Below are 72,089 nucleotides of genomic sequence, written 5' to 3'. Positions count from 1 at the left end.
TCCAATGGTCCCAGCAGTGGGAAATAATTATCAGAACTATCAGGCTATTGTTTCTGATCCTGGTAAGTTAAAACTACTTTGTTTTTGTTAATTGTTTTGTAATTTATGCTTTAGTTAACACTGGTAAAGTAACTCTTTCTGAAGGCTTTTCCTCTACATCTTTGTTTCCATAGTCCACTGCCCTTTGTTTTCTTTTGTAGGATACTTTACAAAAAAAATCAAAGAATTGAAAGTCAGGGGTCCTATGAGCCGCCTTGGGGCTGAAGCACCTGGGGCGACCTCAGGGATCCTGAGAACCACCACTGGGGATGTGAATAAGCTTTTAAGTTAGTTGTGCATTCCTCTGCACTCCTGTTAGGTTAGTTCTGCTTATCTGAATGAGAGGTCTAAGGGTTGCAAAATAAAGATTGAGAAAATAGAAATATTGGTGGTAGGTATCCAAGAGAAAGATGACTTAATGTGAGCTAAAGGAATTGAATGATCAGAGAACAACTGGATATCAGATGGCTATGAATACCTTTAAGCTGGAAATAGAAAAGTTTCTGGCTGTCTGCAAGATGAAGCTGTAGGAGGAGGTTTTTTGTCCTTCACTATGAATGCCAGGAGTTTCAATCTAAAACCACTACAGACATGGTTGCTTGTGAAATGAGGGACTGGACTTCATTAAAATAGGTCCCTTCCGGTACTTACTTATGTATGTTTGGGATTTTTTAGTCATTTGTGCTGGGAGATCTTACCCTTAGGAGTTGGGAGTGGAATCATTTAACTTAACAGTGAGGACAGGGGCATGACTGGAGGATCAGGAGCTTGTAGCAAAACAAGGGATCAGGAGCTGCTAACTGGGGTCTGAGAGCCGAGATCGGCTGGGAATGGCTTGTTAGCAGTCCCTCTGTGCATACATGTGTGCGTGGACATCCCTGTCACCCCAGGGGCTGACTGCACCGAACTGACACAGCTTCGGTGACCAGCTGTCTCGGCCAAGATATGGTCAAGTTCTTTCACCAGACTGCTGTGCTGGTGGTGTTGAAACAGCTCAGTTATTGGGTTCAGGCCTCTCCTGGCTCCGCAGCCTGAGCAAGCAGGTGCTGATCTGCAGCGTAGCTCCATCTGGAGCAAGTGCAGCTCAAAGCCATGCCTTTCTGAATTGCAAAAAGGTACCTTAATGGTGCTGCAGTTGCATTCCTTTGTGCCATTAGAAAGCTGGAACTCCTTAAATCAGGAGCGAACCATAGGGAGTAGCACTGGGCCTTAGGGCTGTGAGAGGCAGCATACACCTGCTTGAGCACAGCTGGGCGCTGCTGTGTCTAAACAGCTCTGAAGCAGAGCTGCCTTTGACACTGCTGGTTTTCTGGAGAGACAAATCTGTGACTGCCTGCACCTGACCATGCAGGCATGCTCTTAGTCCTGGATGTGTCTACTGAGCATCATACCTATGACTTGCTTTTTAGATTTGCTAGTCAAAACAGTCTTCAGTGCAAACTGTGAAGGGTGGCCTGTTCTCCTTGTTATAGGCAGAGTTGTCTCTGTCTGCATACCGTAGCACAGCTGTATGTCTTGATAATCAGGTTTCATAAGTATGTGGCATTGGGAACCTGATGACAAGCAAGTATTTTAAGAGAAGATGCAAGAAACCACCGTATGGTTTATCCATAGGCTGTACACAGACCTGTTTAGTAGTAATGTGAAAACGCAGAGATGCTCTGCCGGTTCTGGTGAACTTTGGAGCAGAGCAGCTTGCAAGGGTGAGAAGTGCTGTTCATTTCCACCTCTAATCCAGAGGCTTGCAGCTCCCAGGCACAGCCCGGAGCACCCAGCCTCTTGCATCCTTGCAGGGGAAATGCAAGTGGGAGCCACCAAAGCCAGCCTGGGTCTTGGGTCCTTGACCCGTCTGCAGGACCTGCCTTCAGCAAGGAGCAACTTCTAAGCCGGACAAATCTGCTGTTGGAGCCCTTACCAGATGGCAAGCAAGGACGGCTTGTGGGCCACCATGCTGACTGCGATGAGCCTGGCACTGCAGGTGGGAGGTGGGGGCCACTTAACCTTGAGGCCAGCAGAGCTGGCAGCCTTCCAACTCTTGCTTTTAATTTCCTGGGTGCTGCCAGTCCCCTGCACTTTGCATGTAACCCGCTTGGGCCGGGAGCCAGCGCAGACAGGAGGCAGCTTGGCCTGACTGACCTGTCGGCTCTTAGCCGTGCGTGGGCTGGGCGCTGGCTGCTCATTATTTTTGTGCAGCCCTGCGTGCTGTGACTATCAATCCTTATAATGTTGCGTTGAAACGATCACTTTGAACCTGCAAACTTCTACACAGCCCTGGAAAGTAGCTTGCTTTGAAGGAAAAGCATTTTTGACTTCTGGTGTTTGACAGCTGAGGTGGTCCCTGCCATTTCCAGTTTCTTAAAATAGGCGTTGAATGCCTAAAGGCCATCTATTCCCTTTACTACTGCTTTTTACTGCATTAGCTACAAAACCATTATTAATGACATGCAAAATAATGGTATTCACACCATGTGAAATATTTAAAATGAATGGAAATACCTGTTTCAATTGGGCAAAAAAATTCCTAAACTGTTGTAAACAAGCATTTTCAGGTAAGTGCTCAGTGCTCCAAAGTGCAATGAGTGCTGAAGCAAATCTTAGGGTAAATGAGCTGTCACAACTCCTGCCTGATGAAATGGAGATGGGAATTTCCCCACTGTAATAAATGGTGTGTAGTCACAAACCTGAGTCTTGCTGATCCCTGTTCAAGTTTCTGTAGCTCCCTTTAACGTGTATGTTGTTAATGGGCTCTAGGAAACCTAGGAAGAGCACCTTCTTGCCAAGCACATCTATACTGCGTGAAACCAGCAACTGAAATACAGGGTGCAAAGGATTTTTGCAGTGATCTGAGTAACCCTGAGGGATCCCTTTTGCTTGGTGCGAAGCCTGTAAACCTAATTGTCTCCAGCTGCAGGAGATTAATCAGACTAGTATGATTAGGTAAATTAAAGTGGTTGTGCCCTGCCTGGGGGAGGGCGATATTTGCAGAGCTAACGCGCTGCCTGTGTGCAGCGGGGCTTGAGGCTGCCTCCATACGCGGCGGATTCAGCCAGCATCTGCCTGCAAGGTGAGGTTTGAAAGAGCCAGGGACCTGCCGCCGGGCTGGGCGAAGGGTGATGTCAGAGCGATGGAACTGTATCTGTGGAAACGAGAATAAATAAAAGAGAGCGTGCCGTGGCAGGAGGCGCTCACACTGCCTCCCGTGCACCCGGCCTCGCAGGCTACCTCTTAAGCAGCTTGGCATCGCTGCTGTGGGTCATTAGCCGAAGGCTTTGGCGTCGCGCGGGCGGCAGGTTGGCGGTGGCCGGGCCGCGGCCGCAGCAGCTCCCTCCCGGCGGCGGCGGTGGTACGGTCCGGGGCCGTCGCTCTGCAGTCAGCTGCTCGCTGCTGAGTCTTGCTCCCACCTTGCCAGGCCGGGGGTGTCTTCAGCATCCGTGCTGTGGGCTTGCTTTCAGGCAGGTGTTTTCTTTTAAAGCCCTTCTGCTGTGCGCCCAGACGGTCAGCCGCGCGTGGGGAGGGAGCGCCGTGACAGCGCGGCAGCTGAGCCGGAGGATGGAGAGTGTCAGCAGCAACAGGACGATGTCTTACAGCAGATGGAGTTACAACAGGTACTGTGTATCTTGGGTTCTGGTTTCTTTTTTTTCTTCCTGATATTGTAAAACTAGGAAGGTATTTATATAAACTGTGACTGAGCCCTCTCCAGGGAAGCAGAAACCTTTGCTGATACTGCTTTTGCAGCCTGAAACATACTTTAGGAACATAAGCTTCTCAGTTACTTAAGCAGTGCTGTTTGCTGTTGATTGGAAATCAAGGTGTTTATTTCATCTCTCGGCTCTAACAAAACAGAGGATTATTTCAACCACAGAGCAGTAAGATACAAACATTTCCTGGACTTTCTTCTCAGAATAGTTGAATTTAAATCCAGTGATTAACTGAATGGTTGCTTAGACTTATGGAAAGGTGATATCTATTCAAAGCTGACACTTAGAAATTTTCTACAAATCTAAATTAAGGCTTGGGAAATGAAGGGACCAGGAATTCTGAATCTGGTTAAATAGTGGCATTTTCAAACCAAATCTAAGAAGAATGCTGTATATACTGTCTATGTACCATAGAGCTAAGAGGACTGAATTAGATCTCTCATTGAGACAGCTGAAATATCCATCTTATATTTTATATCAAAATGCAACTATATATGCTTTTTTTTTTTTTAACACTCTCTCATGGAATGTGTAATGGAAATTATCATTCCATTAGTTGTGCTTTAATGTGATTCACAGTTGTGATTGACAGGTTCTTCAAACCTAGTTAAAAGGTACAAACTTCACACTTTTTTTTGTTTGTGTAAATGTTACACCTGAAATGGAGTAACAACATTATTGTCATCTAACTGAATCACTACTGCAAGCCACCAAAATATTCTGAAGAAAAAACCTTTGGAAGTGTTTTTCAGTGCTTAAGCATGCATTCGGTGTCGCCCACGCTCCCTGGGTGTGTAGGATTATATGGTTTATACATGCATCTGGAGAGTTTCACTCGTTTTCTGTATGTTCATATGCCTCAGCAGAAAAGAGGTACAAATGCACACTGTGGTGGTAGTGGGGATTGTGGCTTTTTTAAAAACAGGTATGTGTGCATGTATATGCAAAGATGAGTTATACAACAAGCCATTTTTTTAATGCATATATTCTGCCACACACACAGGATGTTTTTCATCAGTGCTGCCCTGTCCTAAGTAACAGCAGTATTAACAACCTGTTGTGTTCAATTCTATTCCATACAGTCCAAGTTTGCAGCTGTTACAATACAGTATCTTAACCTACAATAAACAGAACAGAAATTTCAAGAAAACTCATCCTGGATGCTTTATCCCAGTGATAGCACCTTTTGATTTAACCTTGTTTACTGCTTGAGAGCTATTTCTCTGGTTTTCAGTCTTCGTTACTGTGACAAAGAAGTCTCTAATTACTATTTCTTAGCATTGCACTCAGTAGGGATGCTGCACTTGCTTGTCTGCCCTTTTGGGTTTTTTACTGTACTTGAGGTGAGAAATGCAGTAATTATTTCAGTGCCCAAACTGTTTTTTCAGTACCCAGTTTCCAGACTATGAAATTCTTCATAACAAATCCAAGCTACATGAACCAATGCCTGTGTAATATATTTTTCTTTCAGTTGCTAGTACTAGAAGGCTAAGGAATGAATCGCTGCTTTTACTAAGTCTTCCCTTTCTGAAATGGTGCAGAGTTGTTCTTGTACACTGAAACTGTCCTCCCACATCCATCTTATGCCCAATCCAATTATACGAGAAAGAAGAAACCCTTTTTATCTAACCCCCTTTTCGCTATTACTTGTATTTGGAACATGTTCACTGCCTCATCCTTGATCTTGCTGAGCAATGACAAAGGTTTGTCAGCAAAAAAGGTTTGGGGGAACTTTCTATTGGCAGAAATACACTTCAGTAATAAGTGAATGCTGTGGTTTGATGTGATTTAATGGCAATAGTATGTATGTGGAGAATATCCTTTCTTACAGATGTTTTTGTTTTTCTTGATGTCACAAGCATACTAATTTCAGGCTTGACAGATGACATGTAAAGAAATTCTCAGTGTAGATATTTGCAGTTTCCCTGCTGTTCTGCAAAGTGTGGAATGCACCAGCCAAAGGTACGGTCTGCTCAGTGTTTCATACACACTTCCCCCACTTTCATGAACAGAATTTCTCAAGTAAAACAAGTGAGGGAAGGGGTGAATGCTGCTCACTGTGTGTGTTTAAAACTCATGAGACTGGAAAAAAATGGGACATGCTTGTCTTCCTTTGAGCACTTAAGGTGCACTCAGGAGCTTGAGGACGTGAACTTGTCCCCCCTGAAGACTGAGATTCTCATATTGTGGCTGTTGGGGCTTTGACAAAAACATGAAATCATTGTAAGGCTTCGTGAACGTTGCTCACTAGCATAGCGGGATGTGGGAGCTGTGCTAGTAAAGTTAAATAACATAATTTGCTTCTTCCTCAAGGGAAACTTGTAACGTTGTGCATGAAATGTGATTGCTCATAAAACAGCATTAATGATATTTACCTCATTTATGAAGTACTGTGAAATCAAGTGATGATGCTTGTATTCTTACTTCTCCAAGTAAAGTAGAACTCCCTGACATTTGTGAGGAGTGAGGGGACAGCTACAGTGGCAATGCTGTCACCAGGAATCACAAAATGGTACAAGTGCAGGCAGGGTTGTTTCTCTGTTGTGGCGTGTTTGGGGCCAGGGCTCCTCAAACACAAGCTCATACCAAAGCTAATGCGACGAGTGCCGATGATGTGCTGTTCTGTAAGAGGGGTCTTATTGTAAATGGAGCGTAGAGTGTGTCATAGCATTTCTAGAGATGGAGCGATACCTGTGCCTGCTGAAAGTCCCAAGAGCATTAGCTCATCTTCAAGATGACCTGTAGGTGCCAAATATTACTTTGATGCTTTTCATTTGTACTATTCATACTGACTTTCTTTCTTGCTTTAATGCTATGGTTTTGGGTGGGGAATCTTTTAATTTTGAAGGTGAGTGACTTAAGAGTTGGAGAGGGAAAAGACCTTTGAAGGCCGAACTGAAGGAATAACGTACACTTAAAGTTGCAGGTTTTTGCTAACATCTATTTTAATTATAAAAATGTTCCTCCTATACCTGTCAGCTCTGCAACTCTATTGAACAGGCCCTGGGTCACCCTACAGGTTTGCAGGTGGAGGAGCCTCTTTAGGAAGGAGGGAAGAGGGTCTCGGAGGTAAAGGGGGAAATTAGATGGGAGAAATTTGCCCCTTGCAGCAGGACTGACAACAGCTAGACTGGAGAGCATAACTTGTTTACTTTGAGTAAATATTTAGAATTCTTAGCTCTGGTACTGGTTACTGGGTGATCTGGATGAGTCACTTGCTTTTTGCCTGTTTCCTCCTCTATTTCCTAGTGGCACAAGAGGCTTAGGCATGTATCTGTCTATATTGAAGTGGTTTGCAGTAGTACTCTGGACAGGCCAAACACTGTGTTAAAGCTGATTACTACTTTTCCTCCAGATACACATTGAATTTTTTTTATCTTGGAGTTAGCCTCCATGAATCAGCATTATAGTTAAATAGGGCTGAAAGAGCAGGTTCTGGCTCCCATAAATACTGTAGCATCTATCATTTTGAAAAATGTTCTTATTTGATTAAATAGTGTGAAGGGATAGGATGGAGGGAAATACAGTTACGGAGTCCAGGCTCTGTAAATTGCATGGTGGTGAAAGGCCACAGGGAAAGGAGGGAGTTACTATGTTCCTTACTTCCAAATGTTCAAGCCTGTGCCTTGTTGACTAAAACACTTGTTACAGAATGGAGACATTTTTCTAGTTGGAGTTTAACATTTGTTGTGTTTCTCAGAATTTGACCCTGTTGTTAAATTCTTTTCTTCGACTTCTTAGCCATTGCTGGGCAAGATTTCTCTATAGGGAAAAGCACTGCTCATTCCTGTAGGCAGCTTATGGAATGAAGAAAAAGTCTAAGCACTGAATATCAAACCCTAGGTGAGGGAAATCCCATGCAATTAGAAGAGACCATTCAACAAAGTTCACCTTAACTGCTCTTTTAGGCAAAGGAAAGCTTTTTTTTCTTTTTTTCTTTGTTTTGCTAAAGTAGGTTTGTGTGTCTATGAAAAAGAAGTGGCTATACTATGAAAATGTTCTTAATGAGCAAGTATGGCATTTCTGTGTCTCATAATTGGCCTTCCTAAAAGGCTAACCTTATTTTAGACTTATTTTTGCCTTCCTCCCATTATTTCAGTGTTGTGATAATTTGCTCATCACTCTAATTGTTGACATTCTAAAGCAGAACATTCTAACATTAGAACATTAGACATTCTAAAGTGATTTAAACAAAAACTGGGGCTACTTCAAATACCTGGGATTTCTCAAGTAACCTGGCTAGTTCCTAGAGTGAAATAATTCTCTTCTTTCATTCTTTGCACTCAGTGAGAGATTGCTTTCTGAGAGGGTTACTATTTCATTTCTATTAAATTAATGTTCCTCCTGAGCTATGTGCTATCGGCTAAACATGCATATGGCCTTCTGGTGCAAAGAAATATTTGTTCTCTGGCACAGAGCTAAGCTTACTCTTTTTTCTTGTTCTCAGTTTTCAATGCTGTGCATGTTCTGGCAGCTGGGCCTTTGCAAGCAGTTCAGTCTGCTTGTCCTTGCTGACCGTCTGGAGGCACCCTGCTGCCAAAGGGTCCCATTTTGTCACTGGCACTGCGCAGTACCTGGCTCTCAAGGAAGCAGCACCGAAGCTAACGGAGCATTTACAGGTCGAGCTCTTGGGGGGAAAAAGTGCTCTGATCAGTGACCTTAGTTCACTGATTTCACATTTCATCTATGTGGGCATAATGGCTGTTGTGAAATACTCTTTGGGTTAGCCTGTGATTAAATATACTTCTGTAGGAGTTCATGATCTTTCTGTAGGGAATTGTACTTTTAAGAGGCTGTGGTTTGACCCATCGCAGATGCTCCTGTTACCTAGCACTGATCGGGCAGGGCTTGAATGCTGAATGAAGTTGACTTCCCCTAGACTACTTGCAATAAGAGTGGATGAATGGAGTATTTAGAAGCCCCCCTTGTGCTGAAACTCTCTGGAAATGGAGATGACAATTGGAGACTTGACATTGTGCTTCCAGTTACACTCTTATAGAAATGGAAGGCAAGCGAGAAGAGTTTTTGAAACAATATAATTGGAAGGCAAAAATGCAGAATAGTTTGTGGCTGATGTAAAACTGAAGAGCCATTCTTGTGAGTTGTGACACCTGATTCTTTCATACTGTGTGAATTCTCCAGCAGTTAGAGACCTGATGGACAAGACAGAGCCATTTCAACAAAGCTGTCCAAATTTGACCACTGAAGTTTGACAAGGTGCTTATGAAAGCTTGAGGGAGCTCTGATGCCATGAGTGTAGTAGAATCTAAGCTCTGAGAAGACACAAGGTAGAAGAGCATGCAAAATTCAATCAGCCCATACATAAAGGAGGCTAGTTTGAAATCAAATATACGGGCAAATAGTGCAAGCTGTGATACTGTGTTATGCATTTGGAGAAACTGTTCAAGACAGTGGTGGATTGCATAATTCTGGAAGATTTTGCAGATGTTAGTGGACTGTGCATGGCTTGTATGAGGAGGATCGCAACTGACGAGCTAGTCCAGAAGAACTCTCTGTAAGACTGCTGGAAAGTTTTGCAGCAGGGGAAGCAATGGGTAACCTACAGGCAAACAGAATACCTATGCATGTTAAGTTGGATCCAGATGCACAAGACAATGTGATACGTGAACAAAGATGCCTGTGCGATAGGTTGTTTGTGATTTGTTTGTTTTTCTTTTTCTAAGAGGCTATGGAGGCAGTAAAAGGATAAACCTAAGGCAATGCAATAATAGGCCTAAAGAGGTAAGGGAGTAACACAGGTATATACAGATGGTATCTTTTCTGTATAATCTGTTAATGCCAGACTACAGAATTGTGCTAATACTCTTAGTTACTCCACAGTTGGCGCCCTTTGACACACACCTATGTTGTAAGAGGAGCTTTTAGCCAAATGTTTTAACTAAAACTATTTCAAGTTAAAACACTCAAGCTCATGTTTCCTCAATGCTGATGAATTAGGACTCTGAACACCAGATGAAGCCCCCCTTTGTCAGTCTCCTGGGGGGGGTCTAAGTGTCTGAAACAATGTCTGTGAGGTATCTTAAATGATAACCTGATAGTCTTTGCTTACTGAGACTGCTACAATGAAGCCTTCCCAGAGTGTTTGTTTCTGATGGAAAGCCATGGTCTCCTCAGGTATTTCTGTAATGTCTGCAACATTAGAGATTCTCTGCAGGCTATATAAGAGAAATGCTTACTTTCCTTATGTCTGTCATAATGGTAGCTAAAATAAAACATCATCAGAGCAAATATATCTCTCCCTTTCTAAGCATTGACTTGGAAATATAAAATAACATTTCTTATGTATGTTTTGTTTAAGGCCTTGCAATCACTTTGACTGGGTTTAAGGAATCTCCAGGGAGGAAGCTTGGAGGAGTTGCACAGAGCCATATTTCAGGGATGTGTCCCTTCTGCCCCCCACCCCCCGCTCTCGTGTCCTGATTTAAGTCACAGTGGTTTCCCTCTTTCCTCACCTTCCTTCCTGACATCACCATGTTCATAGTCTCTCTTCCCTATCTTCTCTGCTTCATTTTCATATTTATTTTCCATCGTTTTTTTCTGGAGGACTTTACAACAACCATGTTGGGCTCATGAGTTACCACATTATGATTAATGTGTTGTCATGTGTCCCCTCGCCACGCCCCTTCCCCTCCCCCCCCTTTAGCCTTTGGAAGACTATTTTGGGAAATTTTGTTCCAGGATGTTTCAACTGATGTAGGCAGCTGAAAACTTTTTCTGTTGATCTGTCTCTTAGGTCTATTCTGGATATCAGTTTTGTTCCTGGCTCACTTTTGAAGATGCTATTTTTGTCTTGCCTTTTTTATTCAGTGTTGAAAAGCTGTTACTGTGTATTTGGGTCATAGTATTGGACGGTTTCAATCTTAGATCTCTTTTTTGAGATCTTTTTAAACTCCTTTATCTTGTTCTTTTCTGGGATGTGCTGTTATCAATGAGTAAATAGGGCTTGTCCTTCAAACTTCCATCCCAAAGGACTTTCTTTGGGAAGTTGTAATTTCTTGTTGCTCCCTTCTCTTCTTTGAAGTAGCAGCTGTGAAGTCCTGAGACATGTACATGTCTTACCTCCCTGGCCTCGCTGCGGCAGGTTCTCTGTGCCTACACCCAGGATGAGTTGTGCCATCTCGAAACCCCGTGCTTTGAACCACTGTCAGAAGAGGAAGGGCACACGATGCTCTGAACTCTTGCTGATAGCGGTTTTTAAGGCCGCTCTTGAGACAAAACAAAACATTTCTTAGAAATTTCGTAGTACCTCCTTTTGTATGCTTCCCAAGGAACTGCTGCTTATTTCTTTTGTGGCTCTGTGGTCTTTGTTTTTGTTTTTTTGTTTGTTTTTGTCCCCCCCCCTCCCCCGCCCGCTCCACAAGTAAGCCATACATGTTATGCCTCTACTCCTTATTCAGTGCTCTGAATAGTTCCTTTCTAGTCAGGCTGCCTCTTGCCGGTGTCTTCAACGGTGGCAATTCTTCTTAGCACTGTGCAGGATCTGGAGGACCTAAATTCAGCAAGAAATTGCTCATCCTCTTTATCCTTTTCCCAGGGAGTAACCCTGGTGTAGCAGGTACCAGCACAGTGACTGCTGCAAACCTACCTGCCTTTCAGATGCTGAGCCCTTTCCCCTCGTGCAAATGGGAGGTGGGCAAAATGGGTCAGGAGGTAAGGAGGGAGATTCACATTTCCTTAGCTTAGCCACTCCTTATCCTATCTCCTCTGCCATCATGTGTCCTTTTTGTTTTTCTTCCAGAGTAAATATCTTTATAGTTGTAGCTTTTGGACAAAGTAGCTGGGGAGACCAAGAAGTGGAAATTGTTCTAACGGATGAAAGAAGGGGGTAAAAACAACCAACTCTGAAGTGAAGCCAGAATAAAATGTTTCTATAAGTGTTAAACTTATGAGAATTTATGTATCAATGTTGTGCATTTAGTTTGCTAGACATCTGTTCTTTGCCTTTTTTTTTTTTTAATCATAATATCAATTACATAAGAGAATCTAGAGTTTGGGAAAGATGTTTTCTTCTTTGAGTCAAAACACTATAAATGATATGTAGAAGCATTCACACATATCCTTTCCTTGTTTAGTATCAGAGTTTCACATTGGTTGGTGGCACATCCTTGTGAGTGTGTGAATTCTCTAGAGACTAAATGGTGATTTGTAACAGCCTGACAGCAAGAGGTGTGAAAGAAGAAACTTCTGTTCACATTTCACTGAAGAAGAAATTTTAAAGCTTCTTATTCAGGATCATCCTAGGAGAATATGTTAACCATACTTTACTCACTTAGAGCATTGCAGTTCTAATGAATGTAAGGAACCCACAGCATGTAACACTAGTTAAGAGTTTTCAGTAAGAGACGAGTGCTTATGAGGGTTAACTCTTCCTTGAAGATGTCGCCTTTGTGCTTTTGGTCATTTCATTCTCTTTTATATAAAGTGCACAAGTTGGGCAATAGCAATTGATGAATCTCACTGGTGTGTAAAACTTGATACCCTGTCTAAAATCTTCAGTGGACCCACTCACAGGGATGATACCAAGATGTCAATAGGGGTTAAAGATTTTGTGCTCTCTCTTAAGAAAAAAAAAAAAAAAAGGACTGTGATCCTCAAAGTCTACACTAACAAACCTAGAAAGGAGAATTTCTTTGCCTAGTGGCTTACTTTCTCATCTACCCATGCCTTAGACTTGTTTTACTTCTCACTGAAATTTAGCTCTAGGCATTTCTGATTTTGTTGCAGTACCAGTGTTATTACTACTTTCAAATATCAATAAAGGGAAGTGGAAAACTTGGGTCGTTAAAGCTATTATTATACAATGTAGATCTGCTTCTGTAAATTTTATCTTCTATGTGGCAGGTAGCTCTTGAAGTGGAGTGTGACATAAATGTTGTTGCCACCTGGAACAGGCAGTAGCTTGGTGATGGCATCGATGTGCTGGACCATGGGGATGGTGCCAGGAGCAGGGCTCTGTTCTGGTGCGCTGAGTTTGCGGGCTGGCAGCCAGCTCATCTCGCCCACTGCCGCCAGCGCAGACAGCCTCTGGCAGAGCCCAGCTGTGCTGTCACCAGTAAATCAAAGGGGTGGATGGCGAACATTAGCTCCCTAAAGGAAAGGTAACCCCCCAAGGGCTAACACCTACCCACGCGAGTAGCCCTGGCCCTGAGTGGTGCTGTTACAGCAACTGGGCTCCTCTTTGCCTTGGAAGTAGCTGCAAGGGGCCACAGTTGAGACTAAACACCAATGCGACAGGGTGCTGTGCAGACCTGTAAGAGAGCCCGAGGCGTAAATAGCTTCCGATTCAGTCCCGGCGGTGGGAGCAGAGGTGGCTGCAGGCAACCAGACGAGGGTGAGTTGGGTGAGTAACCTGTGGCCGGGATCGCAACTGGTGGCTCCAGTGTGCAGCCTCCTGCCCTTTCAGGGGGCATCCCCGCGGGGCTGCTTGCGGGCAGGGTGGGCTGGCCTGGGCTGGTTGGCAAGGCAGGCTATACGGATGGCAACAAGTGGGGTGGTGGGGCCTTTTTTGTTTTGAGATATTTGTGGGGAAGCTTCTCCTCTCAGGGAAGCTATTGCTGAAGAAGCATGACACTTGTTTCAAAACAAGGTAAAAAACAAATGGTGGAAGTTGGCCTTGCTGGCCAAGCAGGTGAAAGTGCCAGCACCCTGGTTACTGTGGGGTAGACCCTGGGGGACATGGAGGAGGATACAGATGTCTTGTGTTTGCAGGGGAGAAGCTGGTGTTACTCCTCCTCCACCTTGGCCTGCAAGATGCTGTTAATAACCGTTTTGGGTAGTTGCCTGGACCATTTGATTGCAGAAGGTTTGCCTGGAAATGAAGTGAAGGGGAGAGCTCAGGTACAAACAGGGAATGGTGTGCCCAGTAAGCAGAACTGAAAAGGAAGGGGGTAGCTCTGGACAGGCCAGTGGGAGGAAAAATAGTTTATATTTAATGCAGAAGGTTAAGTGTATAAGGAAGGAAACTAGCAGAAAATAGGAGGTTTAAGAAAAGGAAGCCTTTTAGGCTTTTCAAGGCTAAATAGGATGGCTAGAGAAAAACCCTTCATCAAAATACTTCACAAAGCAGAAAAATATAATGCATCATCTGGAGAAGATGGAAAACGTGAAGGAGTAGGGAATCAACATGTAGTATGTAAACCAGTCTAATCTTGGGATTTCCGGTAGCAGGAGCCCAGTGCAGGACCTGCAGTGGATGTTGAGTGTGAGCCAATGTTGGTAGTTAACAAATTGGAACAGTGGAAGAATTTGAGTGGAGAGTGAAAACTGGGGGAGTGGATGAAAACGGTTAGTGTTTTGGAAAAAAGCCAATTTGTAAATTGTTACTTTAATGAGAAAAAGCTTATAATGAGATCATGTACAAGTTTGTTTTTCCGAAGGTTTTTATTCAATAAAACATTCAAAATATCTGTATTTTGGATGATTGGAAAAAAGTGCGTTGTGTGTGTATGCGTGTGTGTGTATGCATGTATGTATATATATATATGTATATATATATATATATATAAACTTTCAGATCTGCAATTAAACTCCTGCTTCTTTAGCTGTAATTCTAATATCAAGACAAATATATTTGTCCCTCCTTTTTTGTCAGCCTTACAGAAACTTTAAAGTGTAAACTAGTTTTTAAAAGAAATGCTATTAAAATAGTAAATTTTTTGTTTCTTAAAGATGTCATGTGAGCAGTATAGTCTCTAAACATAAAGAATTAAGGGTGGTATAGCAAACTTATCTCAGCTTTGTGTTGACCATCACTTTCTTCCTGCTCAGAACCTGCTACAGTGTGTTATCAGCAGCTTGTGGCAAAAACGTTAGTTATAAAAGCATGTTAAAGTAAGCATATAACATATCCCCCAAAATTCTTCACTAAAATAAAATAAGAGATTGGGAGCTCCTTAGCAGCAACGCATTTGGAATGGTGTCTTTTAAGGGGGGCAAAAGTAGACAATTAGTTTTCAATTATTAGTGTTTGTGGGATAATGAGTTAACCATGTGTTTATATATTTATAGTCTGAAGATTTAAGCACTATCAATAATAGCCAAAGTTTCTAAGCAGTTCCCTGTGCCAGGGAATCTCAGTGGTATCTGAAACTAGCATCATAACCACTGGGTTTTAGGTAGCCCCTTGAGGTTAATTTTGTAAAGAAGCAAATTACAGGGAGCCATACTTAGTATGGAAGCAGAAGTTCTAACATAGCTACTTTTTTTTTCTCTCTCTCTCTTCTTAAACCTATTAAACATTTGCAAAGCTATTTGAGCTTGAAAAGGATCTTATTACAGAATTTGAAAGCTTTTTGTTATTAAATAAGAAGACTTTTTATTTTTCTGGTCAGTTGAAGGGAAAAGTCATAAGTTTTGACCTCCAGTTTTTGTTATTCCCCCACCCTCCTTCTCCCTCCATCCTCCCCAAGGAAGTAAACCTACTGCTGACTGATGAGCTATACTCCTGTTTTAAGATATATAGAAATGTTTACAGTTATTTTAGCCAGTGCAAGTAACGGCTCTTATTGCTAAATGTTTACAATACTCATTAAAAAATTCTGGGACTAGACTTCTTTTAAAAGAAGGAGAGAAAAATAGAAATGTATATATAAACATATATCTACATTCTGTATTTATTATTTATTTTTGACAGCACGATCCTAGGCTTCTATAAAACCTTTAAGGCCTCTCTAAAACTATATGTTTAAAACCTGCATTCAGTATTTCTTTTGAAGCATAACAATGACTCAAGCCTTCCCTTATGGTAGAAGGGGCAATAGGAAGCCAGTATAAATGGCTCTGAAGTGACTGCTGTGGGATGTGCCAGAACCACTGTTCTGGCATCTCTTAGCAGCACTTTTCTCTTTCCTTCTCATTTGGTCTTATTGCATGCTCTGTGGTGAATGTCTTTTGGTTACCATGACTAAAATATCTGCTAAATGCCTAATTTTTGGTACTGGAGCACAAAACTGGCAGTCTTTTGTGGGGCTAAGTGTGTGTGCCGTACAAGGAAGATCAAACATTATAGCTGCAAGCTATCAAAGACTCTTTGTGTTCTCACTGCAGCTTTCAGGATTAGATCGTATCCTTTTTTTAAAAATCAACCACATTTCTCATGATCTGAATTACCATAAAATTTTATTTTCTCTCAGATATATAATTTGTTTAAATGTCACTAATAATGGTAGTCTGAGCAATGATGTTTGCTGCTGAAAACCAATAATCAGGGTTTTTCCCCACGGAAATTAATTTGAACAAAAGAGCAATCCAGGGATTCAAAATTGAGCAGCACACGGGTGCTGAAAACCAATTTGGGTGGCGTGTGGTAGCCCATACAAGTGCAGTAGGCTGACATGGCCTGGGGAAAATTCTCTCATCTCTGATTTTAGGAGATCTTCTGTGAGAAGAGAAAAAGATAAAATTTAGCTCATGTGTTCTTTGCAAAGGTCAAGGTTTAAGATGACCGCACTGCATTCAGCAAGCAGTCGTCTGTATCTGTAAAAGCGCGGCCTGTTAGTTAACCCTGGACCACATCCGAATTGCTCGACTGCAGGTCAAGAATAGGAGACTTGAACAGTCAAAGATGCTCTCAGAGGACTGCAGTTCTTCTGAAGTGTAAAATGACAGCAAATTAACTTGAAAACAACTTCAGAAGCATTATCTATGTTGCACTTTGTCACCAGGACTCTGCTAGCTGGATGGTCAGGCAGATAAGTTATTGTGTGGGGGCAGGGGAGGGAAATCTGTGTTTTTTATAAGCTTGCTGATACCTATTTGATTTCTTTTATCCTCCTGGCGCTCTGTGCTTCTTATTCTGACAAACTACCACAATGTGTCAAACATCCCATTACATCCTGTTCAGGTAAATGTGTCCGCTTAAATTCTTGAACCAATTTGTAGATCCTTGGAGGTGTAATATGTGCAGCAATAGTCTTCTAGTCATACTTAGATGCAGTTAGTCAAGGGAGGGTCTTCTCCTGTTTTGGAAGGTGCACTTTATTTTGAAATCTCATGGTTTCATACACCAACAGAAACATTTTCCTTTGAGCTGGTGCACTTTTGATTTCTGTGAACGTAAGCAGCTATCTTTTGTAGGATGGAATAGTTCTTTATAGCCCTTACGGGTAGTGATAATATCCATGTTATGTTAAACTATTGATCTGGTTTTGGTGAATTGTGTATGCTTACCTAGATTTGCTCCAGTCTTTGAGTTTACTGGCAATCCTTTCAAACATATTTCTTGAAGTTAAACTTTATTTCAATTTTAAAATTATTTTCAAAAGTCCTATTCAGAATGTCTTTTGCTTAGAGTCCTGAAATACCAAGGCCAATTCCATAATGTGGCTATTATATGCATGACCGTGTAGGTTATTTTACAGACCTGTAACCCCAGATCCTAGCGAAACAGGTGGTTTGCGTGACCGCAGTTTGTCATGCAGCTTCCTGGTGCAGGGGCCTGAGAGGTGCTCCCTTGGTGAGCTCTGCCAAGGGGGCTCCGCTGTGGAGCGAGCCTGGGGCTGTGGGACGAAGCTGTTACGGGGGACTTAACAAGAGATACTGAGCGCCGGAGTCCTTTCAAGAGAGGTTGGCTCCACAAACTGTTTTGCAGGGTGCTTGATTTCCTAATAATAAGACTTCATTTGTACTTTGTCTTTTTTTTAAATATGATTCTTATTTGCAAGGAGTACTGTTGAAGTATAACTGGGCTTTTCCAGGCTGAAGTTGCTGCTTAAAGTTAATTTCTTGCTCCATCATGTTTTGTAACACCTTACTGTGGAATAAATAAATAAAAGGCTCTGTTTTTTTAATACAACTTGGCTAGCTTTAGGGTGGAATAATGAAACCTAGGCTTCATAACAGAATCCAATAGTTTTGAAACCATTTTCAGAATGAAGTTACCTGGATCTTGAAAAAGGGCATTCAGACATGAACAAATTGTTGGTAGGAGGGTGCAAATAAATTTAAAGGGAAAGACAGTGACTAATAGGGACCCTGGCTGCTATTCCTTATTAAAAAATTGCTGCATCTCACTGTACAGGGATGACTTGATTTTTATGTACATGCAAGTCACTGCTAGCTGCCAAAAATGATGTGTGTGGTCAGCGGAATTAGTTGGTTTTAATTAGGTGGCTCCAAGTGAATTGCAGAAGAGCTGGCTTGAATAGTGCAGGTTTCTGAAGCAAAAGCCTTCTAATTAATAAATAGGTTATAGTCTTTTCTTTCTAGTGATGAGTGAGTAATAGGTAAATACTGTGAGGGAATTGGGGAGGAATGGGGCTGAAGTTAGACTCCAAAGTATTGCATGTTAGAACGAAAGCTTTTAAAGTATTCATGGTAACTATCATATCATGACATACTGTGCTTAAACAGGCCTAAAATCCAAATGGTGATAGGTATCTTGTGTTTGAAGCTGTGATTTTTGCACCCTGCTTGGAAGGTGGTGGTTTGCTTCCCGACTATGTTGTCCTGCATGCACAGGCAAACTACCATGTTTTTCCAGGAAGCACATTGCCTGCCCCCCAACTCCCCCTACATAAAACTTCGCTCCTTTCATCCTGATTGCTGTGCCTGTGCGTGGAACCGAAGCTTAAATGTGGTGACGGTCACAAACTCTGTTTTGTTCACTATAATATCTTTACCATATGTTATTTACATTGGATGCATTCACTGAAAATTTTGTATGGACTAACAGGATGTTTTAAAATTTAATTAGGGTAAAATGCCTGCAAAAACAGAAGCATTTGCTTTTTTTTATCCCTTGCAGCAAGACGGTTCTGTTCTGCTGTTGATTGTGCTGTTGCTTTGCTAACATGATGCCAGTGAGATGCTGAATTAAGATTCAAATGTAAGGATGCTGTATGTGTGGGAGATGAGTTGTGTAGGCAGTCGTTTGGGTAAGTTCTCATCTTTGATTAACAAGTATGGGTGCTCTGTTGCGTCTTCTCCACTTGTCCTGCATGAAGCGTTTCTGCTGAGGCCAGGGAGAGTCCTGCTTTGGGAACAGCCCTCGTCTGTGGGCGCGCGGCGATGCTCTGAGTGGTGTTCCCGCTGCGATAACACTGCTCTTCGCTGGAAGCTGTGCATTTATCTTTGACACAGCTTGATTATTTTGCATTGACAATTATCTTTCTGCTAAGAATCTCCTTTTGCTTTCCCAGGTGCCCCGGTCTGTTAAACTGTGTGACTGTCTGCATGACTTTGATGTGCAGAAATAACTGCTGTCGAGCCCACACTTTATGGCAAACCCAGGCAGCACATGCCTAAGTCTCTTTTCTCTGAGTCTTATGAATCTTGCCAAGAACAATGTTTCAAAGAATATTAGTTTGCTTCTTATGATTTACATTCTTGGTTGCTTGATTGGTCCAGGTTCTGTCACAGATAGCATCTGCTAGTATTTTTAAGCATTTATTACTCCTATATACTGAGCAACATAAAAGTGCTTGTGCCTCTGGGGGACGTTCCAACAGTGGTGTGACGCTCTGAATGTGTTTGCAGTTCTCTGACTTCTTTAAGGGATTATTGCGCTTATTTTATAATTGTAATGTATGAATTTACCTTTCTAATGTCGTCTCATTCATGGTGCTGCTGAATACAAATTCTGAATTCTGCATATGGTAAATGAAATAATGTATGTCAGTGTAGAAAGTGTGGTGAATTGATTTTCTTACTAAATTTTTCTATATCACTCTTGTGCAGGCTGTTGGAAAGTTGGGGCAGGTGACTGATAAGAATAGGCAAGGAGAGAGGGAGTGATGTAACAGATTTATTTAGCAGAGGGCAATCTAGAAGCTCTTTAATGATCCTTTTGTGAAGCATCTAAGATTTGGGTTTTTAATATGGTGTAGAAATTACGCAAAATGTTTTCTAATGTTACATGGATCGTGTCCACATGCATTGTCAACCCGTCTTTAAATATTTCTGTGCATAAGTTACAGCAGTCTATAAGTTCTAACTTTCTTTAGTTTGAGCTAATTGAAAAACCCATCCTTATGCAATGAAATATTCAAGTCTAGACTAGAATCCTACTGACCGCAATGTGATGAGAATGTTCTTAAATGCTTGTTTGGCTAAGATAAAATTCACCTTCAACTGAGTGTTATGCAGCAATTAAAGCAGAAGTCAGTTTAGTGTTCTAACGGGGTACGGTGAAGTCCTCACTAGCAAAATTTTGGGTGAAAGCTTGCCAGTGTTGTGTGCTTCCTTAGTTCAGAGCAGGCTGTGGCTGCATGCTGTGCGCATGGGGCCGAGTCCTCCCCTCCTGAGGCAGCTGGCGTGCAGTTCCCCCCTTAGCTTCGCTGTCCTGTTCTGCTAGAAATATTGAGAGAGAAGAACAAAGATGCAAGAGAAACATCTCACTGTAGCTGTACTGAGTTGGTTAAATTTGAGTTGAGTTTTGTTTCACTTGCAGCCTTGTGGGCTGACTTTTACCTTCAGCTTAGTGCTCCCCACCCCAGCCTCAGATGGGCTTATAAATAACGAAGGCCCTGATCTATGAAATCATTTGCAGAAACCTAAGGCCACTGCTAACTGTATTCTTTATGCCTTCTGTGAATTAAAGAGTGACCGAATCTTGGATTTGAATATTGAACTGGGCCAGAAGGAACAATTATTCTGAAATATATGGATAGTAATGAATATTATGAATGCAGAAAGTTGTTGTTTTCTTTAACTTTTGTAGGATATAAATCAGATTATATTGCCTCTACTGGGTTTCCACAAAATAGTTTGGAAAGATCTTCAAAAAACACATAGTTGCTATCAATTCATGTTGGTTTGATCTATACTAAATCCTATAGCTCCTCTCCATACAGGAACCATAGCAGTACAGGTGTATTATCGCCTTTGGCCAAAAGGCAAAGAATAGAAATGACTGAAGTCCAATTACAAATTTCTATTATTAAGTCACTCTTTTAGCTGTTATGCCATGAATTCAAACTCTGACCTATGGATTTAAAAAGAAAGATAATCTCTTACCATAACATACAGAATATTGATAAGAAAGCAAGAAGTGTTATCCCCTATGTTTTGGAGAATTTGATTTGTTGAAGTCTCTCTCCATCTTGGACTGGTGGCATGAATGGGAGAGACTGTGTTGCCTGGGCAGGGGGCACTTTCTCCACTATGGTTATTCTTGGTGTTAGAGGTGTTTTTCTGCATATTTTAACCACTGTGCTGACTAAATCTTTACATATTAGTAATACAAGGGCTGTTGTTTCTTCCCCCTGGCCTTTCGGGAGCCCCTTCCCCACCACAGCTAAAGTTGTGGCTGCAGGACAGTGTCAATGGCCCTCCAGGACCGCCCCAGCCCCTGGGGTGGAGGCAGGTGCCGGGTTGGCACCTAGATCACCCCGGGGCAAGAGGAGACGCTTCTGGTGGTGACAGCACATTAGCCAGCGTGTTACTCCAGAAATTCTCCTCACCTCCCTTTCTGAGGAAGACAAAGATGTATCAGAGAAAAAGCAGGTCAATGATGACTTTACTGCCTGAGAGGGTGATTGAATACGAGATTCATTTCCAGCTGATTGACGTTCTGCATCAAAGGTGGTTCCAGTCTCCAAAAAATCAGCTAACAGTGATGCAGCCTCCTGCTATGAAACAGGGGGAAGAGATGCTACAGCTGCCCAAAGGGAGTAAAAACACCCCTTGTAGGTACCAGATGAATCAAATCCAGAAGCCTGCCAAGCTTGGGGAGATGCTTATCCCAGGAGAGGCTTTATAAGTGTGTGAGAGTAAATAAAAATAATGAAGCCTCATTATTCTGAAATTGGAAGCCAATCTAAAGAATATTAATAGTGTTTGCTAGTAATTGCACGTTGGTGTTTTGGTGTGTGCAGGGAATCCCAAGAGCATCCTGTGTTTTGCAAGAGGAGAGAGGAGCCGGGGAGGAGGCAGTGGCTAAGGGCTGAGCAGGGAAGCTGCCTGGGGGAGGTGTGTTTAAGTGAGTCTGGATTCCCATCTGCTGTTTCTCGGACTGGAGGTTTGAAGGAGGCCTGAGGCCGTTCACTCACCCAGGTGTAAGAGGAACATTTCTCATTGGAAGTCAAAAGACCTTTAGGGATATTAGGTCAGTCTTTTTTTAGCCAAAACTATATTCTTATTCTTTAGTCTGGAAAGGTGTTGGTGCAGGAAATGCCTCTTTAAAAAGACAGGAGGACTTGAAAGATGCTTTGTTTTCCCACATTTCTTTCAAGTCCTCTCCTTTTTACAGTATTCCTTTTGTCTGCTACTTTATTGCCTTGTTTTTTCTTACTGATTTTATTCCTGTTATGTCCCTGGGTGATGGACCATCAGAGAAAAAATTAGACATTATTTTTCTTGGATCTTAGCAGTGGATGAGCCTAGAGAAAGTGAGGGTGGATCTTCACAGCTGTTCACTTGGTTTAGCTCAAGTGAGCTGTTGCATGGAGGATTGAATTGCCTTCTGAATTAAATCTGTGCTGTTTCACTAGCACATTAACTGACAGTTGGCCAAAGCAATATGAGCTGTTATGCTGAGGTATTAGTCATGTTCTGAAACAATATCACCTTATGGCAATTGTGCAGCTGCAGCAGCCTGAAAGCTTTGCATGTCTAACAGGAGGGTTGCAGTGACGCATCTCTGGCAGAGGAGACTTAGGTCGTGACTGACCTTTTTGTTTGTTTGTGTTTTCAACTAGAAATATTTCATGATCAATCAGTAACAAACAATAATCCTAATATTCTTTTAACTAAAGATCTTTTACAGTATCTAGCAGGCTTGTTTTAAAGGGCGAACCGAAGGAATTCCTGTTCAGAAATAAGCTCTAGTTTCTGAAAGCGAATGTAGCACTGTTGCAATTTGTATAGCCCTGCTATGATGCTTGCATTGACTTGGGTCAGAAAACAAGGAGGAGTGCTCCCAATGCTGATGGCCAAATTCTGCAGGCTGCAGGAACTGGAAGCTCTAAGTGAAGCCATAGGGCGTTCGAGGGTGCAAGGAGCTGCCAGGTGAGCGCTGCCAAAGGCCCTACACAGCCGGAGACACTGCCTGGCAAAGGATGCAAGGGCATCCCTTAATGTCTCTCCGAAATACCCAGCGCTGGGTACAGTTGGAAATAGCAGACTGACTAATAGCACCTGATTGCTACTTAGTTGGTGGGGGCCATGGGCAGAGCAAGGTGTATTGTCACTCCCTCCTGATCCCGGCAGAGCATTTCTGGGAGCAGAGCTGGAGCGTCCCTTTGGCCCCGGATTAGGAATTTTCTTGTTTTGCTGCGTGGCATTGCTCCTAACAGCCGCTGCAGTCCTGCATTTGAGCATCCTTTTCTTTAAAAAAAATGCCCTCCTATTGCTGCCTCCCAGTGCACTAAGTGAATCTCGTATTTAAAAGCAGGCAGGAGAATGTGTGGCATTACCTCTTGGATGTGATTCTTCAGCGCGATGCTTTGAGCGCTGTGCTTTTGCTGTGCAGTACGATGCAGGCATTGGCTGTGACTGAGAACTTGACAGTACCTGTGGAGCTGGAAATTTCTATTTGTTTCATATTACTGAGTCTGATAACTCATCTTTATTTGATCTTGACCGCTGTATTTCTTTGCTTAAAACAAAATTTGCTCCTGTGGGAATGTCTGTGTTACAAAAAGCATCTTACTCTCTCCTTTATGTAGACTGGCCCTTAGTGGATTCTGTCTGAAGAGCTGAATGAGGATGTACTTCTGCTCCTAATTTCATATGTCACTTAGAGCCATTGGGTGGGTCGCTTGAAGATTTAGTTTTACTCCTTATGGGGCTCCTAGCAGGATTTCAAATACATATGTAGGGGAATTGCCTCCCTCCCACAGGTTGGAAGAGGGTGGGGGCTTCTTCTTTGTCAAGAGTTGCCAACAGCAGGAAAAACGCAGCATGTTTGTGGTGACAAATGGCGTCACTCTACTGTCCCACCAGTCTGCTGATTCTGTCACAAGTCATATCTTGATCTGCCCTGGAGCTGTGGGCAGAGTCCACACACATGTGTGGTTACCTGCACTGGCAGGATCCACAGTGTGTTTCCTCTATTTGCTGCTGAGCTGCTGCTCTAATTGTGGTGTGCTGGGATTCCAGGTTGTTTCAGTTTCATTTTTACAGTTTACACTGAAATAATTTGATTTCATAGTGGCAACTAATTGAAGGCATAATGCTGATGGCATATGCCATAGATTGCATGAGCTTTCTGAAAAAGGCCTGCTTTTAATGAAAATACTTCCTAGGTCTTGGGACCATGCTGACCCCACTAATTGCTCCTGTGGCCATTGCATGAGCTGTCAGCCCAGGGCAAGCTTGTTTTTAAACTAACTCTTTTGCAGAGATGGTGGGGAGTGTATACTTTGAGCATCTTTCTTTGCAATTCTTTGAAACAGGGCATGCGATCTTTGTCATTGCAGAGGGTTTACTCTCAGACCAAGGAAGTATCAGCTGTAAGGTCTGCAGAAGAGGAGCCTGATTTCTTAACCATACCATCTGAATTAGAGCATGAGCAAGAAAAGGCACCATCAAATAGTGACTCCCACGGGAGGACCTGTGACAGTGCAGACGCTGACAGTAAAGCCGTCTTGCAAGGATCTAACTCTAGTGCCTATAACAGGCTCAGCTGCTTCTGAGATTTTATCTTGCACTTATTTGGAGAGCGTTCCCTGTTCTTGAGCGCAGCCTCTCCTGCACAGCCTGTCTGGACAGGAGTACTTACTGCATTGCAAGTGTTTCTTTCAAAGGAAATACTCGTTAAGGACCAGTTCCTCAGTTAGGAAATTGGGTGGGGAGAGATGCTGAAGGCTTTCTCTCGCCTTTCCTCTCCCCCACCCTCAAAATACCTCTGTGTTACCAAAGGACAGAGGGAATGCAAGGCCCCCCTCCCATACATAGTCAAACCTGACTTACGTATCCCAGTTACCTGAGCATGCTACTGTAAGCTTAGATAGCTCTGTTGCTTCAAACCCTACATGTGTGTTCTTTTCCCCCCACCATCTGCCTATATATATGGTGTTCAGCTACCTTGTTAGGTGTTGCAAGGCGTAATTCATTCACATTTCTGTATTAAAACAACTTCAAAGCTCTGATTAATTGAATAAATGTACCTTATTCCTTCTTGCTGACTTAAGGCAATCATCAGAAAGCATTTCAATCTTCTTGAAATTAGATCGCTTGTACTGGAATATGTAGTGTGAAAAATATGGTCCATGTCTTCAGTGGTCCCATAAACTAGAAATTAGCCTGTTCAGTGCATGTCATGGTGGTTGGTGAAACTGCTCAGCAGTTTTTGTAGCAGAGTTGCCTGGGAAGTTAGGAAATGTGTATATGGAAAATGTACTATCCTTTACTCTCTAGCTATCGTGAAGTTTTGAAGAAGCCAGTCCTGGGCAGTTTTCCTATACATTCCCTCCGTTTCAAGTCAATTTTAGAAGCAAGCCCCAGAGCTGCTGTGCGGTTGCCAAGAATAACTGTTACCAAGAACTGTTACTCTGGAGTGCTCACTCATAGCTGTATAGAGCTCCTGTGACAAAAAATAGCTTTATGTAGATTGCATTAGTTACTGAGAGGAAACTGAATTCCCTAAGGCTTGGGAGGGGGGCTTTTTTTTTTGTCTAAATATGTCATATTCATGCAGTAACGTTCAAGTAGGATGGTGTACTTTTACTGCTTTCCAGAGGCTAGCCTCCAGATTAATGGCTTCACTTCTGAGAACAAGGTATCTGCAGTGATTAATGATGTTAACAGACTTTGACCCCCTCCCTGCAGACCAAGCCTTCAGGAGCAAGACAGGGAAAGCTGGGAGCATAGGGAGCATGGGTTGCAGAGGGCTGGGATTTTTTCCTGTGATCTGTCAGATACAGAAACTTTTTTTTTCTTTTTTTAAGCTCTGTGCATTTTTTCCCTTAATAGAAACTGTCACCTGTAATTGAGACTATTACATTGATATGCAGGGATAGAGCAGAAGCGTATGTGATTTAAGTAATTCTGAGCATGCTCATCCTGCTCGCTAAAATAGACTACACTTATTAGTAGCCCTATCCATTGAATGTTTTGCTGTAAAAAGAATTTAAATCTCCATCATTTGTACGTATCCTTTAGCCCATGCTATAGGGGCGTTTGGAGCACTTTGCCAGGACTAGAGCCTCACTGTGGTAGGTACAGTGCGAGCACCTTGCCCCAGTTGGTCTAATCAGCGAAAATATATAAAAGTAGAGACTGCTTTCTGTGAGTGGTGGGGAAAAGTAAATGTGGCTGGGGAATGCAGTTAAATTGTTTGCACAAGAACAGGCCCAGGAATTGAAACTGTCTTTTGATTTCTGAATTGCCACCAAGTCAGGAGACAGGATGCTGGAGATTCTTCTCGCTTGCAGTCGGGGTAACTTCTGTTTTCCTTTTTAAGCGTGCCAGGCCAGCAACAGTGCAGGTGGCGGCTGCTCCATCTTCACATGGCACAGGGGCCCTAGAGCAAACTTAATGATTTTTAAAATATTCTTGCATAGCGTGGCGTTTTTCCTGTGAATTGGACGTGTGAGATTTGGGTAAAGTACTTTAAAATGCCTGTTGCTGTAGGTGACTGAATTGGAGTTGACTTACTTAGATGCTGGTAAAATGCTAGGCATTTCCTGTACCATGTACAAAAGAACAGGGCAGATAATTTAGGTGGATCAATAATTTTTGGTGGACCTGATACAACTCTGGTATTTATGTCCCAGCTGAGTTCTTATGGAAGGTTTTTCTTTATAATCCCCCCTGAGAGCAAGTATTAAAAAGATCATTCCTTTAATCAAGGTTTTAGTGTATTTCAGATTTCAAAGAACCAGTTTTCGAAGTCCAGTTCTGCACTGGCTGCACAAAGACCATGTGTTCCTAACTCATCAGGAAGAGGCTGGAGATAACTTGCATATATTCATTGTGATATACCTTGTAATTTTGTAAATACAAAAGGCAGAAATCTCAGGGTAAACAGAAGAAATATGGCTTTGTCTTCAACGCTTGATGACATTGCAAAAACCCACTTGTTTTAATTGTCACAAAATAATTGAGATGCTTCTGAAATATTTTTTCAGCTTTTACTCTCTCATATGTTGGATGTAAAATGGCTCCTGTTACTAGCAGCTGTCTTTCGTTGTAACTATGCCTCTGACCTCACCAAGGCCTGTTTGCCAGATATATATGATAATGCCCTGTTTGTTGTTTAAACAGCAAGTTGATAAGATGTTAGCCTGGTTACCTTATTGTCAGGAATAAAGTAATTAGTTCACCTGGGAGACATAGTGCTTATGTTCTCCAGCCTGATTTTTTAGATGAGCTGAATTTAAACCCAGGTTACTTGTATTTACTTTTTATCATGGATGGAGTCAAGTATGTAATTACAGGCCGTTTTTACATAACATAGGCAAATACCCTGTATCATTCTGATTAAGTTGCAATTTAAGCAGAGTATCAGTCTAGTAAAAAAAAAAAAAATATATATATATATATATACACACACAGATGTGTTTTCCAAATGATAATCCTGGTGTACTGAGAGTGAACTTAGTTGGCCCATCATCAAAATCCTTAACACAAAAAGCCCACTTAAAAAAAAGATCAAAGCAAGTAGGAAACCTAGCCCTTTAAAAGCGTAGGGAAGTAATGGCATTTTGTTTGAGTGTTGAAACAGAGTCCCAATGTGTTTAGAGAAGTGCTGAAATTCCTTGGCCTCCTTTAAATCTTGTATGCAGCTTTTCATTCCTGTGTCATTCCAGATCCTCTAATGAGGAAAACTTAACCCAGTATTTCCATACATAGGCTTGGAAGGAGAAATATAAAAATAGCCAGAGGTCCTGGCAGTGAAGTGAAAGTATGGTGGTTCTCTAGCCTGTGACCTGCAAGAAGGATAATGGGGCTGATGCTGTGCTTGGTTGCCTTTGGCTCCTGAGTCTGGCTGATATCAGCCTAGACCTGGTTTGACAAGGGGTTCTTGTACTCTATTGGGCAACATGGCCCAAAAGTGCTCTGTGTATTTAAAAAAATATATATATTTTTGACTAGAAAATGATTGTGTAAAAATGTTTGTATAAACAAATATCAGTTCCTCATAACATATATTTTTTTCTGAGAGACTCAAGTTACGTAATCTGTGGCAGAAATCTCCAAAAGACTTCTCTTCAAAGAGTGGCTCCCAAAATATTCTAGCTGATATTTGAACACTACAGAGGCATCTAGTTTGGGTCCCGAAAGCCATGTGGTTTTCACAGCTAATAGCAATTGTAACTGATAAATGTGTATGTAGCTGAAGGCAGGAAAGAGGCCTTTCAAATTCAGTCTGTAGAAACTGTACAGATATGGTCCTCAAAATACTTTGTTTGCACCTAGTTTGCAATGAAGGTGTCCTGCTTTTCAGAGTAGAAGCCATTCTTGCAGCTACATGCTTGGGCAGTTTCTCAGCCCAGGAAAATGGAGGGGGCAAAGAAGGGTCCAAAACCACAGGCTTGTGAGTTGTTCTCCTGATCCGGCAAAGTTACTGTTTGTACCAGTCTGGTATGCATTGAGCTTTTAAACAGCCACCTCATGATTTTCCAATAGCAGAAGAAATCAGCTTTGCAAGCTGTTGGCAGCACCCTATTCTGTGTCGACTTCAGAAAATGAAATGAGGTCACTTAAAAAGGATTCTGATGTCGTACCTTGAGGAGATGATTTCTGGATGCTTTAACAGATCCAGACTGAATCTAAGAAATAGATATTGGTGGTGGAAGTAGATCTAGGAGGCAGAGAGAAAAGTGCTTTTATAAGTGAGTGAGGCTTCCAGCAATTTAAAGTGAAGGTATCTGGTTTGTGCATTGCATCCATCATGGTGGAGAGGCTTACAAGAGTGTTGCACACCAGAGTTTGCCTCTCTCAGACTTAGCTGAGATCCTAGTGCACACTAAAGCTTTTGAGCAAGAATCATTGCATTTTATATTAATGGCTGGGGATTGGCTTAAGGCTGGCCATCTGAAACAGACACTCCAAAATGTAGCTTGTCCCCAGGTGCCAGGGACAGTCTGAGGTGCACAGAAAGGAGGTGAATCTCCCCACCAGAAGCAAAACTGAGGCTGCATAGTGCTGTCCTGAGGCTCAGAGGTGCAGAGGGCTTTTCTAGGGGTATGTTTTTGTTATAAAACATTTGTGTTATGCAGTCATTTTACAATATTGGTGAAGGCTGGTACAGAAGGGGAAGCTGTGAATGTGTGACATTTTCAGAGTTGGGCTTGCTCGGTGCCTGGGTTTCAAACAGTTTGCTTAAAATACAGTCTGAACAACTGGACATGCAGGGAAGGCTGCCTCATAGTAGTTGCAAAATGGCTTATGTACAGGCAGGGCTCACTGCTTCACTGTCAGGCTCTAAATGTCACATCTGCTCCCTGCCCGTACTCGCAAGAGAGGATTTCTGGAGCTGTATGCTTGTCACAGAGATGGCAAGAGCTAGATATTCCCAGCAATGCTGCTTTTTCATGCTTTGACACCTGTTGAAGAAATTAAGGCTTATGGGGCAGTCAGAAACCACACAGAACATAGTGCAGCATTCTTAATTTTCAGAAGAGCTAACACTCCACGATGAAGGAACTAGTAAGGGCATAAACCCAATTGCCACTGTTAATTTGGAAGAAAGCCCAGTATCAGGATAAACCTTACTACTGCTAAGTAATTTAAATAATAGATGACCACACATTACTGTGTTTTTTTTTTTACCGCACATTCTGTAATACATCTATGTATGTATTTCTGTTCTGAAAATGCAAATATTCTAATAGAAAGTGTAGTGAAGGAAAAGCTTAAAACTGGAAATTAACATCAGCGTCTTGCTGTAGGCTAACAAGAAATGGAGAGCAAAGTCTCCATGAAACAGCACAGTGAGCTTGCGCCCACATGTTACATCAGTAGTATCTCCCAAAAGATGGTGATAGCGTTGACAAAGGACGTGTACAGGCAACCGAAGCGGCTGTACGTAGTTATGTTACATGGATATACACGTTACGCTGAGATAGATGTATTTGCCTTGTCACAAAATTCCAAGTGTTTTTTCTTCCTCATGTGGATAGCTATAGTCAGTCTTGTGATGTGAACACACGCAAAGCATCTGTCTTTGGCTTAGCAAACAAATATCCAAGGGGAAGCTTTCACCTTCCTAACTTGTGTTTTTTTGGGGTGGCCTTGCGCAACCGAGGGCTGTTTCTCCTACCCAGTGGTGCTGTTCGGCATGTCCCAGGTGTGGCTGGAGACGGTTGCCCAGACGATTCACTGCTGAGGAATCAGACTCGTTGTCAAGGCAACTGCCTTTAGCTCTAGCAGGAAAACGAGGAGTTAAGACCATGGTCTTAAAACTGGGAGGCTGCCAAGGGTGTCCTCATCACACCTAAGACTCTTCTAAGCCTTAATCTTTATGGGCATATGCTGTAAAGACACAAGCCCGAGGACATAAGGGGAACACAGCATCGGTGAGACACGACAGATGATTTTGTGCAAAGGTGCCTGATATCTGCTGCCCCCCCCCCCCCCCCCCGACGCAGCGACCAAGGTCTGGCATGATGGCACGATGGCGTGGGCTCCAAGCTGCGGTGGAGGGTGCGAGAGGGGCAGAATGGGAAGGCTGGCGCTGTCACCGGTGCCACCCTGTGCCCTGCAGAGGACTGGTGTTTCATTAAGTGACGCAAAATGTCAGACTGGTCCCCTGGTTCCCTGTTGTTAAAATTCCAGTGCAAGGCAGAGCAACCTCTTTACGAGGTCCGGCACAGGCAGTGCTTGGTTATGGAAGGGAAAGGGGACTGCTGAGGACCGGCTGTGCCCGACAGATGGGGGCTGCTGCCAGTTCCTCTGGAGGACTGTCAGCATGCTTCTCAAAAAGCAAAAATGCTGTTTCTGGCTTGTTGACACAAATGCATGCAGCACCCTAATTATATACACTGCTTTATAGCATTTAAACATCAGGTTCCAGACCTAGTGTAGACGCCATCCTGGTGTGAGGGAACAAGATGAAGTGCACACACAGATTTCTCTGTGCTTCTTGGATACAAGAATACTTAGATCTTCAGAAAGATTGCAAATAGACCAGTTTCCAACACATTGGTGGCTGAACTTGCTCATTCAGAATTACATGAAATCAACTGTGATGCAAGAACCTTATCACACAAACATGGGAGCACACAGCTTTGCAGCTACTRAATAGCACGAGCCAGGAGTATCGAATCTGGAAAATTCACAGTGAGCATGTGCGCATGTACACTTGACCATTGATAATTCTGGATGGGTTTGAGCTATATACCAATATGCTGAGCTGAACTGATAAAGTAACCATTTCAGGAGTTCATGTAAGTAATGGGAAAATACTGCTTTCCTCACCTCAATCTATGGCTTTGGTGAATGTGTCTTTTCTAGGCCTGTATTTTTTCCGTGAGTATGCAACAGTGCTATGTGTTTTCTAAAGCAGGCTCATGTTCTTGTTACTGCTCCAGTGTTATAAATTACGGTGGGAATTCTGGTAGTCATTATAGCCATACTGGGGAAGCTAGGGATGACGGATGTGGAAAACAGAGGTGCTGGGGCAGAGGAATTGGATGAAGCTAGCAGTCTGAGGAATGAAATATAGGAAGACAGATAAGCATCTCTTAAATTACATCCAAATATTGGGTTCTGGCTTGGCCACAGTCACACAGTTACTTCCGATTTTCCATCTCCTCTTTCTTCATGAGCCTGCCCCTCTTCTTCTCAAAAGAAACTGTTAAGCTTAAAGTTGTGGAAATCTGATTATTTCCCCAATGTTTCAGGCCAATAAACACTCTGCCCGTCTGGAGTTCCTCCTCGGTCTTGTCAACACCTCCAGCGTGGTGCAGTTTTAACACAGGCAAGAAGAGTCTGCCCTACACAGAAGAAGGTGGGACACATTGGTGGGCTTACTGTCACAGAATGGAGATACTGCACAACCTGTGGCTTGGGAGAGGGCGAAGACAGGGAGCGTCATGAATGACAGCCAAAAAGTCATATCCAGCATCATCTGGTGATGGTTAAATGCAGCCCCCTCCCTGGGGGACCTCTGTGCGTAGCCCATCCCAGGAATGCGGCTGCTCCCTCTGCCCCATGGTTTGGCCTGGCCCAGATATCAGGGGATGGTAAGGAGCCGAGTTTGGCATATCTGGGAGATGCGGAGCCTCTCTGCATCTCCATGGGAGTGTGTCGTGTTTGATGGGAGCCCCCGGGCCCTTTTTTCATTTTCCCCTGCATCAGTGCAGGAGGAGAACTCCAAGATTAATTTTTAAAAAGACTTTGCAAATTTCATCTGTTGGCAGGGAATGGCCTAGACCATAAAATAGATCTGTAGCATATTCTAGTATTTATATTCTGTGATGGTGAATTCGACTGAAAATCTTGTGCATGTTGTAAAGGCGGATTTAATGCTCAGCTTTGGAAATAGAGGAAGTGCAATTTTTTGCTAAGAAGCTGAGCTGGCTTTTGAGTGGAATTTATAAGCTTTTCTTATGTTTTGTCACAGTTCCTTAAGTATGAAGTATCTGCCTGTACTTAATGAGAGCTGCCAAATATCTATCTTTTATACTTGTGTTGCAAATATGTGTGATCAGATAGACACTGTAGTATGAGCCTGAAAAGAGTAGTAAAAATTTAGAAAAGGACGGCTTTTGGGAATAGGATGTAATTGAAAGGTTTGAGGGTTTGTTTTTTAATATAGCCAAAACCATTGCTTATGCCTAGTTGTCCTTGGAAGCTTGTAATCTGCATGTACGAGTACTGCAGATGTTAACCTAGCTACAAGAATTAATTTATTTGAAGCTTTTTCCCTTGCAATGCTGAATTTTGTAGACTGGAATAAATTATATAAGATCTCTCCACTGCTAACTGCAGTAACAACTTGTGTTGCAATATGGACAGATGAAGTACATTCTGTGTAACACTTGGAAATGGTCACCTGAGACCTCTGGGAAAGAACAGCTTTTTGTTGCAAGGCTTCTTCCAGAGCCATCAACAGTCTTGACAGTTCTGCAGTTTCGGCCGAAACTGAAAGGTTTTATGGGAATAGATTAATTACCACTAATGAACTTGATAGAGAGCAGTCAAAACATGTTGTTTTGATTTGTATGGGATACAGAACATACGTCAAAACAAATCACTGATCCTTGAAACAAAATTTAATATTTTCAATTCTTCATTAAAATCATTCTTTAGCAGAAACTGGAATTTTACATGGAAAATTTTGTTCACAATCAGTTCCAACTTGTAGACGACTTTCCTTTTATCATATGCATTAATCAAGTATATCCAAGGCATAGAATATCAGTGACAGTCGTCTCTGTTAAAATTGTGATTATTGATGTTTATCCTCTCAAAAATTTTGAGTTCAAATTCTGTGCTTTATTTTGAAAATTCTCTATATTAACTTACTATTGGTCATATAGCCCTAGATTTAAAACCTTACATATACTACAAACTTTAATAGAAATTGAAAATCAATTTAACATGTTTATCACATTTTGGAGGAAAAGAAAACTTGGTGTTCATCCTTTTCTTGATCACATCTATTGAAAATCTTGGAGGTCCTACATAGGAATGTGCAATACCTGAGATACTGAGAAACACTTTCATTCCGCTTACAGCAGCTTATCAAAAATGTCAGATTCTAACCCCAGCTTTTTCCTCTAGGAAAAGATGCTTTAAGAAACATTCTTAAATGTGCTGCTGACTATTTCATCAGGTTTGTGCAACCTGCTGTGGCACAAGATTCCAGCACTGCTGTAGCTCCCTGCTGTATTTTAAGAGGATCTCCTGGGATCTGAAAGCAAAATTAATGAGGCCTCCTTTATTGTACAGCATCGTGTTTGGTTTGTAACAAAATAAGTGCAGAGAAGAGTAGTGTGACTAATATTGGAAGAGGAGGGGAAGAATGGGAAAAACAAGTAATAGATGGAAATTTGTGTGTAATATGCTATAAAATAACCCAAGACATACATCTAAGGTCACATTGAGCTCTTCTCAGGCAAATACTGGCAATAAGATATACAAGTGTGCTTGGGCAGCCCAGCTCAGTGCCAAATTTCAGGAAAGATCTGGAAGTGTAATATGGGTGCGTCTTTTTAGCACTGATCATGTCATGTGAAATGAAGATTGTTTTAGGGGAAGGCTGCAAAATGCCTGTATATCAGAATTTCTTATGCTTAATATTAAGAGATATTTCACATTTTGCAACAGTGTGTATGCTATAGAGACATGAACAAATATAGATTTTGAAAAAGAGAAAGTGAAAATGCAAATGCTTTGGCTGCTTGAATTCAGCCAAAGCCCACCAAATAATATTATTTACTCCACTGGGCTAAGATCAGGCTTTTTGTGATGATTTGCTTTAGGCTTCCAAACAAAAGCTACAGAAGCACCTAACTGTTGCTTTTTTTTTTTTTTAAATCATGAGAAATAAGAATTAATTATTGCAGCATTTAACAACTGCAGCTGAGACTTATTCAGCACCTTTACAGCCATTTGCCTTTTTTTAGATTTGCTTTATATGGTATCTTTGCATCTGTAAATATCCTGATCTGTTTTTGTGGACTATGACGCTTGTATAGCACTTCAAGACTGCTTATAAGGGCAGCTAAAGAAGCCAAGCTAGTAGCTGAGCAAATATATTTAAAAATATCACTGTGGCTTATAGAGAGAGGGGATCTGCAAGCACAACAGAGCATGTATTTTATCAACATGTTACTTGGTGTTTAGCAACCAATGGTTAGGTATTGTTACTGAACTTGCTTTCCTGCTGGTGTTAAAAGGATGAGGGAGCTATTTTGGAGCACTTTTACAAATGCTCCGAAACTCTACACTCTGTACTAAGGATTGCTAAGGCTATTTGTGGTAATCACAGAAGCCATTATTATTTACATTCAGTAATTGCTTTTCACTTAATTGCTTTACAGCTTTATTTACTTGCTTTTTTTCTGTGCTACTTTCTATAGATGTAATGAGCACTAAGGGTTTTTCAATTGTTGGTTTAAGTTATTCTAGCAGAAAACTTTGTATGCAAATAAAAATTACGGGGTAGAAACATGATTTGTTGACTGTAGTATCCCATACAGTAAGTGAAGTTACAAGGGGTGGTAAGGAATTTGCTATTTGTAAAGTGGAAAAAGAAAACATTCTAAAATCTAGATTACAGTTGGAGGCAATTATTTGTGTTTTCTGCACATTCATATTGCAAGACTAGTAGTCACTATTTTAGTGACTAATGAAATAGGGAATGTAATCTGCATTCCCTGAAAAATAAAGATGCTGACTCTGTTGATGGGTATGTAGCTCTATTGATGGGGAGAAAATGCAACGCTAGTTTACTGTTGGAGGACTAGAGATGTGATATTGAAACAAATCAAATAATATCCAGGTTCTGAATCTTCCCATAACACCCCAACTTAAAACAGAAAGTCTTTTATTTTCCTAACTGAAATAAACAGTACCTGTCAGTATAGACAAGATGTGCTGCCAGAAGGCTTTTAGCTGGAGTGTTTGCCACCCTTTCCCACAAACTTTGGTTTCATGATGCAGTGAAGAGATGCCACTAAGTAAACAATCATGCAACTCAGTGCATGTACTGGTTGATGACAGCCCTATCTGTAAAGCCCATCCAGCTGAAACCCCCACTTCTGGTAGGGACGGCGGAGGGGGAAAGGAAGGAGAAGTTGCTGCAGGTTGAGGAGGTGGGACGTAGCTTGGCAGCAGCAGGGAGTCCCTGCCCCAGCCCGAGGGAAGGGGCTGTAAGGGGGCCATGTGGGGGTGCTGCAGTTCAGCTGAGACAAGGAGCATTTGGGATTCTGAACAGTTATTTCAGGCATCAAAACACCCTCTGTGTGCCAGGTTGTTTAAAAGCAATATTCTGGCCAAACTTCAGCTCAAGTAATCAAAGGGGATTTCCCCCCCCCACACACTCTTTTCCCTTGGACTTTTAAGAGAGCATAATACTCATATTTAAACAATTTTTTCAAAGGATTTTTGGATGTTGCAAAGGACTCTTTTCCTCTCTTATTGGGTGAAAGTGTGTGTGTGGGGGAGCCCAAATCCAGAGAAGATGAGCCTTAGTGTTTTATCCCCTTTTTAATATGTCCTTAAGCCTCAGATCATTTTCTAGTACAAGAATTGGGATCCATTGAAGGAAGGTAGGAGGAGGTGCATTTAAAACAAGCCAAAGGAAATGATTGTTCACACAACGGGTGAGAGACATGTAACTCCTTCCCAAAGAAAGCTGTGGATGCAAAAGGTTGTTATATGAATTCAAGAGATTTGACTCAGGCAGTGCCCTGAACTGAAAATACTGGTGTTTGCTTTATTGCCACCTGTTGATCAAGTGTACGTAAAGAGTAGCTGGCAAAAGATAAATGACTTATTAAACTTTAATCATAAACTCGGCATCTCCATTCCCTTGTTAAATTAACATACATGCAGAATCTGTTCCTTGTTGCTGTCTCAGTTCTTATCTGATTTAAAACAGATGCAGAATTATGACTATCAATTAATCAATAGTGACCTTTTGTTTCATATCATAGGTAAGAAGAAATGCTGTTTTGTTCTTATTACTTGTTCTGTTCATAGAAGTGAGTAATCTTCCCGAGACTGTATTGAAATAATTATCTGGTAGCTGCATAAGAAGCCTAGAAATGTCCTAAGACAGTTATTTTATTATCTGTCAGAGAAATGCAATCCCCAGGCAGGTTAAAAACAAACTGTGCTGTGAGACCTCATTAGCTCTTCTGGGAGACTATTTTGACAGCTGTCATTTTGCTGCCTCCCCCATCTTCTTTTCTAGGCACATTTGTGTGCATTTGACTATTTGAAGTCTCGATCTGAGTGGAAAGGGTAGGATGAATGGATGGCTACAAYGGGTTGTAAAATGGAGCGAGATAAGCAGTGCTCTTCTCCAGTGTTTTCCTGAAAGAGCTTATGAACGTTATACCACAGCAAAGCTCCTTTACTCCAGAATGTGAGACTTAGAAGATTAGAAGATGCAAGGTGCTAGTTCTTGTGGTTGTAAAGAAAGTCTTACTGCACCTCAGCAGGTATTCTCTTTCCTACTTTTCTCATCTCCTACCCCCCCACTCCCATTGTGAAGTTGGATTCTTTCATACAAGCATGTTTATTCTATGATCTGTTAGTTAACCTAAAAGAGTTTTATAAATTAGCCAGAATAATACAAAAGCAGAGTTCTGGTCATACAGAATACCTGAAGGAAATCAAATAATTGTTTTTGTGTTGCTGTTTCCTCTTGAGCAATTTTATCTGATCTGTAATCTGTTAATGAATTATGACTTCACCAAGGGTCCTGGACTACCAAAGAGTTGGACAAATTCCTTTGATGGGGAATTAGACCGCTTTCTTTTTCTGGTGTGATACCAGATATAAGTATATATTAGTGTCTTGAAATAACAACATAATTCTAAGAAAGTTGTCTACACTATCTATTCCTCATCCCTGTATCAAAAGAAATACACTGTGTTGACTTCAGAAAGCTGTTGTGACTCACTTTCAGCACAGGATTTATACATGCAAGTTTTAATCATGTGGCTATTCCCATTATAAGGTCTTTGTATTATAACACTAAGGTTATAACGCTGCATGTGAAGCAGAACCTTGGTGTGCTGTGTTACATACAAATACAGAGAAAAATGGACTTTTCCAATTCATGGGGCATACCAGAGGCTCAGACTTGCATTTGGACTGAGAGAGACGAGTCTGGAATAGATCATCACCGTCCGTAGGCTGATGGTGGAGCTGGCGGGTGGCCAGGCTGTTGGGAGAGGAGGCAGAGGCAAGATGAGCAGGAATCCATGGGGTTGCTCTCTAGAGTCAGGTGATGGGGAAGGACATGTAGGGTCTTCCAGAGGAGATGAAACAGGAACTGGAGGAAAACAGAGGGATGGGAGGCAAGACTGCAAACGCACCATGAGCAGGAGTGTTGGCAACCATGGGATCAAGGAGCATGAAGACTGAGTACTGTTTTGGAGACTTGACTAGCAAGAAGTTATCAGAGATTTTGTTGGGGATCTACTGCAAAAGATAAAAGTTCTGTTGTAGAGATGGATATGAACTGAACCAGTAGGCTCACGCTTTTAATTACACTTGTGTTGAAGTGAAGTGCCTTTTGGATACATGGAGCAGATGACAAAATTAGCAATATTGACGCTTCCTTCATCCAGGAGCAYGTTTTGTGTTAGGGGATGGGGGGGAGAAGTACTGCTTTAAATTTTTAGGAACACAAAAAGATTAGGATTGTACCTATATTTCCCCCCCCCCAAAAAAAAAAAAAAAAAGATAGTATGGTTATAAATGTATATGTGGAATATAAAATCACACAGAATTTGTATTTGTGCAAAGCAGCATCAAAATCTGACTGTTAGTGATCTTATTCCTACAGATTTGATTTATTTAAGAGGGTTTTTTGGATTTATCTAAAACTGCTTTTGAAATGAAAATGTTGGACAATCATCATTACATTACCAGAGAGAGCTGAGAGTTGTTTTAAAGGATACACCAGAAATTTTTTTTTTTTTTAGTTCTCTGAGACCATACGTACTTATCTACATCACTAAATAATTTTTCCACTGTCTTGGTGTCATCTAATGAATATTGATGTAAAGTTTAGATTGTTTTCAGCCACCTTACAGCAAAGCTCTAGTTCATGCATGTTTTAAATCCTGCCTAGGCCTGGCAGCTGAGAGCACTGTATCCAGAGAGCAGGCAATGGGGACAGGGATGGCTCTTCTGTCTGATCGGGAATTGAAGAAGTGTATGGAATCTGACAATGAAACTTAGTGAAACACTACATTTCCTTAATGACAAGGTGAGGAGGTACCAGGACTAGAGTGTCCCAAGAACATATGTGGGCAGGGACATGGCTGTGAGCAAAGAATGCTGATTCCTGAATTGCCATCCCTGCGTCGCGTCTTATAGTAGCATTCCTTTGTGTTTCTCCATGTTTAGCTCAGATAACTATCCTCATGCTTATAGCATGAAAAGAGGTACGTTTGCATTTTCTTATCAGCTCTGAAAGTTTAAACAAACGTGTTCAGGGTTTGAGCACTCTTCTGCTGTGTTATGTTAGTGACAGAGCTGTGCTTTCATTTACCAGTATATTGGCAGTTATTATCTACCATCAGTGAAACTTACCTTGCTTTTTCTCTATGGAAACCTGAATGTGCTACTTCATCTGCCCTAAGCATTGCAGACAGCTGTGAAAAGGACCTTTTTTGATTGAAAAGGGAACCATTTTCCAGTCAAGTTCAATAAACCTAAGCTGGGGAAACCATCTGCTCTGATTTGATAGTAATGAGAATTTTACTAATTTAATATTAAAGTTGTCATAGTGCTTTTTTTTCTTGGATATAAAACACACATACATTAGGCATTTGATGGTAGATAAAAGCTTGAGGAGTTGAAGCTTATCTGCTTGTGCTCAAACCAGGGCATCAAACTTGAATTTCTGAAATATATCTGGTGTTACTGGGCATGTGATTTAAATAGGCTTTGCTGTCACAGTAAGTAAAAATGTAGGCTTAGCTCACCACAGCAATTAAATTAAACTCTTGACCCAGTGGACCTTTAGCATGTGATTTAGTGTGTTCCTGAATTAGGGCCAAAAGACATAAAACTCCAAAATGTTACTTATCTTGATTAAGCAAATACCAACTAGTCTTCCAGTATGTTGCAGCTCTGATTTAAATGTTTTCTAGGCAAATGGCAATATATAGCAGCTGAACATCTGTCTCTTCACATTTTCCTGCAGAAACAGACATTTATTACAGAGCTATTCTGCAATCAAATGCCCCTAGAGTTGACCATGCTTTATCATGCTCCTTAAATTAGTCGCAGCTGAACTGGCCAAGGCCAGTACCACCCAGGTGTCAAGAAGTAGCTGACTGATTTAGTCTTTCTTTAGCTCAACAGGAGGAAGAAGATACAAATCTGCTCTGCAGGTAAACATTTATTTGAGCTTGAACTTCACTGGGATATTACTCTCCCATCTGGGTTATAGCACAAACAGTCATTTTGTACCACTGATCAGAGAGGCCTGAGTATTAGACAAGTAAAGCTGCTATAGGTGAGAAAGGTTCATGGGAAAGTATGAGGAAACTTTTACAGGAAAATGGAACTAGGTAACCCTCTTACCCCATGTCCTGCAACTGCATCATGAGAGGAGGGCTGGCTACGGAGGTGAATGGCCTGCATGGAAAAGCTCAGACTTTCAGAGTGGCTAGACTGTTTGGCTCTATCCTACTTCAGAACTTGTCTGGGGTCTCTTAGGGAAGACAAGCACAACAAATACTGTCCTATACCATACCAATACTTTTTAGCAGTAAAAATATGTGGAGAGAACAGATGATTTCTTCCAGACAAGGTATTGCTGGACTTAGATGTTCCAGAAGGTTTTCATGCTTAATTCAAAGGACTTGTTGCTTATGCCTTTTAGGATTAATTTACTTTCCTGAAGAAATGTTCCCCCCCCCATCTTGACTTAATGTGAGGCAAACTCAGTGAAGAGAAGCTATCTGTGTTTTACTGTGAGGTAAACTCACTCAGGACAGTTCTGTATTTTTACCAAAGACTGACATTGGTAAACAAATGTGGGCAGCTTCATTGCGTTTTCTATTTCTGGTTACCTAACAGGTATAGTTAACTGAGGTGGAAAAACACTGCCAAAGGGGAAGCACTTCAGGCCATGAAGATATTTCCTTTGAACATGTGTTATGGCACAGATGTAAATGAGTGTTTGGAACTGGAGATTCACTCACTTCCACCATGTGCATTTTAGTACTTTCTATTGTTGAAGCAGCGCAGAGTATAGAATAATGCTCTAGCAGTTGATTATTGTGATGTTGATGTTTACGAATCAGCAGCATTCTGTGCTGTGAACTCATACAGCAAAAAGACTGCCTGTAATGAGTTCTGCAAGAGCTGAATTTGTACTTAATGGCTCTTATAACTTGATCGGAAATGTTGACAAAACTACAAAAGAATGGTAATGCTGCATGGAGATGCTTCAGCATGGAGATCTGATGTTAGAAGCGAGCACAACAAACAGCATTTTCTTGGCCTATGTTGTCTGGAAGTGCAGGAGGGCGGAAGGAGCAGATTGGGGCTGGAATAGATCTTAAGGTAACACAGGTGGTGTTTTGCACCCTTGAGGCAGGAGAGAAGTTCCAGGAAAAGCCGGGACATCTTGATTTTTGTTTTATTTTTATTTTTTAATGTAATCTGTTAAATTCTGTGATTTGGAAAACTCCAGTTGTGAATATATGCAACACATCAATGTTTTTCTAGTTACTCATCAGAGGAGCATTTGTCCTTTAAGCCATCCTCATTTTCTAGTTGAGGACATTGTAAAATTGCACCTTACAGAGACTGCTGGTGACTCTGGAAGTTGCAGTCCGGGCTCTTGCAGACATCAGTTTTGTTACCTGCCCAACAGTGTGAGCGCAGGAAGTTTGAGGAGGACCTGTCTCCACTGCACATGGTGGTGGAGGAAGAAAGACTGGAGATGGTTGCTGCCTTGTGCATGTCGCGATTTGAATAGGCAGGATAGATGTATGACAAGAATATGCAGGAAAATATGTAGCCAACTGAAGAAAAAATGGGAATGATGTCTTTTTTTTTTTTTAAATATCTGTTTGAGCTTTTTTGGCATGAGGAAAAGAGTGAGCTATGAAGAGGGATGGGGTAGGAGTGGGAGTAAAGAGAATAGGAAGAGGAGAATGATAAATGAAGACAGGCAAGAAGGCTGAGATGGATTTGGAGGGACCAGAGTAACCAACCAATCGCACAGGGAAAGGTTGAGTGAAAATTGCTTTGTTACAGGTATTCTGATACCCTCCTGGTTATGGTTTTCTGGGAACAGCTTTGCTCTCTGTCTGGTTGGTGGAGTCTCCCGCTCCCCTGTATCCCCATCCTGGGGTTCAGACCCCATCCTGCCCCTCCACCAGTGTAGCAGCACTCATTAAACTGCCTGTGACCACTGATGCCACTGGTCACAACTCTCTGGCTGTAAAATTGTAACTGGGATTTAAGGTCCCTTTTTGAAAATGATATATGGGAGTTTGCCACTTGAATGCTTTTGAAATGTTATTTAAAATTCTCATGACAGAGTAATCTATGGCAGGAGATGTTCAAAACAGCCTTCTGCTCTGTATATCTTCTGTAGGTTGATTTTATAGTCCATCTGCAGTGACAATCTGTCCAGTCCAGATTCTAGCTGTTCTTCAGCTATCTTCTTAGAAGTAGACCCTTATAAACATGATTTTTTGCTTAAGTTTTCTAATTTATTGTCTTAAAAGTCCAAATTTGCTAATTATTTCCTCTGATATCAGAGCCAGATTTCAGCATTGAAGATTGCCTCTGGAGCTTAACCTAATATTACTAGCTTGAGAAATAAATTTTTTATCTTTGCTGTTTTATTTGGGATGCAAATGTAAACTAGGTTGTCAGTTTTTTCAGAGTATAAAAGCTTTGGCTATGATGAGTCATAAGTATATTTCTGTAATATTGTATCTGTTTCTAAGGATTTGAAATTATACACTCATGTCAGATTTCAGTACTTAGTGACACTTCCATTTTATATTCTGTAAATATCAATAGTGTTTCTTTTTGAACAGAGCTGCAACTTAAATGTATTTACAGTACTTTCCCTTCTAATCCTTTTATGCCGAATAAGATAATTGAAATTCCTCCATCCTTTGTTAGTCTGGAAATATTTTCATTAAAACAAATGTCTGTCCTGTTGGGATTTTTATTATCACAAATGGGTTCAGAGGTACTGATTTGATCAGGATAAGCTATGCTAATTACAATCTTGATGTCCTCAATAAAGATAAATGGGGTTATCTTTGTTGTTTAGGAGACTTTATATTCTCCCTGTAAGGGAGAAAGCCTGAAGGTCTTCAGTCATCTAAAACAGGCATAATACTCAAAACATATTTTCAAATTCAAATCTAGCTGGCCTGAGAATGTGATCATGAAAGTATGTGGAGCACTGCAAGTGGTTTTGATGTAGAGCAATCTTTGTCCCTGATTTATTTCCCACACACCCTTTTTTTTTGGTCTATTTGCCTTGCACTTTGTGTAATCAGAAGTACATGTGTGAAATAATGCTGTTCAGATTCTCTCCTGTTTCTCAGGGTCCTCACAATGGTCTAAGTCATTGCACAAGGTAGGAAACCATAGAATTAACATCTTGATGTTCCCAGTTACTTTTGGCAGAAAGTTTTTGTGAACTACTCAGTCAATAGGAAAGAGACTGGTCTACTAAGCACACAGGGAAGCCACTTTATCCAAACTACTGTCACATGCACAAAGGAAGCTAAGGCATGCATGTGGAGGAAAGCAAACTTTAGCCCTGGTGGAAACAACAGATGGACTGTTTCTGTAGGCAAATGAGATTTAAGCTGGCCATGTCCTTTTTAACTACCTCTGAAGGACCTTGGGAGTTTTAATATCTGGAAAGAAACTGAAAGGTGTGATACAGACATAAAATGTTAATGATAAAAGAGTGAGCAGGTGGCTCTTCTCTCTTTGTAATTCATAATTAATGTTTTCAAGGCTGGAGAAAGTGTATTTATTTATTTATTTATTTTTAACTTGGAGAATTTTAGGAGCATGTTAAACAATGAGTTTCCCAATCCAGTGAGCAAGCTGTTCTGGGCTCTCATGCTGTAGCTTTTAGCCCATTAGATTGAATCCTGCTGGAATGACGGATGCTGCAGTCACCATTTATTGTTGGCAATCTGGTGTGTCTCCATGCTTAATTAGTCAGTGAAATCAGCTTGAAAGGCAGCACTTGCCTTGACAGAAGCACTAGGAGAGGTTAGTTGTCATGTGTTGGGTTTTTTATGGAGTAAATGTTTGGTTCTCAGGGGATGGCAGTCAGCTGGAGCTTGCAGCAACAGGGATGGGAGAAAGAAAGAACATGTAGCCAAGAGGTGGGGGAAATGCCTTGCAGTAAAGAGCAAACAGGATTTGGTTGCTCTGCTGGCACAAGCCTACTGACCATAAGGCAGCATTTCGAGAGCGTAAGGGAGCAGGCCTTGGCCCTGCTTTCTGAGCAGCTGAGTGCCTGTCTTCTCTCAACATGCAAAAAAGCTTTGAGATATCACTGCAAGTACATAAGAAGATGACTATTTTAAATACTCCCAGTTCAGCTCCTGTGCCACACACCAACCAATGTTAGTGGTCGGGCTACATTGGGGATGGATTTGAATTGTGCTTAATTTAGAGTAGTGTCCCGTATCCAATGCCTACCTCCTCCTTGGTTGTTTTTCAGAAAAGACTTACCTCCCGCAGCCCTGGAAAGCTGAGCATCAGCGCTGGTGAGAAGAAGCTAGGGGTAACGGTTTGCTCTCACTGCAGATAAGGCAAACTGCCTGCATATTGAGCTACATTAGGAGAAGCGTACCCAGCAGATCAGGAGAGGCTCTTATCCCCATCTATTGAGCACTGCTGAGGCGACACCTGGAATGCTGTGCCCAGCTTTGGGCACCCCAATGCATGAAGGATGTCGGAAACTGGAGAGGATGCAGTGGGGAGTGACTACGGTGGTCAGAGCTGATTTTCTGTGGGATGAGATGGAGAGAGCGGCAGCGTTTATTTGGTCTGGCAAAGAAGTGGCTAAGGAGCAACCTAGTAGCAATCCGCAACCGCTTGAAGGGGAGTTACGGAGATGATGTAGGCAAACTCTTTCCAGCAGTGCCAAACCACATAAGAAGGGGACATGGCTAGAAGTTCAGCCTGAGAGGCTCAGATTGAAATTAAGAAAAGTTTTTTTTCATCAGGATGGTGGTGCAGCACTGGAATAGGCTAACCTCAGCTAGACAAAGCAATGGCTGACCTGATCTAGCATTGAGGATAGTCCTGCTTTGAGCGGGAGGAAGGACTAGATGATCTCCAGAGGGTCCCTGACAACCTACATTCCTACAAGTATGTGAAGCTGGCAAACTAAAAAAACTTAGTGGGTGCAAAAATTTTCCATTAACCACCCCTTCCCCCCCCCCCAAAAAAAAAGAAAAAAGTCTTAGCTACTTTCTGTGTGGCTGAGGAAAAAAATTAAATTGCAGGTGTTCACAGAAGGAAAGCTAGGTTGAATCTTGGTCTGGCTGTAGGTGAAGTGCTATTCCTTCTTCCAACAGTCAGCAAGACCACTACACTGAGATACCAGCAAACAAAACAGAGGGAATTTACCTGAGGGAATGATGTGGCCGTTCTAGAGTTCAATTGCTAGTAAGGATGTCTGAAAACAGACTGTAGTCTTTTTAGATCGTTTTGTGTCTTGCAAAGCAGCCTTCTTTCTGAGCCAGTAGGGTATTTTAGGTACCCTAGACTCCAACCTACATGAAGGGTAGGCCTAAGAAACATGACAGTTTCCCTGCCAGCTGGCCAGTAGAGTCTAATGGTGACGCAGACATACTGGGCTGTGACTTCTCTAACTGATCACTTGCTGCCAATGTTATTAGTGTTGAAAAGCTGATAGAATAACAGGTCCTTCATGACCTGAGAGGGGATATTGCATAGGAGCTAGTCAAGTGACTTAGCTACGCAGAGGCTAGAGAACTCGAGGAGGTGGAAAATATGCTTTACAGGTTTCAACAGTAAATCAGGGTGCATTTAAGAATGGTGCCCAGTGTTTTCATTTTGCATCAGCCTGGAGTATTGCTGCCATCACAGACAGCAACGTGTTAGCTTTACAGATATACTTTTGACCATAACTAGCAAAAGATGATGATGGTAAAACACTGGCAACATGGAAGAGCATAGCTTCCTTCTGCCTTTAGGAAGCTTTTAAAAATTACCTTTATTGCAGTAGTGAATCTAAGCACACTTTCAGCCCAGCTGCAGATGTTGTGAGTAAAGCTAACAAAGTCTAAATATTAATGAAACACTAATGAAATACATTGCTAAATACATTGCTAAGGTTAACTCCATCCTCCCTTTAAATAGGAAGAGTGTTTACCTGACAGAAGTGTCAGCTGTGGCATAACCAAGAAGAACAGCTTTGAAAAAGGAACATTTCATAAGGATATTTCCTTTAAAATAAAATGCATCTCACCATTAATAATGCTTATGCTTCCTTTCCTTAACAGGTGAAAGCTTACTGAGGTGCTGTCTATAATGTCAGTTCATGTATCACAAGCCTGATATCCAATCTCTTCCCTTTAGGCCAAATAAGAGTCAAATCTTGTTGCCACATGTAAGCAAGCGGATTAAAAACATATTGAACTGAGGGGATTACTGAGCAGTTCCTTACCTGGTGGTTCTCTCTGCTGCTGTCTCTGTTCTTGTCCTTTTTACCACGAACAGCGAGTTCCTGCAGTTCAGATGTGAAGGGTTGAGTTTTACACCTGTAATAAATTGATTTTTGGATTTAGTTGAAGCTTTGTAAGGTTAACTTTCAAATCTGTATTGTTACAATATTAAAATGCAGAAGTGGCAAACTTTAAAAACAGACATAAAAGCCCCTTTAAAAAAATTTTAAAGAAAAATGGGTATCTGCTACTAATTCATTATTGCTGCATTAATTAAAAAGTTCTTTGTCAGAGTGGGAAAAGGAGAAGAGTTTTTACTTGCTTTCATGCTGAAGGCATTTAGGTTTGCTGTCTCCATTTGTCATTTGAGAAACCAGTGATTGATGGTATTTACCTATGCACTTTTTGGGTTTTGGGTTGGTGACTACTGGTGTAATACAAGACTTTGCTGGATTGATAAAGCAGTGGACATAGTGACTGCAGTAAAGGGTCTGCACTTCCCACTTCCCTGCTGTGGCCAAGGATGCTTCTTTGTAGTCTGAAAAAGACTTGGATGAGCCTCCATGTCTAAAGTTGATTTCTCAGCTAGTTGTCTGTGTCCGTCTGTCCCTCTCCTCTTTGTGTGTGTGGCTCTGCTTTTACATGCTTTGCATTGAGCATTTTTGCTTGCACTGGGCTCCCAGAGGAGCATGAGATTTTGAAGATTATGTGAAGAGCTCTGTTTCCTGGCTAGCTGTTGTTTTTCAAGTTTCCTTTCTTACCTGTCTCCATATGAAGTTTTCCATAGAGACTTTCAACTAGCCACCAGGGTATGAGAGTTCAGATGGCACCAACTGTTTCATCATTGTTTTGTTAAAAGAAATTGGCTCCCTGGGCCCAGTCCCTGCTTGGAGATGTTGCTGTTGGGCACGATGTGGTAGGAGGCGTGTCTGCAGTCTATGCGTGGCATAGATGGATCTAAGAAACATACTGATTCAGAAAATCTTCCAGAGATGTCTCTATAGATGGCACTCTCAGTTGACTCTATTATACCTTCTCCATAGCAATTCCTCCTAAAAAGGACTTCCTTCTAGCTATGGTTTTCCAGAAGAATGGCTCTTATTAGGATTGGCAGGCATTAAATTAGAAAAAGCTTCTTGTTCATATTCTCATAGGCAGTCACCTGAAAAGGTCCATTAAGATGCATGGGGTTTACAAGCCCATTGGGCAGGGAAACAGCAACGGAAGCCTTTGGGAAGCAGTGGGATGGGAGGAAACACAGTTGCAGTTTCCTAAAGGAAAGCTTTTAAGAGATGCCTACAAGGAGAGTGGGAGGAGAAGACTGTTAGAGAGACTTGTGAGAGAGACCTGGTACCCAAGTCTGAACAATATTGCTGCTTTTCTTTTCTACCATTCCCCAATGTCCTAGATGTGCGAGTTCTGCTGAATATGAAAACACCCTACCCAATGTTGTTTTTCTTTTTTAAACTTAGTGACATTTCAAGCCAGTTAAACTGTGTTTTTTTTCAGATGAGTTTCAGTTTCTGTGAGCCTGAATTGATAACAGTAAGTATCAAATCAAGAGTATAAAGCTGGAGAACCAGGAAACTCGGGAATTATTACTTTGGCAAGATTTCAAGTCTAATTATAGTGATTCAGGAGGTTCTACATACCTCCAGTACCTTGACCAGATCCATAGTGGAACATTTAAAAGAAGTCCCAAATTTCTAGAGACTTGATGACTAGTCTGCATTGCGATGTTTTTCTTCTAATAAAGATGTTTATTCTGTTACTTTCAGTAGACTTAGAATTATATACTGAATTAGAAGAGTAGTTGTCTTCAGCTTCCTGAAGCGGAGCCAAGGGATTACTGCTTGCTGTCTGTTTTGTCCACAACTGAACGCAATGACAACCCCACCCGAGTGAAGCTTGTCTGTGTGTGTCTGTGTAAAGACCTCTTTCCTACAGAATCAGAAAAAAAAGTGCTTTGCTGATAACTAGTAATGTAGCTAAAGGTCCTGGAGGGCTACCACCCTTCATGGTGGTACAAAGGGCCAAATGTGATAGAAGTCTGTGCAAAAGCTGTAGACATATCGTGTTACTTTTTAGAGCATGCACGAATTGTTTCACTTTGCTATTTAATGAATATCCAGGAGTGGGACAGTATTTGCTTGACAGGTATGTTTCAGTGCACATTGTGCTTCAAAGGCACAGTAAAATGCAGAGAGTTTCTAGCATTATCTCCAGCTTTGTCAGAGATGTAATTCAGAGAGGAGTGCATTTTGTTAGACTTCAAGCTTAATGCTAGATGCAATCACAAAATCTGACAAAAGTCTTGGAGAACATGATGCAGTGAGGAAAAGCAGATATTGGTAAGAGGGTACATTTTGTTCAGGTTTGCCTTATGAGAGGCACACAAGCCATCAAACACCTTTGATGCAGTTTTTGGTCAAGAGCGAATCTGAAAGGAACACTGATAATGGTTGTTATTCTGTGGTTTGAAATGGTCCCTTAGTATCTCATATAGATTGTCAAGTCTCCTTTTTTCTAATTCAAACAGAACTTTTATTTGCAAGTGTTACCTATATATATATATTTTAATTTGGGGTACTTTTCCTTACATAGAAATAGATCTGAGTGGGTTTTTCATATGTGTGGGTTTGGGGGTTTTTTTTGGTTTGGGTTGGGTTTTTGGTTTTAGGTGTGTGGGTTTTTGTTTGTTTGTTTTTTATTGTTTTCAGTATAGTAGACAAAGGTGTATGGATGAAATTTCAAAAAATAAATTGGCTTTTGGACTTGAGAATATGAAGAGAAAAATACATTTTTCAGAAAACTGTTTTTTAGAAATAATATCAGTTTTCTAGTTAAAGTTCACTTGTCTTTTACTGTAAGGTGTAAGATTTTCTAATGGAAATTAAGCACCTTTATCAGAGGGGGGTACAGAGAACTGGTGGGCAGATACACCTTAATGAGCTCAATAATAGAGAACGTCCCCTTTGTTGCCTTCAGAATGAAGGATGCGCTGGTAAGATCAGCTGTCAGGCCAGCCTCTGAAAAGGGAGAAAGAGCTCCATCTTGAGGTTACTATTTCATATGGTGACTAAAATAATGTAGTGAGAAAAGTACTCAGCTACAACTAATTAAAACTAAAATACCTTCAGTTCTGCTTGAAAGGTTCTGATGAAACACAAGAATAAAGTTATTGCAATAGAGAACTTGAGAGATACTCCCTTCTGAGCAAAAAACATTTATGAATAGCGTTTGTCAGGCCATATTAACCTATTAAAATAGTAAGTGTTCCTTTGGTGAAAACTGTATGGGGAAAGAACTCCAAATGTTATTTAAAAAATATTTCTTTATTTTAGGACAGTCTAAATACCATGTGTGCCTTCATAGAATTTTCTATGTTAATTTTTACAAGAGTAACACCACAGTAGATTCAAGTTCTTAATAACCAGTAATGTGTTGTTTTACGTAAGTTTGACTGTACAAGTTGATTCCTTTTTCAGAATTGTAACTGTGTGTAAATTTTACTATGCCAAGGATCAGACAACAAAAACCTTGAAGCAATTCTACCTTTTTCACCTTGACACCAATCTGTTTTTATATATATGTGGATGTTACATCATAGTATCACTTTACTTCAAGAGGAATTCTATATTTCTGTAATTAGGATACAAGCATATTTTGTACTATGTTTACAGTTTTCTTTTTAATGGATTATACTACAAAAATAGCATCCAAACTCTGAGACTGAGTCTATAGAAAAGCATTTTGTGGAAATAAATTGTAACAGATTTTACAGTGGAGCAGTTCTTCTCCTTCCCTCTGTTGTGCATCCCACAGACTTGTACCTGTTAACTACAGTGACTTTTTTTTTTAATGGAGAATGGATTTCTTCAATATCCCACTTAGTGTACCTCCTTTTATGTTTAAGTTTAAAAGAGACAGTGCTCGAAATAGAATACTCAGGAGTCCTGACCTCTAAAGGTTTGGGGTTGTTTCAGGTCAGACCAAAGGTCTATCTAGTCCAGTAACTTCTCTGAGAGCAGTCAGTAGCAGATGCAAAGGAAATAGTATAAGAAGAAGCCAAGAATATTTCACTACCAATTTTTTTCACTCCGATTATCAGAGTCATGGCAAGTCTGATATTAAGAGTAATATGACATATTTATGCATTTATCTATATTCATACACACAAGACTTGTGGTCAGAAAGATAACTCGGCCATGCCGAGAATCAGTCACCTGGCATGTAATTCAAAGAGTGCTGGATGGAAGCATTACCACAAGAAGCTGCTATCAGATATGCTAGTAAAAGGTAGGAAATACACATCTTCATAACTGGTAGCATTACATGCCAAGAAAGGAGGTAATAACCCCTTAAATGGGAGCAAGCCTGACATGGGAAAGAAGCAAGCCATTTATTTGGTATCTTCCCTCTGGCATTGTTGGTTTTGTACTAGCCACGGCATCTGGAATGTACTGTATGGCCAGTGATCGTAAATGTGAATGTCCATTTTCCAGCAGAGCAGTGGTGGCTGTGCTTGTGGCATCGAGTGGTGCTGGTGTGCACTGGAAGTAGCCTATGGTTCATTGTGGAACACTTGTTACATCAAAGATATGGGATGTGAATGGCTTCCAATTCAGAGTTATGTTTTTTAAGCTTGTCACTGCAGATACAATGACAACTGTGTAACTATCTTAGGAGATGCATGGCTGAGATTACAGCCAGGGCTGTGCAGGTGGGAGTTGCCTTTTTCTTCTGGTCCTCCCTTTTGCTCCTAGAAATCAAAGAGAAGCAGAACTGCATTGTGGGAATGAGATAACAAGAAATCTCTTGTAATTTGAAAACAAAAACAAAAACAAAACACGAAATGTAAAGAAGAATCTGGCTCTGTTACTTGCGTGTTCCCGATTTCTTTGCTTTCGGGGAAGTTGTGGGTCTATAGCTGTTCTAGGCCTGGACCCTCTAGATGGCAAATACTGTGATTTAGTGCTATACTGCAGCATTGCCAGGTCTAAGCATTTATGTGTCACCAGTAAGGATTTTTCAAAAATCAGAGTTGAAAAATTAGTTTAGATACTTTATTTTGTTCCAAGATTTTTGAGTGTTTCAGAGGTCATGATTTTCAAGCTTTTCTTTGTAAGCCTGGGTGTCGTTAGTCTTTATAGGAAAGTGAGTCGTCTTAACCCAGAAGCCTTTCTTTAAGAAAAAAGATAAATTTCCTGAGAATGTGAATAAACACATCGTTATCTATTCTTGTGACTTTAATGGGCTTTCACTTTACCCTTTAAAGGAAACAACGCATGCTTCTCATGATTGAGACCACCTCTGCCCTGTAGTTAAAACCGACTTGGCTCTTACACATGCCTCCATGTCCTTGGTTCTCTCAGCACAAAGATTGTGGGATATGAAGTCTGTGCGCTGTGTTGGACTTCAGTGTTGCCTTGGTCAAGTCCTTTAAACATTTTGTCTGGGCTTAGTAGGGAATAACGATGATGTGTAATGAGGTTTTTCTACACAATGGTAACAGAAACCATTTTGGTACCTCAGCAGTTTGTGCCTTGGCCCGAGATTCTTGTCTCTTACTTCTGGTAAAGCAGATAGTGTGAAGTAGTCTTCCCTTTATATTTGAAAAGATTTCCATTGTGGGGGCATTTTCCTCATGAAGAAAGGTAGATGGAAATGCAGCTTGTTCACAAAAGTGAGAATTTGGGCTTGTGACAGTATTGGTTGTGCAACAAAGGTAGGAGGCGAGCAAAGAGAGCAGAGATGAGTGAACAGTGCTATTGATAGTCTTTTCCAAGCCACTGGTTTTGCATTTTTTGTTTTTCTTGCCAATTTATAGATCAAAGCACTGGCCTGAATGTGCATGTTAGGAAAAAAGCACTCAGATAACTTCTATTTAATTATGTTATAGCCAGTTATTGCATTAAGACATAATTGTCGATTTCATTAGAGTTAATTGTTGAATTTTTAATGTCACTATTGAAGTGAAGTATTCTAGTTGTAAGAAGGAGCCCATAATCTTTTACTGTGTAATGGCCCACATGTTACTACATGCCTGAGATCAAGATTTGAATGTCTTCCCGAAAGAAAGATTCGCTTTAAACAACAAACAGTTGGATTTGGCACAGGAATTACTGGGTGATACTCTGCAGCCTCTTTAAGCAGAAGGTTAGAATGGTTCTCCAGAGTTAAAACATCTGATTGTGGTAAAGCTTAGATACCTGTGGAGGGTTTTAATTTTATATATATATATATATATTTTTTTTTTTTTGAGAGAAGCCATTTAGCTGCCCTAACATGGTGTGGTATTAAGCAGCTGGGCAAGCAGCCCTCAAATCTTTTCATGGATATTAAATTGTTTTGAATGGTTTTGTGTTCCTTAAATGGTGTTGTGGCCACCTTGCTTTTGACTAATACCTTATCCATGAGTAGGAGGTACGCTATCTGAAATTAATGTCTTATACAGCAAAAGCTCTCTCTGGCTCATCGTGGAATATGCAGTGGTTTGTTGCTTGCCTCAGCAGGTTTTTTTGGATGGTTAAAAAAACAGTGGAAATGAATACATGTTTAATTTAGGCAGGCTACTGTACATCCTTACAGTTTATCATATTATATTTTAAGACCTCATCTTTTACTTATTTTATAGATACCTTTTTAGTACTGTTGATCCCTCTACAAAAGACAGAATAACCAAGATGTTATCTTTACTAGTCTACTGTACTACTGCTTAAGCTTCTTCACTAGGAGGCAAAAAGATCCTAAATATCATTTAGGAGGTACTTAAATTTGTATAGCAAAGATGCTCGTAGGGAAGGCGGTGATAAGACAGTCACTGAAGTCTAAAATTAAATGTTATATCTCAATAAAGGCTGGAAATCTCTCATCTAACGGCTCTTAGTGCCTGTTTCTGCCTCAACTAGGCAGAGAGACAACAGAAAATAACATTTTGTCTGTGTTAAACTTGGAGAGAACCAGCAAATGTTCCCGGGAGGATGGAACAGGTTTCATGATGGATATATATCGTGTGTGTGTGTCTGATTTCCTTTCTGGCTGCTCTGAGCACTTGTGCAAAGGTGCGTGCCCTGCAGGGAGGCCCCTGTAAGGACACGGGTGGGCAGCAGCTGCGGGAGAGGTGCATGCTGCCTGTGTGCTTGCTGTAAGAGGAGCTCATTGGCTGTAAAAGGAGCTGTAAGGGCGCAAAGCCAGTAAGTTCTCCTGCAATGAAATTTGATTCTATAGGAATTTCAGTTTAAACTTGGAGGATTTAATAGAATATCTGTTTTTTCTAACGGGCCCACAGGTGGTGCTTATTCGGTGCTCTGTCTGCAATGAAGAACACGTGTGCTGCCATTTCAGTGGAGAGGTGGTCGCTTGCTGTTAAGCCATGACGGTGCGGTGCTTGAGGCTTGGCCGGGAGGTGGTTACAGCTGTGCGGGCCAGCTGCCATGGCTCGCTGCAACACGTGCCCCGCGACTGCAGCACGACTGCAGCAGGCTTTGTGAGCGTGGGCACCGCGCACAGTGTGTGCGGGCACGTGTGTCCTTGTACAGCCGGCACCAGCGGCTACCGTTGCCTTGCTCGCCATAGGTGCCCGCCCCGGCCTTCCCGGCTTCGGGCGCGCGCAGCGGCCGTTAGGCGGGGCGCGGCCGTTAGGCGGGGCGCGGCCGTTAGGCGGGGCGCGGCCGTTAGCCCCGCGAGAGCGGGCGGCGCGGCGCGTTGCCATGGGAGCGGGAGCAGCGGCGCCACCGCGCGGGCGCGCCCGGGGGGGGCAGAGGCTCGAAGCCCCCGAGCTCCGGGTAGCGGCGGGGCCTCGCCTGCCTCCAGCTGTACCGAAACCACCGGTTCGCGCGCAGGGAACCGGGGGAGGGGGTGTCTCCTCTGTGGGCCTGCGGTCTGCACGGCCACCCTGTGCCCCCGCTGCGCGGACAAAACCCTTCATGTAAGACGTAATCACCTTGCTCGTGTTTTAAGTACCTGTGGGGACCACTGAAACGGTCTGACGGCTTTGGAAGAGCTGCTTTTTGTGCCTCATCCAGCTGTACGTGGGGACGGGGTGAACGGGGCGGGAGGCCTGCCCCGGCTTGCTGGGTGCGTGGCAGGGGCAGGGGTGCTGACCCAGGGCGCCCCGGCCCATCTCCCTGCAGGGCTGCCTGCCCGGCGCCTGCCCCCCTCCCACCCTTGGCCTTCGTGGCCACCCCAGTCTCGCCCCTCTGCCTGCTGCGCAGTACCCCTGCTGGCAGCTCCCGCATTCGTCACGGGGCAAGAGCAGCTGGTGAGACACTCGGTGAGTTCTGGCTTGCTTTTTCCACCCAGCTTAGCGAGGATGAAGAAGAGAGCAAGAAGCATGTAACTAGTCAACCTTAATGGAAGGTGGGCACCAGCTGAGCCTTGGTATCATCCCCCTGCCACGCGACCTATAAAGTTTTAGCTGCATCATTGACGTGAATAGTCCATCGGACAAAGAAGCAACCATGTGAGTCATTCTGGTATAAGGGTGCATAATTCAAACTGAGCCACTGTTGATGTTGAGGCCAGTTTAAGTAATTTAGTGAACAGATCTTGGGGAGGTAAGGCTTGATTTTGAGATGTATCAGGCTTAGAGTGTTTTCAGATGTAATTCAATCAAAGGCCAACCAATTATTTCTGTTCAGTGCAAACTTACTTGCTCTTTGTGTGTGGCATTTGGGCCCACATGAAGATGCAGTTTCCTATAGCCTTGACTAACAAGTCTATGTTACAAGAGCCACACAATGGACGACAGCAGAAGTTTAAAAAGGGGCATAAAACCAATGCAGCATTGTTTAACTTAGGCAGTAAAAGCTTGTGTTTTACAGACCTAGCTTCTGTGCTGCTTACAGCTGATCCCAGGGTCTGTTCTACTGTTTTACTATTGCTTATAGCAGTGGATAACTGAGAGTAAAGCTTAGTTGTACTGGGTACAAATCTTTCCTTGAAATAACTATAATCTAAAGAGAAGAGCTAAAAGTAGGGAAAGAAATACAGAATTACTGGCAAAATGCAGAGCCTCTGGTGTGAGATATCACTGGCTAACTAATGAACCTTACAGATCTTTCCTGCAGCTCTGTGTGCTTGCTGTATCTATTTCAAATGAAACGGCACCAAATGGAGTTTGTTGATATTATTACTTTATAAAAAAGCTGAATTAAGAGAGCATAGTTTTCTGTGTTAGAGACACTGAGGTGGCCTTCTAAATGGTGTTCTGGGCTGTAGCCAAATGAACTCCTGCTTTCATGTCTGTGTACAACCCAAAGCTTCAACATGACAGAGCAGAAAAAGGTTATGGCTTGAGCCCTGTAGAAATATTTCAGAAGTTTAGAACTATTTAGAGGGAGGCAAAGTAGCCTCCTCTTGGCAAGTTGGGAAGTCTGTAAGAATATTTCAGGTTAGGAAACAGCAGTGGAGTAACAAATCATGTCTGCAATTGGCTGCAATTGTCGTCATCCAAAACAGCCCTGACTTCACTGGTCATATGTTTTCCAGCATGTATTTGCATTCTGCAGTTCCCTAGAGCCAGGGCATTGTTCATTACCAAGAACATTCTGTCAGCAGCTACACGAGCACCCAGGGATGCCAACGCAAGGAGGAAAATGACATTTTGAAAAGGATGTCATTTCTTTTTCAACAGTGCAAAACATCCACCCATCTGTCACAAATCTATGTCTTCTTTTCCGGCACTCCAGCATCTCCTTATCAGTCACACAGAGTACAGCTCAGCACAAGGGAATTTATCAAATTAGTGTTATCAGTCATATGCCAGTTCACATTACTTGCAAGTGCCAGAACCTTCTTTTCACCCCTTACCATTAGGTTTGAGCTTTTATTTTAAGCTTATCCTAGAAAAAAAGAGCTGGAGAAAACACAAGCAAGAGATAGTGCTAAAGCGTCTCTCAAAGACCAAACTGGCTTGCAGACAAATTGAATGTCTATATCCTGAGAGGAATCTGCTGTCAGATCACAGAATCAAAAAATTCTTAAAGCCACACATAGGTGATTGCTTTCCAAATCCTGTTGCTTGTCCTCATTTGAAACACCAGCCTGTTACCTTGTTTCGATATTGGAAGATTCTGGTTCCCTGCAGGAAAAGAGGCAATGTGAATTGCCCAACTAGTTTTCATTCTAATAGCAAAACAAATAATCTTCATGCTGTTTCTTTTGGCAATCATGCTCAGCCCCAAGTTCCTAGTAAAACACTAGTTGCAATTTTACTTAATATCGTGGGGACTGATTTGTGGTTTTCAGTGTCACTCTGTGCCATTTAATAACAGTTTTAAAAAACAGTCAGTTAACCATTGGAGAAATGTGCTTTCTGACTGCAGTGAAGTGTCATGTGCACAGTAATTAGTAACATGCTGCAAAGTTCTTGCTGTGTAAAAATATAGTATCAGGTATTTGCATATTACCAGAAATACTTTCTGAGTTCAGATTGGCTTGAAATTTTGATTCATTAACCTGTCAGCAACTCACAGCGACTATAAGGAGAAAGCATTGTTGATTAGTAACTTCAGAAGTTGCAGACATGTTTACAAGAAAATGTTATTTGGCTCTATGAACATGAACTGGCTGTAAATTTTAGGTTTGTTTTTAAATGTTTATATACTCACTACTGCCATGTTGATCTTTTATAAAATTCAAAGAAGTCCAAGTCACAATATTCCTTCAAGCCATGTTAGGAAATGAACATTAGAGCATCCTTATACATACAGGAGACTGAAATAGAACAAAATCCAGAGAAAGGCCAGTCTAGTTTAATGTAGACTATTACACATTCTGTATATAAATTTGTAAGTGTGGGGTTTTACCTGGAACAATTCTGTTGTTAAGCTATTTAAGAATAACTGTATTGAAAAGATATGAAGAGTACGTGGTACACACATTTACTGTAAAGATTAGACAATTTGCTGTTTTAAGTCTGTAAATTATTCACTTTTCTCAGATACTTCTGCCAGTTTTCCATCCATCCCTGTATTTGCCATCTTCAGAAATATCTCATTCTTTGAGAAAAGAATTTGATTTCCTGTATCAGGCATTCATACCCAGTCTTGGGTATCTGTGTCTCACTGCTGGGTTAGGAATCAGCCTCAACAATACTGGAGAAAATTAATTCTCCTTGTGTCTTAGTCAGTCACCTTGAATGCCAACTTCTAGAAGTGAGATAGCATTTGTCATTCTGAAAGTTCTGCTTTTTTGTCAGATAGATAAGATGAAGACTTGGATTGGTAAAGCATGCACGTGGCTTATCAAGCCGTTCAGTGGATACATTTTAGGATTGGATGACTATGAAAGATGGGACCAAGTTGGGAACTTTTATGCTTAAACCTCTGCAAACTTGAAGGTGAGAGGGGAAAAAAGTGCCTGAAATTCCAAAGCAGCTCCAAAGATGCATTTTTGTGAAATTTACTGAAGCTCCTGTATTTATCTGTTAAAAAAAAAAAAAAGGCACCTGTGTTTTATCCCTCTGACCACTCCTTAAGAAGAGGCAAAATTGAAACACCACCCTTTAATGGAGTACTGATTTACACAGGGAAGTTTTTATTTTTTTTCAGTCACTGGTGGCAGAAATGTTTTAAATGTTAATGATTTTAAAAGAAACTGACTACAGAAGAGGGAGCCTCTTTGCTGTAGGCTGCTGGCCAGAAGGTGTGTTCGTCTGCTCATGGGAAGGAGCGCAGAACAGTAAATGTATAGTAGCAAATCCTGAGTGGCAAAGCCAACCTGGGTCGCTCCATGTATCGGTGGTTGTCCATCAAGGACTATGCATGTTTATGAAGCAAGGCATGAACAAATTGGCCTATAAGGTAGCCCAAAGCCCTAGGAAGCTACTGATTCCTCTCCCCCCATCAGCTTTTTGTATCATAACACATGGAGGGCCCCTGTCCCTCCTACTACAATACCTGAGACTGAAGGCTCCCTTCCATAGGGCAAGGAAGAGTCAACGATACTCTGAGGGTATGTCCATATGATACAGTGCTGAGCTGTTTAAATATGCCCATTTAACACTGAAGGAACTAACTTAGATTATGCAGGACAGCAGTGTTCATGGTTTTGCTGTCTGGGCTCATTTGTCCTAGTGAGCAACAGAGTATTTTAGTCTGGAGGACCTCATGGTACAGCACTGATACCGTTTTGGCTGCTCATGTGCCTAAGCACCTGAAATTGCATTGAGTTTGCCTGTGGTTTGTGATTAAGGAATTTTTGCAGATGAATGGGGGAGGGAAAAAAACAGAGATCAGTCTAAATTTAATTTGTCCAGATTGTTGCCATGAAAATTTTAAAAGGGGGAATTTATCTTGCCTTTCTCTGTAATCAGTATTGCGACTGCCAAGGAATTCTGTAACTCTCACTCCATTTCCTGGGGCACCACCATCAGCCACCACCATCTCTTATGTGACTCTTGCAAGAGAACAGGCTTACTTCTGTTTTCCATTTTACAGCTTGTTAGATCAGTGACCCAATGTTTGATTATCCCTAATGGAAGAGGTTCTCCAACTATAGCAAAGCTATAACTTTGCTTATGCTTCAGCGCCCTGCCTTTCTTCCAGCCACCTATTAGGTGTCCATGTTAGAAGAAGGGTGAAAAAGAGATTCAGCCCTATTCCTTTGAGAAAAGGGGATTTTCCCACCATGTCTTGTGCCCTGCAGACATGAAAGAGASACACAAACAGAAGACAGATTTTACCTGCTCCTGTAGAACAAATTCTGCTGGCTGAAAAAATAGTTTCTTGTGCCTCTGAAAATCTCTTCCAATGAGACCAGTAGGGACACTGAGACTGGTCAGAAAATTCAGACTGGATTGCCTAGTGGTTTTACTACTGGAAATTTGCTCCAGCTGGATTGAAGAGATGGACGGGCTGGGTTGGGATTGAACAACATGTAGGGTCAGCGGGAGTGCTTTGCACTTCCTGCAGTGCTACCTCCAAGTGTGCAGTCAGATCACGGTGTGGTGAATGTTGAACTACTTCAACTCCTGGTCTTCTGCCCATAAGCCTGGTCTCTTATTACTGATAACTGCAGATTTAAAACTAAGGGTGAATTACTGGACTATGTTGTAGCCAGAGGACAATTATCAGCTGTTTGTAATTCAAAGCCTGTCTGCCCCTTAAATTGTCTTTTTATTAATAAAAAGAAAGTTCACTTTATCTCCAGTATTGTAATCAGTATAGCAAAGTTATGACCAGAATGTGAAAATAGTGTACTCAGAACTTGCTGCTTCCTTTGTTGTAATAGGACTGTTAGCAAACTGCCAATCAAATACTATTTGTTTCAAAGAGAAGTGTGATGATAGCTTTCTGGCAATGGGAACTCCATTATCCATCACCTGAATATGCTACCTAAACAACATCTTTTCAAATGTCTTGAATCCTTTTATATGACTTGTCTGTTTTTAGCTGCTTTGAAAATGGTTTCCTTTTGAGTAAACCAGTACAAAAAAATTCCTAGTAATCTTTGCTAGCAAAATGTACATAGTTTAACATGGGGAATAGGATGAAACCATCATACTGCCTGAGAATATCTTTAAAAATAATGCAAATGATTTGTGTCAGATTGCTGAATACACCTTTTAATGAAGTGTCTGAGGGAAAAGCTTAGAGTGAGATACAGAAAGATTGATTGTGGAGGTTAATGTTAGGTAAATAAGTACCTGTCAGGTGGAAAGCTGATGGTTTGGCGGGAGGAGGGTGTTAGTTGTCTGGAATGGTTACAGGGCTCTAGAGTGGAAATATGTAGAAAATGCTGGTTGTTAAAATAATGAACAGTGAAAGAAGTATCTGGTACAGGGAAAGGACGTGGGTGAGAGAGCTTAACCTTGGGTGAGTTTCCACTCTCTTGTCTGCGACAGCGGGGAGGCTGTATAAGCTGGACTTTCTCAGCTATTAATGCACTTCACCTTTGGCACTGGGCTTGGTAGCACCAGATCCCCTACCCTCTCTTTCTTAGGCTAGATGAGGATGAACTATCATGTCTTCTGCAGTGGCAGCGTTCAAGAATTTAGGGTTTTAGCCTTTTTGCAGCACCATCAGAAAGGAGCCTGCCCTGTGCTACATGTTGAGGGAGGGAATGTGTTAGTAGGCAGGATCCCTGCTGTGGGATGTACAAGGGCCATCCTGCAATGTTATGTTAGCAGACTTTCAGACCTCAAGCCATGGCCAAAGGGCAGCCCACAGAAGAAAACACTGGGTTGCATAGTGGTGGGTCTTGACTTTTGGGGAAGGCAGATGGAGAAGTCAGTCTCTTACATCTTTGTCCTGCACAATATCCAAATGGACCAAGGCATTTTTGTATCTGTAACTGTGGAATATGAAAGAATGACCCTGTGCCATGACCCAGACAAATGCCTAGATATGGATACACAGTTGCTATAAATAAACTTTAAACCTGATGTCTATTCCTGTTTGAGTTAGGTAAAATCAGAAGCCTGAAGATCTAAGACTTAAATAGCTCTGAAGACTGGTAAAACAGACCTCTTCTTATAGTTTCTGGTATTTTTCCCCTCTCGTTTGGTCTGGAAGTAAAATGCAAATCATTTTTCAAACAAGCAGCATATTTCCATTCCCCCATCTTTGTCTAGAAGAACTTAAGGAACATTTTTAAATAGAAATAAGTTATGAATTTACATTTTGGAGGAAGGATAGACTTTCTTTGAGAACTGCAATTTACTACTTCTGAGGTACTTCTGAGAACTTGCTGGCTACCCAAAATGCTAAACGTACTACTTAATTTGGTAATGATATCTCACAGATAAGTACTGAAGAAATGTTTTAAAAGCCCTGATCTACTTTTTAATTTAAAAGTGAAGAATCTATGGTTAAGGGTTAAAATAAATTCCTCTGAAGCTTCAAATGAGATGGAATCAGTGAGGCGAAGTGAGACAGGAAGGCTGTTACAGATGGAAGGATCTGTATCAGTAGCAAGAGGAATGTGTGAAAAGAGATTCAGCCTGGTTAGAAAAAGGGAAGGTGTATCATGATAATAAAGAGCTTTACATGTTCATTCAAAAAGTGGTATGCAAGAAGGAAAGCAGAAGCTCTCTGCAGACAATCTGGAATTGGAAGAACTGCACTTGGGAGATAAGCAAATTGCAAGGATCAAGTTGAGCATGGTTATTGAAAGTATCAGTTGATTTGGCTACTGTCAGTTTAAATGTGGTGATTAAGGTTAATGGAAAGGATAATGTGACCACAAAAGAGAAAGAGGGGGAATGAGACAAAATTTATGTAGTCCTGTTTCTTTTCAGGTTGATATCATGTAACTGAATCTGTTATCCATTTTGCATAATCTGGAAAACAGTAGGAATTAATGATTCTCTTGATTATATATTTTTGTTTACCAGTGTCTTGAAATAGACCTAAAAAATCAGAAAATATAGATAAACCTGTTTTTTCAATCTTGTCTGGATTCAGAAGATCTATTCCCATTCAGTTCTATGCATTTCTCACAAGCTGTCTCTATTCTTTCAAGTGTATTGAAAATTGTTTTCTGTAAATACTTTTCATCTGGTTCTGGCCACAGCCCTTAGTATTGTCTCAAACATAACCTTAACTAAGTAATCCCAAAGCAATCTTAAGTATAAATGCACCAGGTAGGAATGCTTTCATTCAAAGGAATGAGGCAAATGGATTAGCCTCCTATGAAATACAGTACTGGAGGTGATGCTTCTAAATTTTTATTGGAAATTACTCCTTTAAATTTCTGCTTATGCTGCTTATATTTTTGCTTAACCTAGTTATTTAATGTTTACCACAGCAAGCGGTTGTGCTGACAGAAAGGAAATGGTGCCAGGAAGGCAGAACTGAGTAGTGTGGGGTTGTGAACATGTGACTGCTTGTGTTTGTCAAGCCTCGGCGCCCCGTCCCGACCTCTGTTCTGCTCCCATCATCTGCTGCAGAGAAGCCTTGTTGCCACAGTTCCCCTTTGCCAGCTGCATTTTGAGCAAAGTCTACAGCAACTAGTAGGTGCGGTGCTAAAGGAGGCTCCTAGGTCTAGTCTTCTGCCTGGTGTTTTGGGCCACATCTTTCATACTCACCTGTCAGGCTCAATGGCTGGAGGTGGTGGAGAAAGCAAAGCTGTCCCCTGGTGGGGTTGGGCTGCTGTCACAACGCCTGAAGTTTCAGATGGCACCAAGGCCACTAGAGCTTTTAGCGTGCAGCTGAGGGGTTTTCTCTCTTCTTACAGCACACCTAATGTACATCTTGTAGTTCTGTGTTAATGCTAGTGAACTAGTTGCAAATTAACTTGTTTTACCTAAGAAAGTGGCAAATACTATATCTGGGCATTCCACAGACTTTTGTCCTAACACACTAGCATATGTGAGCAGGAACTGGCTGGTAAATGCTAGCCTAGACATAGATGCTACAGATACGATGGACAGATGATGACAATCTATAGGTGAATAAATTTCAGTTTATTCCTACTATGGATTTAGTCAATTTGAGTAGAACCATGTCAAGAGTTACTTTAGTTCGTTCTGACAGTGAAGAAAATTCAGAAAGATTTGATTGTGCTTATTGAAAAATCTGTGTGATTAAAAGTGGTTAGTAAAATGGTGGAATTTTTATATAACAGGTTGCAAAACTGTATAGTCCATCAGCACTGAAATACTGGGAGGGAAAAATCCTTATCTGGAGCATCCTGATACATGCTGTGCTTGAGAAAATCAAACTGTATAGTTTCTATGATTTTCTTCTAAGAATATAACATAAAATGGTGCTGCATTGCAGATCAGAAATAATTGTCATTTTTTTACTTCACTTATATGATATTTAAGCAAAGTCTGCAAACATAGCCTCTAGGTGTTTGGAAGGTAGAATAATAATAGGAATTCGGAGTTAAAATTATTCTTTCTGATTGTGAGTCGTTGTCCCCCCCCCCCCATCAGTTACAGAGGAAGAAATGTAAGATATGTAGTAATTGGCTGTTCTTAGCTTTTTTTTTTTTTGAGTTTCATTCCTCCATGCAATTGTTTGAACAGATAAATTATATTCTTGATGAAAACTGAAAACTGCAGAGAATCGTAGCAGTTGGTTTATCTTAGAGAACATTCAAAATTAGAGATTGTATCAACTGAATGATAACCAAAGGATGTAGGAACTTAATTTCACTGTTGTAAGCTAGGAGAATTAACATCCTTAAATTTAATTATTTAATCTACAGAAAAATGTTTAAAAGAAAGTAGATGAAGAAAACCCCATAAGATTCCTAATGAGACAGAAATCAGAAACAATCCTCATTAGAAACCAGTAACAGCCAGTAGCACTATGTAGGAATGAGAGCAAGATCACTCATGAAAAGACACACTCATGTGTCTGTTTTTTTAAGATGCCTTATATTGCTTGCTTTCTTTTCACCCTCAATAGTTTGTAATTTCCAAAGTCGATTAGGCCTTTGAGTTAAAGCCATACTTAAGGTAATATTTAGGTTTTTCAAAGTATTACACGTTTATGAAAACATTCAGTATTCTCTGTGGCCAGTGACGCTTACTGTAGGATTGTGTAGTGTTGGGATTGAGGTTCTTGCCATTTTATACCGAAAGAATGTGAGAACAGCTTGGCAAAGTGAATCTTGATTTCTGTATATATTTCATCATTTCACAAGTACTAAAATACAGCATTTACTTCTTTGCATGATGATGCCTGAGCTAAAAGATATCAATTTAATTTCCACTGGTTTAGTGGATCTTGAATCATGCTTCTAGATATATTTTATAACTGTGAAATAGTTTTGTCACTCCACTGCCCTTTCTGTTGGCAGAGACCAGTATAGAGAAATGAATATTGTTTTCTTCAGTGTTGATGTTAGTCTGTGCATGAACACTGCCTGCAATACTATGCATCTGACTTTTGCAATTGTTCTTGGCAAATGGAGAATAGCATGGCTCATCTTTATGTCCAAATTAGTGTGCTTAACTAGCAGCCCTACAGTTCACAGGCCTGACTGCAAAGACCACTATGAACCAGCTTTGTAGCTACCTTTTCACAGAGGAGTAAAAATTGAGGGGGGGGGTTTCTGTTTTTTTGCTTGTTGCAGAATCTCTGAATATTCCTGATAAAACGGTGCTTTTCCTAAGGAAAGCAGAGGCCTCTGCATCAGTTGTTTAACATGGAGATCAGACATGTAATGAGAGGGAGAGGCTACATAGCTCCTATTTGCTGCTTTTCCACCAGAAACCTCAAGATTTAAAGTATTGTGTTGTTTTCATGCAGGAACCAAAAATGCTGTAGTCTGTTTGGCATTAAGCCTGTTTTTTTTCCTGCTCTGCTGCCTGACGGTGCCTCAAGTTGGAAGGGCTGAGCTGAAAGGATGTGAAGGAGGTGTGATTAAAATACACCACAGAAGCATTTATTCATTGGGCTTAAACCAAGATGGAGGTTTAGAAAGAAACATCAACTAAGAGCTGAGTGTTATGGGAATCAGTACACTTTTCAGTTTGAGGAACAAGGCAGTATCATGGTCACCAAAATAGTCTGAATTTCAAACTTTTTAGTTAACTGAATCACATGTTTTAAGGCTTTAAAAAAATGTATGACAGAACAAACTCTTCTGGGTGTTCCTGATTTAGAGCTAATTAGGCTACCTTGACCTGCAAGGAAATTAAACTACGTGTGGCTGGGAACTGTGAAAGTATTTTTATTTCATTTTTTTGTCTTGAAGGACAGTTCTTGCATGGCAGTGTTCTGTAATAGCATCTTAATCTTGCCGCATGTATTTTTATCATGTATGTATCATTTTGATTTACTAATCAGATTACTGTAGTTCTAAGAGGTAATCAGGCCACTTGATTATTCACTTATGGCAGCGGTGGCTATTGGGAGGAAAGAAACAAAACCTGCAAGCAGTCCTTTTTCTTTTGCTCCCTATGCTTTTTTTTTTTTTTTTTTTTGCTCCCTTTTCTCTTTGTAGTCTGGCAGTCATAACTTGGGACCATAGAAATTAATGAAACTGGATATTTTTGAAAGCTTGCTAGTCTCAAAATTAGCCATCCTAGATTGCTTAGTGTGGCAAAAATAGAAAATACTGAGTTTAAACTATCCCAGTTTTAAAACTGGAATCTCTGCACTGGCCACTGAAAAACATTAAAAGATACGCAAAGAATAGATGTTTGGACACCCCCCCCCACACACAAACACACACATTTAAACATTGTTAATAGTGTATTGGACTTTTTAACATACTTTTGTGGTGGTTCATTCCCATCATGAGTTGACCCATTTTTTAATTAGGAAATCAATAACTTGTTTTGGCAGGGAGGGAACAAGTGAAGGGGTTGGGTTGTTTTTTTTGTGTGTGTGGTGGGAAGGAGGGGGGGTGGTTTTGTTTTGTTTTGTTTTTTGACAAATGACAGTGAGGTAGGAGGAATTCTCGACTTTGTTTCACTAAGTCTTATTCTGAGAAGTTAAGGGCACAAATTCACCCTCAAATATGTACATTGTCCACAACTGTCTTTTGGTGTTTTCAAGCGTAGGTGAAGTCTTCATGATCAATATTGGTTTTCTTTTTCTTCAATAGATTTTCAGAGACAGAATTCAGAAACAAATGGTAGCATTTTTTCAACTCAAACATTTCTCTTTTCTTGGGACAAAGAAAAATCATTTGGTGTGGCTCTTCTGAGTGCAAGTGAGTATCTCTCAGTGATGGGCCAAAATGATCTCTCTGTACACTGTGGTAGAACATACTGGTTGCTGGGTATTTACCTGCCTGCTGCTTTCAGGGCGTTTCCGAGGGGGAAGTTGTCTGTGTACGGGCATGAAATCTGGCTTTGCTAAGTGGGTGAGAGTCTGCCATGTGCTTTGAGGCCCTTCAGGAATGCTGAGCTGCATTTCTCAAGGTGGGTGACCAGCAGGAGCTGGTCAGCAGGAGCTCTGCAGGCTCTGCCTGGAGATGCACCCAGTCCTGCCTGGCCCAGCAGTGCGCTGCAGCCAGTGAGTAGGAAAGGCACAGTTGCAGGACCCGTATGCTGTAATACTCTTCCAGCCTCCAGTGATTTTCTGCTTAGGCACTTCCCAAATCAGAGGTAGCAGCTTGTGACACAGTGGATTTTTCATCTGTTTCTCTAACCAAGTTTTGAACGTGTAAACTTCTTTAGCGTTCTCAGTATCCTGAGGCAAGCAATTCCACCAGTTAGCTGCCTCTAGTGCCATGGAGAGAAAGCATGCACTCATTCCCCACACATTTTCTCCATGGCAATCACAATTTATTAAACATTGTTCATGTTCCATCCTCAGCTGTTGTTTTTTCCATGCTGAAGAAGCTTGTGTGTATTTAATATAGCTCTGTGTAGAAGACATTTTATACTTTGATTGTTTTTGTTTCCCTTTCTGTGTCTTTTCTAGTTTGTTATGTCCTTCTGGAAATGGGAGGACTGGGACTGTGTGCACAGTATGCAAAACATGGAGGCAGCATGTATTGAATTGTTGATGTAAAGATGTTTCTGGTTTGTGTTCTATTTCACTCCTTTCAATTTAAAACCTTCTATTTGGCTCCCTGCTCCACAGAGGTTCTCTGAAACTCTACTAGCCTATAGTCATAAACTCTAATTTTTAGTGTAAGTAATGGAATGTTTCTCAAAACTGAATTTGCACTAGAGCTCAGATTTGTGGCTAGAATGGGGTGTTCTGCTGTTGAGGAGACTGCTACATCCTATTTTGTGCTTGCATGAGATTTCTGTTATATGTGATTTGTCTAAAAGCTTGGCTGTGAATTTACATCTTTCTAAAAATGTTACTGAGTCTATAAAATGTGTGTACCTATACTTGATTTACATGAAATGACATTTTTTAAGCATAAACAATTAAGTGTTTTTTCCAATGCTAATACAAACAGCAAAAGCTTGTAATGAATTTTTCACAAGAAATTAACAAACCAAGAATGAAATTCGTGGCCTTGTAAGGTAAACAGTAATATTTTGATTAATTTCAGGGATTTAATCCCTATGACCTTGTGAGCAATTTTAAAACACTGAATAGGTTTTAGAACATTGAGGTTTTCTTCAGGTGCAACTCTTGAACAAAAATTTCAAATAGTTCAACCAAGCACTCCTTGCAGACGTTTGTCTTCTTCATAGGCCCTTAATGAACACAATGACAAAATCAAGCAAAAGCCCAATGGGTATGATAAATATCTTTGTCTAACTCAACTTGTCACGCTGCTACCTTTCTCTTTGTAAGCTCAATACCCAGAAGGCTAATAACTCAGCATTGTAAGACTGAGTCAAATTAACTGCAAATGACAGGGTGATATTTGTTTAGGGCAACTCTTTGGATACTGTTAATTTACATGTTCTACTACTTAGGATTTGCTCTTCAGTGAAAAGCAGGCTCATTAGAATGCTAAGTGAAGATTTTGTATTATTTCTTGAAAAATGTTGAGCGTTTTGAATAAAAGAGTAATTATAGTTGTTATAGTCAGCAGAACAATATGAAGTAGTTTTACTAAGAATGATATGCAAGCACTTGTCAGTTTGCCATTCACAGGAACCTTTTAAAATGCCACAGTAGTTACTTTCTAAATGCGTAAATATTAAGTCACTGCAACACAATTAAAACAATGACATTCAGGGAAATATGCTCTTGCAGTTGGATTTTGACCACAGAATGCATGTCAGAAAATCTATGTATTTCTAGATAATTATTAAAACCATATTCTATGCAAATTATATTTCTTAGTTAAATGAAACTGATATTAAAAACCTCCAACAACAGTCAACCCACAGTCTTGCTGTAATATTGTACTGCCCGTAGGTATTTTACAATAACCCATTTAAAAATGTAAGTAGAGTAGAATACAAAAATCATATGTTAATGCATAAATTACAGCCTTTATCGCAACATGTAGGAAAAGCTGTATTTTGTTTCAATATTTGGATTCTGTATGTGCAGCAGCTTACTACCTCGCAAAGGATCTCTGCACCTTACTGAGTCATCATTGGGAAGCTCTAGGGTATTGAGCCATTTTGAATGCAGTTTGCTAAATGGTTATAAAATCCCTAAATACCAAAATGACACATCTGGCACTGCTGAACCTTATTTTAGCAAGTCAGATATTTGTATACAATACTATCCATCTGGCTGTTGTTGAAAGCATGTGCTATGGGAGGCCAAATTTTAATCCCCATTATCTCTGTGTAGATCTGGCAAAAGTTTATTGATTTCAGTAAGCTTCCTAGTGAGACTTATTCTTGTATAGCAGAGCAGAATTTGGGTTATGTTCTCATTTCCAAGATCAGTACTCATACAGACCTCTGCACTGTTCTGTGCTGGCTGCCACAAATGCTCAGCACAGCACAGCTCAAATGATTGCGTCCTGAAAGCTGAAGTGCTCTCTGACATTTGAGCTCCAGCTCGTGGAATGTTTACTGCCTTTTTCCTCTCCAGCTTCTGCAGGTTGACTATGAACATTTGTTAGGCTGCCATATTATGAAAATAGACTAGTTACTGAGACATCAATAGGTCATTTAATTTAGAATCAATATATGGTGATATGGGGGGAGTGGGTAAATTTTGTGAGGAAGATCCCAGAGCTGAGTATTCCAGCTCAGTCCTTCATGAAAGCTGCTGTGGTCCTCCTTCTGTGAAACTCATGTTCGAGGTCTTTGACTCTTAGAGGATCTTTGCCAGCTGCCAGCATAATCTTGCCCAAACCACTATCTTACGTAGTTTCATGGCATCGTACATAGTCTTCACCCCAAAGAGAAAGGAAGATATGCAGTCCAGACATCCAGACACCTTTGAGCAGTGTGTGAAGACCTAGCTGTCAGCAAGGATTAGAACAGGCCTCTATCTAGAAGAAATGTACTCTGAAAATGGCTTGAAGGTGAATTTTTTTCAGTGGCTAGCATTGTTAACCAGTAGGTCACTTCCAGTCAAATTTAACCCATGTCATGGAGTGTAGAAAAGTAACAGGAGAACTTGTCTGCAGTGGAGGATGTCAGATGGCATCAGAAGAACTGCTTGCAAAAATAGTCGCAGCGGTAGTAAAGGGCATCCAGCCCACAAGTACTAGGTTGTTATTGTCTTGAGGGGTTGTGGAAACTTATTGAGTTATGCGATATGGGTGTGAGTTCCTGAGGGACAGTAATGGGGTAGCTCAGATAGGATTGCCCCCAGCATTTAAGCAGTTATTTTTTAAATTGTATAAAACCCAATAAACGTTGAACACAGAAATAAGGAGGTTCTCTGTGAAAACATGTAGGAAAAATGACGAGAGTCTTTGCACTAGGAACCTAGAGCAAATAACCTAACCCTTAGGCTGTTATTTAAGGGTTTAAAGCAAGGCACTATTAAATAAAAGTACTAATCATGATATTAAGGACCTAGGCTTTTGCCCTACAAATTCAAGCAGCTTTGCTTTTGGCTGAATAGACAGATTAAAAAACCATGCTGTTGAGATTTATGCTCATGGTTTTCCTCTATTAATTAGAGAGCCAGTTTAGGCTTTGTGATCGTTTTTACAAAGTTACACAAAATCCAGCTTTGATTTATTAAAAAAAAAACAAACAACATTTCGTAGTCTTAGTTTGTGCCTTTTTGGTTTCTGCAGAAATGTGGAAAGGATATGAGAGCTCATTGACTGAAAGAAATGGAAAAATTGGCTGTGCAAGCAAAAATAGAATATACTGAAGAGCAATGCAAGGTCAGCTTATAGCAAGGTCAGCAAGGTTCTCTTTGCGGGATTTGTTTGACAATGATGTAAAAAAAAAAAAAAGTGCTTCTAAGGATCACTGAAAACTAAGTGTAGATTATATGTACAACACAGCAATATTTTACATCAAAACCCCAAACAGTGGTATTTTTTATCTTGGGTAGGTGGGGTTTGGGGGGGGGGGGAAAGGGTGAGGAGGGTTGGTTGGGGTTTTTGTTTGGTTTTCCTGGACAGTATCTTTCAACGTGACAAAATATGATTGTGTTACAGAAAGCTGCAGAGGTGGTAAGGCATTTGTGGTAATCAACTGATCAAAAGCAAGAAAGATCTATACTTTCAAACTGCAGCTTATTTTAAAAAGAGACAGCTATATAGGGATCACAGTTCAGCAAGCCTTTCTGTCTCTGAAATGTATGTGAGAGAACTCGTCTTCACCCTTTTTTCTTTTTTTGTTGTTCCTGGAGGATGAAATTCAGTCCCACAAGTGTGGTCTGTGGGTGCATTTATGGAAAAGGAATGTATTCTCTCACCTGCTATTCTCTCAGTAATAGATTTTTGCAATGACATACTTCTGATCAGAGTAATTGCTTTGAAAAAAAAATTTGCATTTAACGCATCGGTTTCTTTGGCTCAGGGGCTAGAATATAATAAAATTCAAGATTTAAAAAGAGTATGCCTTAGAATTTAAGCCACAGGCAATCCCCTGAGGTCTAGCTTCAGCAGAGACTTTCAGTGGCTATAATGTCAGGACAGGAATGAACCTTGGAACAGAAAGTAAATAAATTGAGAGTGTCTGCTGAAACATTCAGCATGTAGATGGGAAATCGGTAGCAATGCAGTAAATGGCATTTGCATAGCTCAAGCTTTCTGTTAGTATATCTCCAGTTTGGGACCTGAAATTATTAAAAAGAATTAAAACCTCTGCCAAGCATATGAATGCTATGACTTTTGAATGCTTCTTTAAAAAAAAATTGTTGCATTTGCGTATCTTCATTATGTTATTATTATGTATGGTAATTCTTTCTTCTCTAGCCTGTAGAAAGTTGTGCCATACCTACAGACCTGTCTGAAAGCATTGTTGGCTCTTTAGGACTAGGGAAGGCCCTGAACGAAGAGGAAATCATTTAGTTTTGCACATGACCTTCAACACATATCTTTGCCACCAAACTCTTCCACTCTGTCCTGAAATGATACACCCATAATTTGGCCAGAACATAGCTGGTGAATTGATTACCTCTCTTAGCTGTAGGTGCAAGGCACAGCATTGCTGGGGGCTCTCAAGTCCATGAACTGCAGCAGCAGCTTGCAAGAGAGGAACAGATTCTCTCTTTTCAGCTTATAAGAGCTCTCCTTTCTGTTTGTGATTCATGTAGTATTGCTCGTCTTGCATATTTACAGATTATTTTACTGTGTTACATAAAGGCTGTGCTACGTAAAGTGCTAGGAGTGCTAATAGAGGTATAGACTAACCCTGTCCTGAATGAGCAAAGCAGACAAAATAAGGATGGAAAACCTGTTCAAGGTCGCGGGGTCAGCCAGTGGCTGAGCTAAGAGAAGAATCCGGGTGTCCTGATTCATGGTCTGGTGCCTTTTTCACTAGTCCGTAACATCTCTGTTGTGAAGATATGGAGTAAAACAAACCAAAACAAAAAAAGGATGACGTGTTAGCTGGACTGTGAGCCTGTCTTTTTCAGCATTAAATGAATAGCAAAATCCTGTAACAATGCAGTGAGACAGCCGCTGTGATGTATATGTTTGTGTTATGGCTGGTTCTTTTTTAATATACTGTAGAAAGGACATGTAGAATTATCCTGAAGCATATGTTAATTTTCAATACATGCATTTTTTAATCTGTCACAATTCAGTATGTTGTATATTTATTTTTTTCCTTCTTTCTCAGAAATGTAAGACTTATCAGAATATCTCCTGTTGTTTTACAGCTTTACCACAATTCTGTAGTGGGGTAGTACTACCCCCAAAATTTCCAGAAGGTATTTTAGCATCTGATAAGAACATACTCTTTCTTCCAAGTCATTAGAGCAATAACCCCAGACTTTTAATATAGCAATGATTAGATTTAGCCAACACTTTTTAGGGCCATGTCCCTATCAACCTGGCACTCATCTATTTGAGCAGAAATAGGACTTCTGCTTTGCTTTTCATTGAGAGGATTTGTTTGGAATTAATTGAGCCAGACCAAGGTGTCTAAAAATGATACTGTGGCAGTTGAGTCATCTGAGAATGTTTTTTTTCCCTCTGAGATCATGTTTGTCACAGAGGAACACGTGAGGCCACGTTGCATGTGTCCCTTAGTTCTGAGGTTCAAAAATGTGTATCCTGAAATAGTCCGACTCACCTGTATCTGCAACACTTGCCCTTGTGACCACAGGATTTTATTATTTTAATGTCCTTCTAACACAGCTGCCAGCAATGCTTCTTCAGGGCTTCTCATTTGCTCAAA

This window comes from Apteryx rowi, unplaced genomic scaffold (genome assembly GCF_003343035.1).
Source record: "Apteryx rowi isolate R43461 unplaced genomic scaffold, aptRow1 scaffold_107, whole genome shotgun sequence".
NCBI lineage: Eukaryota > Metazoa > Chordata > Aves > Apterygiformes > Apterygidae > Apteryx > Apteryx rowi.
Note: the sequence above shows the minus strand (reverse complement) of the source record.